The sequence below is a fragment of the Triticum aestivum genome, chromosome 4A (genome assembly GCF_018294505.1).
Source record: "Triticum aestivum cultivar Chinese Spring chromosome 4A, IWGSC CS RefSeq v2.1, whole genome shotgun sequence".
NCBI lineage: Eukaryota > Viridiplantae > Streptophyta > Magnoliopsida > Poales > Poaceae > Triticum > Triticum aestivum.
Window position 1 is genome coordinate 622,410,063 of NC_057803.1, and position 72,089 is coordinate 622,482,151.

Here is a 72,089-nt window from a genome sequence, read left to right on the forward strand (position 1 = left end):
TGGAGAGATGGAGCGGGTGCTGACCGCGCTGATGGACCTGGTGGTGCCGCCGGCGAGCATGGTGATGCTGGCCTTCGCGTGGCCCACGCTCGCCTTCCTGCGCGCCCTCGAGTGGGCCGTCAAGGCGCTCACCAAGGAGGACATGCGCGGCAAGGTCGTCCTCATCACCGGCGCCTCCTCCGCCATCGGCGAGGTACGTGCACTGCATGGTCATGCTGCGTGCTGCCTAGCTCCGGTGAACGTTGATGGCGATTGCTCATGGTGTGTGCGGAGCAGCAAGTGGCGTACGAGTACGCGCGGCGGGGCGCGAACCTGGTGCTGGTGGCGCGGAGGGAGCACCGTCTGTTCGCGGTCCGGGAGAACGCGCGCGCCCTGGGCGCCGGCCAGGTGCTCGTCGTCGCCGCCGACGTCGTCCGGGAGGACGACTGCGGCCGCCTCGTCGCCGACACCATCAGCTACTTCGGGCAGCGTGAGTGCATAGCATACAATCAATCCCTTCCATGCTCTGCTTCAGAGTGGTAAATCTGAGTATCTGACTGTCCGTAGTGGATCATCTGGTGAACACGGTGAGCCTGGGCCACGACTTCCTCTTCGAGGAGGCCGGCGACACGGCGGCGTTCCCCCACCTCATGGACATCAACTTCTGGGGGAACGTGTACCCGACCTACGCCGCACTGCCGTACCTGCGCCAGAGCCACGGCCGCGTCGTCGTCAACGCCTCCGTCGACACCTGGCTGCCCATGCCCCGGATGAGCCTCTACTCCGTAAGCCCGCCCCTCCCCGGATCGATGAACTTACCACTAGTGATCTCGCTGGAGTATTTCATACATCGTGTGCTTCTCAGGCGGCGAAGGCGGCCGTGGTCGACTTCTACGAGACGCTGCGGTACGAGGTGAAGGACGAGGTGGGGATCACGGTCGCCACGCACGGCTGGATCGGCGGCGAGCCCGGCGTCGGCACCGGCATCGGCACCAGCAGGTTCGCGCTCGAGGAAGGCGCGGGGGCGGCGGACCAGACGCAGGCGCAGGCGCAGGCGCCGGCGCAGCAGTGGACCAAGGCGGACACGACGCCGCCGCTGCCGGCGCCGGGAGGGCTGGCGGTGGAGGAGTACGCGCGGGCGGTGGTGGACGGCGCGTGCCGCGGGGACGCCCGGGTGCGGCGGCCCGGCTGGTACGACGTGTTCCACGTCTTCCGCGCCTTCGCGCCCGACGTGCTCGGCTGGACGTTCCGCCTGCTGCTGTCGACCGCGCCCGCTCCGTCGACGGTCGCCGGCACTGGGCGCCGTGCGCTTGTCGTTGCCCCTGTGGGCGCGCCGACTGCTGCGCTCCCGGCTCCGCCCGTCCGCCCGCTGATCGAGTACCCGGCCGCGGTGGCTGGTCGGAGGCCCGCGGCGGCGCAGCTACACAAGCTAGAGTGAGATGAGATCACGGAGCCATTTGTAGTACCGCTGCATATGCTATTTGTGTTCTGTATCTATGTCAGTCTGAACTGATTTTGATGGCGCTTCAACAAATAAATATGAACTCCGTGTGTATGACATGAGATGACATGCATGCTTAAAAGTGGTTCCATCATTCTGCCAGATAAATTTGTGCCGCTGCACAATCATGCAAAGAACTATGAGAGCGGCGTTTCGGTGCCCGGGTGCATCTGCACCCGGTCAAAAAAAATTCATAAATTTTTTAGAAAAATTCAAAAAATTCCAAAAAAAATTAGGATGATAGACAATTTGATGCGTGAGGTACGCTCCAATTTTCAAAACATTTGGACTTCTGTGCAGCTGTATGTTTTGAAAATTGAAGCGTACCTCACGCATCAAATTGTCTACCACCCTAAATTTTTTTGAATTTTTTTGAATTTTTCTAGTATTTATTTTGATTTTTTTTCGTGAGCGCAGGTGCACATAAGCTCGGGCTCAGATTCGAATTTTCGAAAGAACTAGCGCTACATGTGTTTCAACCTATCGAAATCCACTTGATTTTAACTCATTTTTATCCAATTTCAGTTTCCCTAAAAATAGCTTCAAATTTCAGAGGTTACAGATATTTTGGGACCTGTGTGCACGTCAATTGTTAAGAATGTTCACTATTGGAAAAGGTTGTGGAGAAGACTGTTATTCCAGATAAACACTGATTACGTATTTATGGCGATGAAATGAGACATCAAAGTGGTCGTGCCGGAGTGGTTATCGGGCATGACTAGAAATCATGTGGGCTTTGCCCGCGCAGTTTCGAATCCTGCCGACCACGTTTTTTTTTTTATCTTTTTCCTATGTTGATGAAATTTTGAATCTTGCTCGATCAGTGGACGCGTTGTCTTGTCTCCAAACTTATTATTTTGCCCTCTCTCATTACATCTCCGCGCAGCTAGTACACTCCCCCAAGCATTGTTAAATCGAGATATGCACTATACTCCTTTTACGAGATAAGCACCGTCTCCAAGCAACAACAATTAACTGACTTAATTAGCCACATAACCATATGCTAAATTAGTTTAGCAGAACGAAAAGGTATGTGCCTTACTTCCCGTCACTTGACAATTTTATAAGGTTGTACAAAACACTTAACAATGCTACTACGGTATAATGGGTATGTGGATCCTTTTTCCATCCATTCTATTGACACTCCATGCCATATCAGGTGCAATTGCAATCTAACACTTATTTCCCCTGGAGAAAATCGAGTGGTTAAACAAGTGGGTGATTAAATGAGCGTACATTTCCAGCAAATCATGATAGGGAGGACATAAAAAAATGCTAATGTCACCCACCGATGATGGAACAATCGACAGTTCTCTCTTCTAAGAAGAAAATGTGAAACCATTTTAAAATCATGTTAACAAAAAGACAAAAGAGTTGATTAAATCTCCTTTTGAGATTGTGTTCTTGGCTTGTTTTTTTTCTTCTATATTGGGCAGGTCTACAGACGAAGGAAGAAGCAGTGAAGCTATGACAGGGGGCCGAGATGATCAGATCAAGCACAACTAGGTTGATGGTGATGTGCGATGAAGCCAGACGTACGGTGGAAGACGCTGGAGAAGTCCTTTCTTGGCAATTGATGTCGATGTGCTGTGGGTCTGGCCGCTTGGTTGATGTTGGTTGTTGGTCTACGTCGTGGCGATCTTAGCGGGCGCCTTTGCTGGAGTGTTAGCTACTTGCTCTTTTGTGGCCGGTTTTGTAATGAGATTGAACTAGTTGGTGCTGTCAGGTTTTTGCGCCCCATAGTGCTCGTTTTGATGGCGGACGAGCACGGTGGGTTTCTCGGCTGTGTGTTGAACTCGCTACCCTCTTTCCATTCTTCCTAGTTATGTCTGGCACTATTGTATTTCCGTTTAATGCAAATGGAAAGGGGCACACCCGGTTAAAAAAAAAGACAAAAATGACCAATACCACAACAAACCAAAATGCAAAACAACTTATAGTTCCATGTTAACAAAAAGACAAGAAAAGCCAACACCACAACAAAAGCATGTTAACAAAACAAAAGATAACAGTGACACCAACAAGAAACATATTGTTTAATTAAGTATTTATCTCACAAAGAGATAAGAAATACATTCCACTCATCATGAGAGAACTTATCAAAAAATTATCCTCCTAGTGGAAAGAGTTTACACAAGTATTAGGTGAGACATCCAGGCAAACAATGTCATAAAAAAATAAGTGCTAGCAAAGTTTAGAAAAGTTAGGCCTCACAATCTAGGTCTCTTTGGTTGACCAATATGTGTAGGCACAAGATGTTAACAAAAACTGTTGGTATTGACTCAAATAATGGCCTTAATTAACATCCTGAGGTCTCATATCTACACAAAGGTAAACATCCTGCAAGCAGTATTCGACTCCTCTGTATGGTGTGACACCTCACGCGCCTCCATATGCTACGCCATGGCCAGCTACACCTTCTCGTACATGGACTGGAACATCACAATGTGGCCCATTCCGGCTCGATCACGCACCCGTCGGACCACTTGCTAACGTGTGTCCTATGGAGCTGGAACGTCGTCGTGGCCAGGTGGCACACGCAGGGGCTTCCCAGCGAGACTGGCGCTGATGAGGCTACCGAGGTAGATGCTGAACCCCTCGTCAGTTGTTTGGTGCATGAAGAAAATCTTGGTGTTCTTCATGAAAATGTGCAAGGGTATGCAAATCTAAAAAAGGATTGTTAATACACAATTAATGAAACGAAACCCTAAGCTCAACATTGAGCTATGTCCGCAGGAATTAACTTACTCAGAATAAAGTGAATGTTGTATATACCTTTCACTTTACTATTCCATTCATGTTAGCATAAGTTAATTCATGAGTGTCATCTACATAAAAGCATACAAGATATATGCAAATCTAAAAATTTATTCTCGGTGCATAGTTAATGCAGCCACACCTTTGCTCAACATTTAACCCTGAAGTACAAAAGGGAAGTGAACACTTGGTTGAGTGCAAACCAACAAGTTAGGTGCTCTAACTAGCGTGGTAGAGTATGTTGCTGCAAAGGATGTATCCATGGAGATTGGCACACACATTGTCATCATAGAAACCATGATATTTTTGAATCATACGCTTTACATATTTCTGCTGAGATATTTAAGAATATTGAGATATGGACAAACATGCACATATATACAGGTCACTCAAGTGGCATAAATGGGCCTAGGAAGGATTGTGATTCTGTTTGTTTTATTTTTCTCTAAGGATGTGTACGTACTATTCTTTTAAGGGTCATCATCTCAAAAAAGAAAATAATTTTGCTACAAGATATTATTTGAATTTGACGTATTGTGTGTGTATTTATTTTGATGGATATACATTAAGATTCTATATTAAAAAGATTTTAATAGATATTTATCATTATTGTTATTGAGATAAATGGAAAATATATTATTCAAGTTTGTATTTCTACAGAAAAATATCACAAACGTATACAAGTTTCGTACAAATATCAATTATTTTAATAATTTTCTCTAGGATAAAAATGACATTTAATCAATTACCTATCTAAATAGTCGTCGGGACTGCAGCACCACCACCAACAAAGAACATGTAAATTAACTACACATGATCATTATTGCTTGATCCTGATAAAATAAATAATTATATATCAAAACAAAAGGTAATAGATAAAATGATATTCACTTATAAGCTCATTCAATTTTTTATCTAAGTAGGTAAATGTCCGTTGGAACTAAGGTATAAATATTTCACTGGTTTAATAATAATTGTGTCAAAAATATAAACATTTACAATGCTTATGCACATCTAATAACATTGTGCCGATAAATAGATGCATGACCAACTGTATTGTAAAATAAAAATATAAACAGTTAACAAATTACTTTCACCATGCCCATGTGCCAAAAAAATAAATGCATTACAGATGTATCAATTCATATAATTTCATATAACAAATGTTCTTAAGGTTTACCAGTGCGAAGTGATAAACTATCAATTGTTGACGTGAACTAAGTAACACTAATAATATGCTCCAGTATCCTATATACTGATGTATGATTTATTAGGTTCGTTTTTCGCCTAGCTGAATTCTTGCAAGGGCTTTGTATTTCAGACAGATAAAGTAAACTTCAGTAGTTTTGGATAGAGTTAGTAAAGATTCAATCATCTCAAACCTCCCAAATAGCTACATGTCAGGTACTGGATACATTTGATTTGGTGCATTAATGAAGTTGCATGCAATAAAAAAACACTTTTGGAAAAATGTGATCAAAACGCACCTGGCTAAGGTAGAACATGACATCGTTGTAATCTTGACCCATCAAAAACTGTAGAAAATAAAGAAACTGATTTGAGATGTGCACTTCCAGTATCCTAAGCTCAAAAATAACAATTCATAGAAGGCTCAAATACAACAACATCAAGGATGGTCGAGGTTTATACCAGAACGTTTGTGCTTCCAAAATCACAGATTTTCAGCCTATGAGTGTTGGTTTCGAACTGACGTGCGCAATCAGACCCGCAGCAAACCTCGAACCATCTTGTGCCGGCAGTGCGTACAGTTGCGGCATTCATACGAACAGGACAAGACATACAAACAAATATGTATGTTGCTGACCCGCGGCATGAACTAGATAGAATAGGAATGGCTGAATGACTGGGTTTGTGTTGACCTGATGGAGATGGTATCGAGGGTGAGGATGAGCAGCGGAAGTGTGCAGCATACGTGCAATCATCGTCATCACATACCCTCTCTCGCTGTTGTGCAATAGTGCTTCAATAGAGCACGGCGTGGCTGTGCTGGCAAGCCCCAGCCATCGGCTAGGGTTAGGGCCACCAGGGACGCGTGATCACTTCAAGTAGGGGTAGATGATGATGAGATGTTGGGAAATCGGTGATGGAGACCACAGTGTGGTTGTGCCGATAGATAGAGGCGTGGAGACGCCGGCGTCGGTCGGAATCATAGCGGTTGGCGGCTGCATCGGGAGTTGAGTGGTAAAGAGCGGCTCTCGGGGTCATGGGGAGGCGCTTAGGGGCAGCGGAAAGGAGGCGGGCAGCGAGGTGGTTGTGCAGGGCTTGAGCGACCGGCGTCGATCAGAGGGAGGGAGCGATAGAGGCCGGCGGTGAAGCTCCGGTGGGTGATGTCGATTGACCAGGCTGGCGGTGAAGCTCCGGTGGGCGACAACGACTGGCCAGACTGGCGAAGTCAAGCACAACTCGGTGCGGACTGCGGTGGCTAAGGATAGGAAGAAAGGAAGGCTAGGAAGGCGCGACGGCAGTCGGTCAGGTCGCCGGCGACGGGTAGGACTGGCGGCGGCCGATGCGGGGCATGGTGGCCGCGCGTGCGAGGTAGGTCGCCCCTGGTGGCGGTGGGCACCTCCTGGATCTGGATCAGGGTCGGGCACAAGCCCGAGAGGCGAGGATGGGCATTGTTCGTCTGGTTTTTCATAAGGAGGAGGTGGTCCACATACCGAAAACTAGAGGAAGAGCCACTGATGGAAAAAATGATGGAGAGGTTGGGGACAAAGGTTGGACAAAAGGTTAGGCAGCACGTGGTCCATTTGGCAGGAAAGGAACCTTAGGTTGTTTGTAGATAGCAGAGATAGAGATGGCGAAAGTCCTATCCTGCTTCCAAGCTCAAATGCATCCCGATGAACAGTAAAAATAAAAAAATAGCAAAAAAAATCTGAATTTGTTTTGTAGCAAAACTTTGAAAATGTTTTGTATGCTCAACAAATTTCAGCGCGAAATGACATTCGTTGAAGTCTTGGCAAAAAAATAAAAACAAAATTAGTACTCCAAAATGTTTTTAAAACTAGCATTTTTGGAGTATAGATTTTGTTTTTTTTTCACGACTTCCAGGAATGTCATTTCGTGCTAAAATTTTGCAAGCATAAAAAACATTTGTCAAAGTTCATCACAAAAAAAAATACTGTATTTTTAGATTTTACTGCTCATCAGGTGGCATTTGAGCTTGGTAGCAGATACCCCATGTCCTAGAGATGGTTTCTACCTTTCTCCTTATCTTTATTACCCTAATCATTGACTTTCTTATCCTTCTCATTGCCTCGCTTTTGATTTTCAACCATGGTCGGAATCAACTCCCGAGCCAATTCCTTGCAGCTGTCTCAGCCTTCGAATCCTCGTGTTTCCTGGCTGTGTGCTTCTCTTGTGCAATTCATAGCTCTTTTAAAAAGAAATTGTTTGGATTGTTTACCACATGTGTCATGTGGTGTGCAATTCATAGCTTTATTGTTTGTTAAGGGCATTGGACTGTGCCTCATGCCGTAGGTTTTGGTTGTCTGCCTCCCACTGCTTGGCCTTCTTAGAGCAACTCTAGCAGACCCCGCATCCGCCCCGACCCGTAAAATAACCGTCAAAATGCGGGTACGGGCCGGAAAGCCTGTCCGACCAGACCCCGCATCCCGCCCCGGCCCGCAAAAATTTTTAGGGGGCACGGCAAATTCCCGACCCCAATCCAGGAAAACATTGGGTTTTCCCTTCGCGGCTGCGGTGCCCTGCATCACAGAGAAGCAGTTGGCGGGAGGGACATTTCAGCCCCGTGCTCTTTTCCCCCTCCTTCCGCCGCCGCCTGCCCTTGCTTCCGCCCACCCACCGCCGGCGATTCTGGCCATATCTGCGGGTGGAATCGCTCTGCGGGGCCGCCCCACACCCTCCCGCGCCGAGTCGCTGCACCGCCCCTCCGGATCCGGCGAGAAGAGCCGCCCCCCAGCCGCCGCCGCCGCTGGGATCGACCACCGCCGAGCGCACCACCCTCGTCGCCGCCCGGGATCACTCACCACCGGTTAGTCCCTTTTTTGTGATTTTTGCGAGCTGTGTAGTAGATTGACGCGCCGGTGTGCGTGTAGATAGAGTTGACCCCGTGCAAGAAGTTCTTGCTATCCGATTCGTCCGATTCGGACGACTCGGATGTGGAGACCATGCTTGCGACCTTTCAGCAGCAAACATTGGTCATGGTGCTTGCCGTGAAGGAGCATGAAGACGAGTACCGGAAGAGCAGGCGAGGATCTACTGTCGGGCGTCTGTGCATTCCGCGGAATCGCCATCTTGGGAACGAGATGTTGATGCAAGATTATTTTTCGGACAATCCTACATATCCTGCACACCTCTTCCGCAGAAGGTACCGAATGCGCCGATCCCTTTTTGTGAAAATTGTTGAAGCTTGCGAGGCAAATTGTCGGTATTTTACTCAAAGAAGGAATGCCGCGAGCTTAAAGGGATTTAGTGCATATCAAAAAATCTCCGCAGCTATGCGGGTGATTGCATATGGCGTTCCGGCTGACTATGCCGATGAGTATCTTTGCATTGGTGAAGATAGCACAACTGAGTCCGTGCGTAGATTTGCGGAAGTGATCGTCCGTGTTTTTGGTCCCGAGTATTTTCGGGCACCAAATGAAGATGACACAAACAAATTGATGACAGCTAATGAGAGGAGAGGTTGGCCTGGCATGCTAGGTAGCATTGATTGTATGCATTGGAATTGGAAAAATTGCCCCAAGGCTTAGCAAGGAATGTATTGTGGCAAGTCTCGTGATGCAACAATTGTGCTAGAGGCCGTAGCATCCGAGGATTTATGGATTTGGCATTGCTTTTTTGTATGCCCGACACACTCAATAATATCAATATGTTGCAACGCTCTCATTTGTTTGCTAGGCTTGCTAGTGGTGATGCTCCTACTTGCAACTACACTATCAATGGGCATGAATATACAAAGGCGTACTATCTTGCAGATGGTATATATCCTTCTTGGTGCACATTTGTCAAGAGCATCAAAGAACCCAAAACAAAAAAATAATGTGAATTTGCAAGGGTGCAAGAGGCAGCCCGAAAAGACATTGAAAGAGCATTCGGTGTTTTGCAATCTAGGTTTGCCATTGTCCATGGTCCTGCTCGTTTTTGGGATAAGAAAACCCTGAAGAACATCATGACTTGTTGTGTTATCCTGCACAATATGATTCTTGAAGACCAGAGAGGGATGAACTTAGAATTCTTTTACGACAATGTGGGTAGCCGTGTCAAACCAGCTAGAGGCCCAAACCGCATTAGAGCTTTTCTTCAGACATACAAGGAGATTGAAAATGCAGACACACACTTTCAACTTCAGAAAAATCTCATTGAGCACCATTGGCAAAGGGCTGGACAGTGACTAATTTTTGTATTCATTTGTATTTATATTCATGACAAGTTTTGTATTGCATTATTTTAAGTTTGCTACGGTGATTTGAATAATTATTTGTAATGCGGATGATTATTGTTTTATGTTTGATTTGAATAATTCCGTTTGTTTTCGATTGTTGAATTATGTTGAATTTGATATTTGCAGGCTGATGATATGCGGGGATGCAGCGGCGCAAAGAGCAGAACTCACATAGCCGACCCGTAAAAAAGCATATTCTTCATTTGGGGGGTCTGCATCTGTGCCAGCCCGTGCCGGCCCACAAAAGCTGTTTTGCGCAAACTGCAAACGCGTTTTGCGGGGTCTGCTAGAGTTGCTCTTAGACAGTGCACTCTGACTCACCTACTCCTAGAGATCTTTACGATCTCTGCTGGTTCCCTGATGAAACATCTACTAACAGATTAGGTGAAATACATTACCAACGGAGATACACATAAACTCAAGTACAACCAAGTGTACACTCAACACTTCAAAGCAAGCTGCAGAGACATCTGGTGGAACACTCCAAAACACACGTAAACAATTCTTGCCGGTAATCCTCATGGGCGACGTAGGATCTTGCTAGCTGCAATGTCATAGACGAAGCACGTCTACTTGCTGCAACGTGTCGATGATGGTGATGTGGGTGCTCAGTTCCACGGCGACACAAAAGTCGGTAGCCATCGAAAATAACATCTGACGGTGCAGGCGGCCCAAGCGTGAGTTGGGTGCTTCCTTGCGTGACTGGCTCCAAGGTAGGCACTGAACTGCTTGTCAGTCGTTTGGTGCATGAAGAGGATCTTGGTGCTCTTCAAAAAAAAAAAAAAAAAAAAAAAAGAGGATCAAAATGCCCACAGCCCTGTTCCATCTTTCACTGGAAAATGAAACACCAGAGAGTATTCAACATATGGTCCCAGGATACATAAAGCTAGCGCATCATCGCGACAAGGAAAAATGCAAGACAGCTCCAGAGCAAAAAATAGGTTAATTGCCAAAAGAAAAGCCAAAGAAAAAGCTTTAACAGCTCCTCCCACACTTCGGCGGCAACCTGGCCATGGCGAACAGAGTTCATGGCCACTCCGCCGAGGTCCTTCTCGTCTTCACTGGTTTAGTGTTGGGGCTTCCCTTACTTTCTTGTCCGGCTCGATCAGTCAATGAGCAGTCCAGGGAGCTCACGTCCTCAGAAGGGTATAGCGAGCGCCATCTTTTCACCGGCCTAGAGAGGCGAGGCCAGACGACCTGCAAACCAGACCACAAGCATCGTTCAAAAAGAACGTCATTCCTGAGTTTCCATGTTTTCCTATAACAGCAGCAGATAGCATATTTAGCATGGCAATCTATTTGTTGTTAATCCACAACCAAGCAACCTTGTACATTTTTTTTCTCCCACTCATCTTTGAAGCATATCTGATAGTTCATCCAGATTATCCCGGAAATCTCACAATTGAATAATAAAATGTGCAACATTTTTATTATGAGCTACCAGCTGCACCGGGGGGGGGGGGGGCATGAAGCAGCATATAACGACTGAGGACCAGATTCCAGAGCTATCCATTTTCCAAACTAGGGAATCCTCTTCTTCAGTTAGTACATAGTACTACTAAAGAGGAGCAAATAGTTTCGACTTGACACCACTGATCAATTAACTTATCAATGAAACCCCTCCTAAAGGAGAGTTCAATCTTAGAGGGTGCTTGGATCCAAGGGACTTATTTTAGTCTGACTAAAAATAGTCTCTTTAAGAGGCTAAAGTTCCAAGCACCCCTGACAAAAGAGAGGCTAAAACTAGTCTTGAGACTAAAAATTTTTAGTCAGGGGTACCCCTAATAAAATGTGGATTAGTCCTCTCTCTCCTCATTTAACTCCTCTCCTTTAACTCAGACGAGTTCTGGATTGGAGGGTTTGGAGGATAATAAATGCTCATTAACTTAATTTTAGTCTCTTTAGTATTTGGATCCAAGCATGGACGAGGCTAGCAAGTTTTAGTCCCACTACTTTTAGTCATGGGACTAAAACGTATCCAAGCACCCTCTTATTACCATCCCACACCTAGCTAATTGTTGCTCCCTTTTCATTACACACAAAGTATATATCCCAGAAAATTATGGACAGGCTAGTCTGGCCAAACCACTGGTCCTCCCAGAACCTAATCTTTTTACCATTTCCAACAAGCCGTTTGTACCAAAATTAAGCAGCTCCTCGCTGCCCACATCAGCCTTTTCTGAGAGGGTGACACTATGATGACAAGCAAAAATGTTAGGTCTGGTGGTATTGTACCTGTGGTCAATACTCTGTTTTCACAGTTTGTGATCATCAAGATGATGTCTACTTATACAAGAGGCCAGGAAACTAATGTTCATGTCTCGAATGTTGGGCCACGATCTCAAGTCCCCATGCTCCTTTTTCATGGTCACCAAATACCAATTAGCAAAATGATATTTCTTATGTCCATCATACCGATCATCTTTCCCATAGGAAGTGAGCCATCTGCGAATTAATTCCTTAAATAGCCCAAGCAAGAAACTTAATGGCAGATAGCAGGTATGTAGGTGTAATTGCTAAACAAGATTTAATCAAGGTAAGCCACCATAGGAGAGTAACCCCCCCCCCCCCCCCCACACACACACACACAACACCCTGCCTTTCAATAATCTTGTCAGTTGTCGCTCGGATAGCCCAAGGGATATGCAAATCTAAAAAAGGATTTTCAATACATAATTAATGCAGCCAAATCCCTTTCTCAACACTGAAAAGGGATTTTCAAGACACAATTAATGCAGCCAAATCCTTTGCTCAACATTGAACTATACCTGCACAAATTAACTCACTAAGAATAAAGCAAATGCATTGCATATGCCCTTCACTTCCATGCTGAATTCATGTTAGCATGAGTTAATTCGTGAGTACCTTCTGCATAGAAGTGCACAAGAGATATGCAAACCGAAAAAAAGGGATTCTCACTACATAAGTTAATTCATGAGTATCTTCTGCATAAAAGTGTACAAGAGATATGCAAATCGAAAAAAGGGATTCTCACTATATAGTTAATGCGGCCAAACTCTTTTCGATGTATAAAAGGGAAGGGAAGGCTTGGTTGCATGCAAACCAACAAGTTAGGTGCTCTAGCTAGTGTCACAGACCGCGTTGCTGCAACCATCAAGCCTGACACGCGCGCTATCATCCTCCTCCCGCTGATGCTCACCTTGCTTGTGACGTTCCTCCATCCTGCCGCTGCTGACAATGGCACGCCACGCCGCAGGAAGGATTGAGCCTGCGCCTGGTCCCCAGCACCGGCTGGAACAGCACCATGCACATCGACGGCGACGGTTTCCTGCACCTGGACGAGGCAGCCGCAGCCACCACCGCGCTTCGGCCGCACATTCGCGGGCCCAGAGGCCTCACGTACAGCGTGGCCACCACCGTCGGGACGGGCCACGGCCGCCGCACGTACGACCTAGAGCTGGACACGGCCAGCAGCCTGACATGGATGCAGTGCGTGCCGATCGCGCACCCATTCGCACAGGTGCCGCCGCTCTTCAACCCGACGGCCTCGCCATCGGTCCGCCGCGTTCCGCGCGTGAGCACCCTGTGCAATGGGCCGTCCACGCGCAAAGAGTGCAAGTTTCGAGCCACCCGCCTCGACGGTGCGCGCGTGAGCGGCATGCTCATCAACGAGACCGTCGCCTTCGCGGATGACGCGGAAGTTCATGGCGTCGTCATCGGCTGCGCGCACACCACTACGGGGTTCCACAGCCACGAAGTGCTCGCCGGCGTCCTTGGCCTGGGCAAGCAGAGACCGTCACTCATCTGGACTCGGCTCCACCAGCACGGGCACGACGGCGGCTTCTCCTACTGCCTCTTCGGGCCCGGGCATCCGAACAGGCACGACTTCCTCCGGTTCGGCGCCGACGTCCCAGCCACGGGCCACATGAGGAGCACCAAGATCCTCTACATGCGCATGACCGACCCGAAGTTCAGCCCCTACCACGTCGGCCTCACAGGCGTCAGTGTCGCCGGGATGCCCCTGATACTGCCATATGGCAGTATCAAGGAGTTGTTCCAGCGCCACAAGTTGCACGACGGCAAGTGGTCCAACGGTTGCGTGATCGATCCCGGGACGGGCATGACGGTGATGATTAAGCCCGCATATGACCTCCTGGTGCATGTCGTGGAAGAGCACGCCAGGAGGCTGGGGCTGCCGAAAGTGGAGCGCGACCAGTACTCCGTCTGCTTCCGTGGCGCAACTCGAGCCGCCTTGAGCACCTGCCGACGGTGACGCTGCACTTGGACGATGACCTAGTGCTCCGGCCACAGCAGCTCTTCGTCCTCGTCCATCAAGACGCCTGCCTTACCGTGATGCCGAGCGAGCACATCACCATCATCGGCGCGATGCAGCAAGTGAACACGCGCTTCGTCTACGACGTCGCAGCGGGCAGGATCCACTTTGCCCATGAGGACTGCCATGGCGACATGGGAGGCCAGAATTGAACATTCCCTTTCTAGCGGCCAATGGGATTAGATGTTCTGAATTGTTTACCAAATAAAAATGAAGCAAAGCATTTATTCCGGAAAACAAAACAGACTAGCCATGCGTCCCCTTTTCATACCATATGGTTTTAACTTCTCAATCAAATTCAAAACAGTACAAACTACAACTAATTTACCAATAATTAAAGCAAGAGAGCAGCTGTCACTACTGTACATCAGTACTAACAAGCAAAAAACCATGTCAGGCTAATGGCAGAATTGATGTTTGCTTGGTTAACATGTACTCAGGAAGCTGGGTCAACAGTACCTTTTATCATGCAGATGATCTTAATGTCGCTGATGCCAAGCTCCCAATTGGCAGGTAGCGGCTGTTTCTCCTGGTGGGGGTGCGATAACAAGTCAAGGAGAAGGCTCTTCATATCGCTTTTCAGAAACTCAAATGAAAGCTTGCATCCCGATTCTGTTGTACAACGCTTTGGCAAGTGTCCTAACCAGACATCCAGATACATGAGCTGCTGCTGACCTGCTGCATCGTTAGCGTCCAGTGAGTTGATAACTCGTTCAGCCGGCCATCAATTACCAAATGATCATCCATTTGTATCACATTGTTTGATACCCCCTGGACATGGATCCTGAATTCTGATATTGTTTCCGCAGTCTTGGGCTTATTTATCGAGGGACAACATTAACATGAATGCGGTTCCAGGTCTTGATACCATGTTTGGACACTTGAACGACGTATGTAATCTCCTCCTCCCACCCTGCCTTGTTTTTTGTTGAAACGGTCAAGTGGCAAAAATAATAATAATCTTTGCATCAGTTCATGAATCATCTACTGATGCGAGGAGCTGATCCTCATCTATGGATAACTTTCTTAAGGCTTTAGACAACAGTGTATATCTGGTCACTGTCTTCCTGTAGAGCCCATGTAACTGCTTGAGTTCCGCTGGCGTCAGATTTTCAGTTTCCGAGTCCATAAAAGGGAATCTTGAACCTGCTAAATGTCCACTGAAAATTTGTGATTATGCAACAAAAGAAAGAAAAATAAAAAATCCTCAAGTAGATGGAAGAAGAACACAGCTACTAAATGAAAATTAAAGGCTATGAGTATATATGCAAGTCACTAGGTAAACTGGTTCTCGGACATGAAGCAACACGGTTATGCTCATGGGGAAAGCTGATAGCTCAAATCCAAATTTATACTAAAAATATCTGTTTCAAATGAGCTGAAACGGTAAGGAACAGACCTTCTGCATCAATTTGCTTCTGTAACCCCCTCGTAGATGTAGCTAACCCTTGTGGACTACTAGGGCCAGCAACAGACATTTGAGTACCTAGTGTTGCAGATTCCATATGCTTCTGAAATTCACTTTCTTCCATGGATAGTGACTGGCCATTAACATTAATTATAAACATCTTTGCTGAAATGAGGTTTGTGAGATAGTATTCAACTTCTGAAACAAGCTTAGTTTCTCTTCTGAAGAGTTGAACAAACTTCAGATTTGAGTGCAGCTGAGGAGGATTGGCCTGCATAAGTTTTTCAGGTGGCTTCAGTTACTCAATTCAGTAAAACATAAAAACATGGAACTGCAATGGGTCCTAGGAGTGCCTGAGTAGACCACTGAAAGTATCACCAAGACATAGGCAATTCATATGCTCCCTAGCCCGTAAGAACTCATGTTCATTAGTGAAATCAAGGGAAAAATAAAATTTAAAAAAATTAAAAGTAAAGATGCAGAAAAAAATAACATCAAGTAACAACAAACAGCAGCAAAGAGAAATGATTCTGCAATCAATTTCAACTGTAAGATCACGACATATTTATTTCACAGTGGGCACATGGCTGGGAACTGAAGTAACTCCTTTTCACAGTTAAAAGGAATGACTAAAATGGGAACTCCTTTTCACAGTTAAAAGAAATATGACTAAATGGGAATTGAAGGTTCAATGTTTATCTCCAGCCTTTTTGTCAACTGAAATTTGATGAACAAAGGAAAATAGTTGGCACCTCAACGAAAACCAAACGATAATTGAACAAACACAAAGAAAATGAACCAGCGAGCCTAGTTGTATAGTACTAGTTACAATGTCAGAATATCTATCCACAAGGATCACCATAAATCCTAAGCAACCAAGTCCAAACAACAATTTTCGGCTCAATAATCTGCAGCCAGTCATTTAGAGACTATAAGTCTGAATGAGGGCAATGGGGCAAGAATAGACATTTACAACGAGAAGCTTGCCTTGATGGTTATATAAATGAGAATGGGAAGGAACTCATCAGCCCCAGATGGCGTCCGGTCATTTGTCATGGACACGTTTAGCAGCAAGTTATTGATGACTTGGCAACAGCTCATCATACAGAGAAGCTTCTCCCACGGGGACTTGAAGGAATTAATCTTCTGTAGTTCTTTAACTGCAATCTAGAATGACAATGTGCATCAACACGTTTAGCTTGGGCATTGGTTCTATGACTCGAACGATTACCATCAGAAAACTAAAGATACTGATGAACCAACTGAATGGCACATGACTCAACAGGTATATTCTGAATATAATCATCAGTAATATAAACTTAAATGAGCAGTGAGAACAGAGCACATGGGCTCACCAGCCAGGAAGCCTCGTTGTTGAGGACCTTGGGTATGTCGAGGTGATGGGGCCTGACAAAGCGCTGCAGGAGGCCGATCTTGTCCGAGACCTCGGCGTCTGCCGCGGCGTCCTCCGGCGACGCCACAAAGGTGCGGTCGAACAGCTTGGTCATGATGTACTTCTCGAGGCCCTGCTTGGCGCGCACAGAATTAATCAGTCCGGTCGTCCAACGCGATGCGATGCGAGGATCCCCAAAGCTGAATAAAAAGCTAACAGGAAACTGATTGTGAGACCTCGAGCGCGTGGTCGATTTCCTGGTGGGTGGCGTCGGCCCAGAGCGGGTGGCCCCGGATGGCCGCCTCCATCTCCGCGAAGAAGGCCTGGACCCTGCCGCCGTCGGCCTCAGCGCTGGGCTCCTCGAGGGAGAGGGAGGCGAGGAAGCTGCGGGGGGTAAAGCTCCCGGTTTTAGATCAGATCCACGCAGGGGGGGCGGGGAGGGAGGGACTGACCTCTTGATGGAGCGGAAGAGGCCGGCGGCCTCCGGGCGGCGCATGCGGTCGAGGAAGCCGTAGAAGTCCACCCGCGACGCCGCCGATGTGGGGCTCTCCATCCCCGCCCGCCCGCAGCGAGAGAGATTTGGAAGTTTGTCCTCTGTCGGAGCCGGCAAGAGAGAAGAAGAAGAAGAGAATGCAGACTCTCTGCACAACCCTCCCTTTTTTTTACAAGGAGAAGAACAATTACTCCTATTTCTCAATATTTTGAATATTTTGAATTGCTTATCGCATGTGTCGCGTGGTAACTATTTTGCAGCCTGATTCATTGTACTTCCTCGATTCCTAAACATAAGTCTTTTTAGAGATTCTATAATATAAACTATATACGGAGCCAAATGAGTTTCTTTTTAGGTAAAAAGGGACTCGATCCTTGGCTCCATTATATTGAATATAACGAAACCACATGTTCAGATAGTAGCAAGATCGCTGAAAAAACCAAAAAAGTTCTACTCCTAAAAAAGCTAGACCTTTTCCTGTCACAAAGCTACCAGAGAGCTACTACGAGATCAAACATTTTACAATAAACCATGATTCGGAACTGGCGACAAAGTTTATTGCATCATTATATCTTAATTTATAGGGGGGGGGGGGAGTCCCACATTAGGTGAAGAACAACTCAAAGATATTGAGAGCCTTCCTGGCCTTCAGCGGAGGGGTTGCAGCTGGTTGTGGAGATCACGTCAGCTGAAGCACCGATGAAGGGATGAACATCCCAGCATTCAAAGCAAACTTGTTTGGAGTGGATGTGCGTGAGCCCGGCTCTGAATCCCTGCTCGCAATGCACAACTTGTCTCTGCTCAGCCACCCTTGATGGTTAGACGCGCCTTCACTTTCTCTTTTAAGTACCTCAAGAAGTCCCCTAAGGTTTCGTTCTCCTGTTTCGGGACCAGTATCGCCCAGATCTTGGTCAAACTCAACATCATCCCTAAAACCTGTTTGACAGAGATCCATATGGCATTGTTAAAGATAACGGAATTTCTAAGTTTCCATATGCACCACATGGTTACTACACAGTCTACATTAGGGGGGGGGGTCTTTTTTGTTTGAGAGCCAAAATCTGGCAACAGACAAATAATCTGCTCCTACATCTACTTTGAAATGTTCTCTAATGATTTCCCACACAAACCTAGTGACTACACAATCAAAAAGGAGATGATGAGCAGTTTCATCCTTAGAGAAAAAACACAATCCAAAGGTTTAATGATCTGTCTTTTCCTGAGATTGTCTCTAGTCATGATCTTGTTATGAGAAACCAACCACAGAAAAAACATGAATTTTAGGGAAACATGTAACTTCCAAACAACAGGGATGTAAATAGGTTTGACCCCTCTAAAGTTAATAATGTGGTAGAGAGAACTGTTGGAGTATTTCCCATTACTTTCATATTGCCAAATTAAAGCACCAGGCTCATCAGAAAGCACTAGACTGTGCACAATTTCCACTAGTTGGAGCCAGTCCTCCACCATGCTATCTGAAAAATTCCTTCTAAAAGTGAGCTTAATCTAGCCATTATCCCAGATATCTTTAATATATTTCAAAATCTGATTACATTACAGGGGCCAAAATTGGATTGCCAGGAGAGATGTACCAACAAGTGTCTTCCCAGAATCTCACCTTACCCCCATCACCAACCTTCCATCTAAAACCAAACTTAACTGTTGTGGCTACCTCCAGCACTCCTTTTCAGAACCTGGATGATGAGGGGGTAGAATGGCAGTTGAATATGTTTGGGTTCCTAGTGTTGTATTTATGGTCAATCACCTTCTTCCATAGCTTATCTTCATCCTCATGGTATCTTTTGATCCAAGAGCCCAATAAACTAATATTGAGTTCTTGAAGATTTGGGATACCCAAACCACCAAAATCTTTCTTCATACAGATCATTCTGCAATTAGCTAGATGGATCTTCCTATTTCCTTCAAAGTCATTCCACAAACAATTTGCCATTTGAGTGTTGATAAGCTCAATGGCCCACTTGGGGAATTTAAAGAAAGATATGAGGTAAAATGGTATGCTTGCTAAGCAAGCCTGAACTAGTACTAGTCTACCCTTATAAGAGAGTAGTTCCCCTCTCCAACCTGCTATCTGTTTAAGGTTCTTATCTATCAAAGGTTGAATATCGTCTCTCCTTAGCTTGTCATAGTGTAGAGGGATACCAAGATACTTGATAAGGAAACACTAATGCATGATGCTGCTAACGCGACACTACGATCAGAAACCCTTCGAGAAACTGTGTGCAATGCAATCATCGCAAATGGTGGTGTATGGAAACCGTCAAAAATATGTAAAACATTTGCAAAGACGGATGCATCAAACACGGTTCAGATTTTAGTTTAGTTCAATTAACTGTTTGCGATAAGGAGGAACAAAAGAAATGGACAGCCAGATGAAGGCGTGTGCGATACACAGCATACGGTTCACTCGGATGAAGTGTTTGTGATTAGGCAACACAAAAGAAACGGGCAGCCAGATGAAGTTGTGTGCGATATACAGCATACGGTTCACTCGGATGAACTGTTTGTGATTAGGGAACACAAAAGAAACTGTCAGCCAGATCAAGGTGTGTGCGATATACGGCATGCGGTTCACTCGGCCTTGTCGTCAGTGTGTGACCTCTGTGGCAACCGTTCACTCCCCACTAGCCTCTTCTTGTACCGTGGCAACCGTCCACCACCTCTTCGCCTTTCCCTCTCGATTTGGAACTGCCGTCGCACGCTCTTCCTCCCTCCATTTGCCTTCACCCTTCCTTCTGCCATTGTTCGATCTTCTTCTCCATGGAGGGAACAGGCCGAAAACGACCCCGTTATTCTTGCCCCGATCTGAAAGATGACGTGGTGGAGGAATTCATTGATCGGTGCGACGTCATCACCTCAGCTAGCATGGCAGGTTCGTACAAGACCATTCTCGACTCAACAAATAGGATCATTACAAAGAACCCAAGGGTTCGGGAGCGGTTTGATCTCCCCTATCTTCTTCGCCACCCCGCTCGCCGTGTCGAGGACGATGGAAGCCTTGCCTTGTGCAAGTTGATGCCGCTTGATAATGATACATGTGATGTTAAGATGCCATCGTTTAAGGGTAAGGTGGGCTGGCGCAAATGGAGATTGGGTTGTTTATATTGGGAACAACTGCGAGTGGGAACTTGTGAATGTGTACACTCATCACCGGGTTCCACTTCCAAAAATCTCAGACTGCCATGAGGTTCAGCACACAGATAATCTACGTACGTTCAGATACGATCATCATGACTGTCATCTACGGAAGATAGTAATTTCTCGAGTTCCCACCCGCTCTTGGGAATACAAGAACTATGATGTTGTTGCTATCTTCGACAAGCTTGTTGTTGTCTCTGCTTCCACAGATGGATGGATATTGCTCAAAAATCAATTTCTATACACGAATGAGTACTATGATGCAATTCAATACGAGCGTCTTGTGTTGGATGCCACCACTCGTGGCACTGTTTTTGCATGGGATCCTTATTGTTTCGGTATGTTTGTCTTCCACCGTAATTAGAATCGTTTCATCCACGTGCATGCTAGTTAGTATCACCGTACTAATTAACCTTCTTGTGTTTCCAAGGTTTTGTGAACATTCCACCATCTATACTTGAAAATTTTTATAACCAAGGGGGAGATGACGATGGTGATGATCACGAGCATGAGGACGAGCAGGACCCATATACTCAGTGGCGCTTGACAACTTATTCCGATGGATCACCTCTTCTTGTATGTATACAGGGAACTACTGGTGTTACTAACGAAGCAGGTGTTGTCTCCCATGGTCGCACTATCAGACCTATTCCAACATCCGTTACAGGGTATTCCAGATGGATACTAGTGTACTAGCGCCAACACCTCCTTCTCCCTGGTTCAATTTTGATAGTGTTGGAGAAAACTCGCTCTTCCTTGGACAAAACTATCCAATGATGGTAAAAGGCGATCCAGCTGCTGTTGACACAACATTACTACCTTTTATGAGAAGCAACTATATCTATATCTTGGACATTGCTATGGTTCCCTACCCTAGCTATCACAATATGCGTCCTGATATAGGTCGCTTCAACCTGGATGATCAGTCATGCGTTGGTCTCGAGATTGACAATAACTGGCCCTTCCTAGAGAATCAGTTATGGTTCAAAGCAAGCGTTTCCAACGCCGAGGATTAGTTGAGCTGAAGTTCATTTCATCGCTTTGTTATTTGTTGTGTGAGAAAAACTTTACTTTACTAGAATATTTTGTTGGAAAAAATCTATAATCCAACATGTATCCTCGTTGTTGTTGTGTGTTGATGACTTGTTGTATGTAATGAATGGTACATTTGCATATGCGTCCCATCAACTCATGCATGCTCACACGTCACACGGGTCGCGTGGCGGCACATATATTATTTTTCTATTTGGATGAGAAAAAAGTACAATGCCACTTTGTATTGGTGTCCATATGAACAGTGCTAGTGATTTTAGTTGCAAAAATTAGATAGTGCTAGTGATTTTTAGCTGCATATTTTGATAAATTGCAGTGTTACAAGGTTGACAAATGGGAATGTTAGTAGATAAACAAATGTCAATCTTTCCAGTTTGACAAATGGCAACATACCAAAAATGGCAGATATGCAAATCTTACCCAATTGTTTGTACGTGGTTGCAAACGGGTCATGCAAAACAACCGTTTGCGTTATAGGGGTGCAGAAATCCTGCTCGACACATTTTCCCTTGGCTTCCTAGGGAAGCTGTCGGTTTGCATCCGGGTGTTCTAACTAAAACGTTTGCGATGAATGTTTTATATTTGAAAACCATTGACGTTTTTTCAAAAGCAAATCGTTTGATAAGTCTGTACATTAAGAGAGAAAATGCAAGTTTGTTCAAACCATATCTTTCATTCAGCCACACTGCGAATTTATATTCATATGATTGAGAATTCGAGATACAATATTAAACCAAAAAAATATTTCCGGCGGCGGTGGAGGCGACGTGCCGCGCTGTTGTTGTCATTGTCGTCCTCCGGGACGCCGTTGTTGAAGTCTTCAAGGTAGCATAAAATGTTCTTCACTTGTAAATCAAACATCATGTCGTCGCGCGATCGACGGGCGGGGCACGGGAGGACGGCAACTGGCGCCGATGAGAGGTAGCGGTCATCGACAACGTCCCATGTCGCTGAGGGGGGCGCGCGCACGGGCACGGGCACAGGCACGACAGGTGTAGCCAAACGCACGGGGCCGGCGCCACGGTGGGTGGAGGGGTGCGCACGGCCACGAGCACGGGCGCTGGCGCTGGCATGTACACGAGCTCACGTGGGTCCGCGGAGACCTCGCTGACGCTCGCGGCTTCCAGCTCTCCGATAGTGCTCGGCGACCAGCCCGTCAATGCTACGGGGATGGTCGCTCGCGCGGGTGCGGGGATGGGAGCTGGGATGGGAGCGGGGGCAGCAACCGTCACGGCTAGCTCGTTCTGGGCCATGTCCATGAGGCCCCATTCCTCCTTATTTTCTATCTCCTCCGGTTCGGAGTCGACTTCACCAAACTTGAAGACTAGTGGCAAATGATCGTTCTGCGCCATGGCGTTGGTGGAGGTCTGCGGGAGGTAGGGGAATGGCAGATGAATAGTAAGGCCGCCCGTATTAAACAGCGGCTCGGGCGCCATTAATGGAGAGGAAGGCGGGCGGCCGTGGAAGTCAAAGGGCTCGCTTCCTAGTGAGCCTGCGCAGCATAAAACTCACACGCTTCCCGGTGAGCCTGCGCATTGGAGGACAGCTTGCATGCCTCCCAGTCAGCCCGCGCACTGGACTGCGCTCGCACGCCTCCTGTTCAGTCAAGGTCAAGCAGCTGTCCGCACGACACCTCCTACAGCCATTAAAACCAAGACACGTGGCGTCACGTGAATGGTTAACATAACGCACATGGTTTGAATTCTACAAACATTTGAGATATTAAAGTGGCAGCTATTTTTTCAAAATGCTTGTTGGTTGTCATTATTCGAGTGCGCCTTCTCTCAAAATGGACACGAAAAATGCCACAGCATGTCGGCTGCAATTCCATGCTAGCATGCCAAGTTTCATGAATTTCAAACGAGTTTTGGATTTACTAGAATTTAAAAACCAGGCATCTCAATGTTTTGCCAGCAATCAACGGTGCCCTCATGTTTGAAATTCATTCCCATTTCTTGCATGGGGCCTGATAACCCACAAGTATAGGGGATTGCAATAGTTTTTGAGGGTAGAGTATTCAACCCAAATTTATTGATTTGACACAAGGGGAGCCAAAGAATATTCTCAAGTATTAGCAGTGAGTTGTCAATTCAACCACACCTGGATAACTTAATATCTGCAGCAAAGTATTTAGTAGCAAAGTAATATGATAGTAGTGGTGACGGTGGCAAACGTAACGGTAGTAGTTTTTGGTTCTATAGTGATTGTAACAGTAGCAACGAAAAAGTAAATAGTCGAAGAACAATATATGAAAAGCTCGTAGGTAATGGATCTGTGACGGAGAATTATGTCAGATGCGATCAATCATGCAACAATTATAACATAGGGTGACACAGAACTAACTCCAATTCATCAATGCAATGTAGGCATGTATTCCGAATATAGTCATACGTGCTTATGGAAAAGAACTTGCATGACATCTTTTGTCCTACCCTCCCGTGGCAGCGGGGTCCTATTGGAAACTAAGGGATATTAAGGCCTCCTTTTAATAGAGTACCAGACCAAAGCATTAACACATAGTGAATACATGGACTCCTCAAACTACGATCATCACCGAGAGTGGTCCCGATTATTGTCACTTCGGGGTTGATGGATCATAACACATAATAGGTGACTATAGACTTGCAAGATAGGATCAAGAACTCACTTATATTCATGAAAACATAATAGGTTCAGATCTGAAATCATGGCACTCGGGCCCTAGTGACAAGCATTAAGCATAGCAAAGTCATAGCAACATCAATCTCAGAACATAGTGGATACTAGGGATCAAACCCTAACAAAACTAACTCGATTACATGATAAATCTCATCCAACCGATCACCGTCCAGCAAGCCTATGATGGAATTACTCACACACGGTGGTGAGCATCGTGAAATTGGTGATGGAGGAGGTTGATGATGACGATGGCGACGGATTCCCCTCTCCGGAGCCCCGAACGGACTCTAGATAAGCCCTCCCGAGAGAGTTTAGGGCTTGGCAACGGCTCCATATCGTAAAAAGCGATGAATCCTTCTGCCTGGTTTTTTTCTCCCTGAATACGAATATATAGAGTTGGAGTTGAGGTCGAAGGAGCACCAGGGGGCCCACGAGGCAGGGGGCGCGCCCAGGGGGGTAGGCGCGCCCCCACCCTCGTGGACAGGGTGTGGGCCCCCTGGCCTTGATTCTCTCGCCAGTATTTTTTATATATTCCAAAAATAATCTCCGTTGATTTTCAGGTCATTCCAAGAACTTTTATTTCTGCACAAAAATAACACCATCACTACTGGAATCAGCTTATTTGCCGTCTGTCAGTTCTTTGCCGTCAGCTGGCGGACGGCAAAGAGGCACTTTGCCGTCTGCTTGCAAAAAATAGACGGCAAAGAACTGACAGACGGCAAAGATGCCAGTTGCCATCAGCCAATTATTTGCCGTCTGCCAGCAGATAGCAAAGAATCTTTATCATGTGCTGGCGGACGGCAAAGAGGTGGGGCTATCTCTTTTTTTGCGGGTACAAAGAAAATCGTTGACCCCCACCTCCTCTCTCTATCTCCCCTCTCTCCGCACGGCCCCCACCTCCTCTCTCTCTCTCTCTCCCCTCTCTCTCTCTCCCGCTCGTCTCTCCCTCTCCCTCGCGCGAGCACCTACGGCGGCCGATTTCGGCGAGCTCCGACGGGATTCGACGCCGCCCAGCACACCCACGTGACCCCCTCGCCCCACTCCTCCATCCCTTCCGACCAGATTTGACTCGCGCGTCCTCCAGCGACCACGCGTGACCCTCCCCTGCGGCTAGGGTTTCGGCCACCACATCGCCGGTGTGGCTCCAGTGTTGCTCCGGTGACTCAGGTGAGTCTCTTCACTCCTCCTCGTCACATCCATCCCTCTCTTTCTCACCGCGTCGCGTCGCGTCTCCTCTCCCTCACAGATCCATCACGCCGGGAAGCCATGGACGGGAAGGACGCCGTGGAGGACGCAGCTCCACCACTGCCCCAACGCCATCCAGGTCCGCCCCTTCTCTCCTCCCCTCTTGGATTTCTTCTTTTCCTGCCTTGCACCCGTCCACTCAAGTTCTAAACCAAACAAGAAAAATTATCAATCTTGTTTTTGCTGCATATGCAATAACGGTTGAGGAGGACTCAGTTGTTCACTTCTATAATTGTGCCATAAATCGGTTTACTCTTCTTGAGGGCTGCCGTGGTTAGCTCGATTTGATAGGGTCCTTACTACATATGCTACAGGGATTTAACTTAACTTGTTAATAATGAGTGCCAATCAATCAAACATAAGGAAACTATAAATGCTTACTATTTCGTATAGTGATCGTTGTGTTGTGTATAGGTAAAACTTGTGTTGTCCTTATCTACTTCGGAGGCATCATCATGTGTTGTCAATTTAGTTTCTGCCATGGTTTTGGTTTGGTCCTGCTTATGCCAAATCGATCATTCATTGCTTCTGAACACTCTACCTTTAATCTTTGCTTCTGTAAAACCGGCCTTTCTTCTATTGAATGGAGTGTTTGCTTGCTATGCGGGAAAAGTAGCTCATTCATCGCTAATTTGGCATGTGCAACCAAAGTGGACGGACCGCATTTAGGTCCGGTCGCCGTGAGGATCCTCTGGTGGTGCTGGATGTGCCGTGGCGCGGTGGTGCCCCCGGGTGGCGCCTCCGTGCTGCGGTGCCCCTGGTTGGCGCCTTCGTGCCCGTGCTCTCACTGGCGCCGCCGTTGTGGTGCTCTCTGGCAAGCTCCGGCTTGTTGTGGTGGTGTTGGTTGTGATGCTGGTCACACCATATTGATGGTGTGGCTGCATCCTGCTTCGGCTACAACTCCTTTTGGTGAGCTTCTCCTTGCTCCCCTCCTGATCTCTCTAATGCATAGCTCTTGATCTTGTTGGATGTGAGGCTCTATTAGCTTTGTTTTTGGCGTTGCACAGTGACATGTACCTATTGTCACTAGACAAAACTGATTGTGGTGATGAAGTCTAATCTTTGGCTTTAATCACTAGTTTTTAGTTGGCTTAATTCCTGGAGCTAGTACTGATAGTGGTCTTTGTGTTGGCATTTAACTTACTGCTAATTGTGGTGGCTTCTTGATTGGGTCCTTGGCTGGTTCTCTTCTTTGGCTCTTTGGTATTGGTTTACTCTATTTGGCTTTCTAATTAAGATCACTTTGAAAATCAGGATCTTAACTAAGATTATCTTGATCTCAAGTACTGGCTCCTACAGCATTGCATTTCACCAAGTGAAATGCTACATTTCTACTCCTAACCCATTCTCTCTTTTTTAGTGTTTTTGTTATGCAGGTTGGAAGAAAAGAAGAAGATCCAGAGAAGATCTTAGTAATAAGATAGTTTTTAGGAAAATAGATATTTAGTTTTAGACCATTCCTTGTAATATTTGTTGGATACGTGTTCATGGATATGTGTTGGATATATATGTGTTCATGACTATATATTGGTAACATGTGTTGGATATGTGTTCATGGATATGTGTTGGATATATATGTGTTCATGAGTATTGATAATATGTGTTGGATATGCTATATTGGTCATACATATAGTCTGTGTTTGATTGTGTTTGATTTTCTGTGAAAATGAATTGATATAAGAAGAAACAGAATTAATGCCTATTTGGTCTCTTTGCCATCTGCCAACAGATGGCAAAGAGCCTGCAGCCTTTGCTGTCTGCCAGCAGATGGCAAAGAGCCGTGCCCTTTGTCGTCTGCCAGCAGATGGTAAAGAGTCGTGCCCTTTGCCGTCCGCCACTGACGGCAAAGGCCTCTTTGCCATCCGCTGCAAAAAACAGACGGCAAAGAAGGCCTTTGCTGACCCTGTCTTTGCCGTCCGCCATCCTAGCCTTTGCCGTCCGCCATGGCTGATGGCAAAGTACCAGATTCTTGTAGTGCATGGCAATTCTGCTGAAAAGAACGTCAGTTCGAGTTAGTTCCATTCAAATCATGCAAGTAAGAGTCCAAAACAAGGGCAAAAGTGTTTGGAAAAGTAGATACGACGGAGACGTATCAACTCCCCCAAGCTTAAACCTTTGCTTGTCCTCGAGCAATTCAGTTGACAAACTGAAAGTGATAAAGTAAAACTTTTACAAACTCTGTTTGCTCTTGTTGTTGCAAATATGTAAGCCAACATTCAAGTTTTTAGTAAAGATTATGAACTAACCATATTCACAATAACATTTAGGTCTCATGTTTACTCATATCAATGACATAATTAACTAGGGAGCAATAATAATAAATGTCGATGACAACACTTTCTCAAAACAATCATAATATGATATAACAAGATGGTGTCTCGCTAGCCCTTTCTGAGACTGCAAAACATAAATGAAGAGCACCCCTGAAGATCAAGGGCTGACTGAAAATTGTAATTCATGGTAAAAGATATCCAGTCAAGTCATACTCAATGTAAACTAACAATAATACATGCAAATGACAGCGGTGCTCTCCAACTGGTACTTTTTAATAATAGGATGATGACTCAGCATAAAAGTAAATAGATAGGCCCTTTGTAGAGGGAAGCAATGATTTGTAGAGGTGCCAGAACTCGGTTTTGAAATAGAGATGAATAATATTTTGAGCGGTATACGTTCATTGTCAACATAACAACCGAGAGATCTCGATATCTTCCATGCTACACACATTATAGGCGGTTCCCAAGTAGAATGGTAAAGTTTATACTCCCCCACCACCAACAAGCATCAATCCATGGCTTGTCCGAAACAACGGGTGCCTCCAACTAACAACAATCCTGGGGGAGTTTTGTTTGCAATTATTTTGATTTGATTTGAGCATGGGACTGGGCATCCCGGTGACCAGCCATTTTCTCATGAGTGAGGAGCGGAGTTCACTCCTCTTGAGAATAACCCGCCTAGCATGGAAGATACAGACACCCCTAGTTGATACATGAGCTATTCGAGCATACAAAACAGAATGTTTATTTGAAGGTTTAGAGTTTGGCCCATACAAATTTACTTGGAACGGCAGGTAGATACCGTATATAGGTAGGTATGGTGGACTCATATGGAATAACTTTGGGGTTTATGGAATTGGATGCACAAGCAGTATTCCTACTTAGTACAAGTGAAGGCTAGAAAGAGACTGGGAAGCGACCAGCTAGAGAGCGACAACAGTCATGAACATGCATTAAAATTAATCGACACTGAATGCAAGCATGAGTAGGATATAATTCACCGTGAACATAAATATCATAGAGGCTATGTTGATTTTGTTTCAACTACATGCGTGAACATGTGCCAAGTCAAGCCACTCGAATCGTTCAAAGGAGGATACCACCCTATCTTACCACATCACAACCATTTAATAGCATGTTGGCACGCAAGGTAAACCATTATAAACTCCTAGCTAATTAAGCATGGCATAAGTAACTATGATCTCTAATTGTCATTGCAAACATGTTTCATTCATAATAGGCTGAATCGGGAACGATGAACTAATCATATTTACAAAAACAAGAGAGGTCGAGTTCATACCAGTTTTTCTCATCTCAATCAGTTCACCATATATCGTCATTATTGCCTTTCACTTGCACGACCGAATAGTGTGGATAATAATAATAGTGCACGTGCATTGGACTAAGATGGAATCTGCAAGCATTCAATTCAAGAGAGAAGACAAGATAATATGGGCTCTTTGTTAGATCAATAATAATGCATATGAGAGCACTCAACATTTTCATTATGGTCTTCTCCTCTCGGCCCCAAGGAAAAGAAAGGAAATAAAACTATTTAAACGGGAAAGCTCCCAACAAGCAAAATAAGAACGAGAAATATTTTTGGGTTTTCTTTTAATTACTACTACAGGCATGGAAAGTAAACTAGTTAAAAGCTACAACTATTTTTTTGGTTTTTCTTAAGGTTTTCGAACACACAAGAAGAAATCTTAAAAATAAATTAAATTAGCATGGATGATACAATGAAAAAGTATGAGCACCGACAACTAGCATGAGTGTGTAAACGTGAATGTAATGTCGGTGAGAGATACGCACTCCCCCAAGCTTAGGATTTTGGCCTAAGTTGGTCTATGCCCAAGGTTCAAAGTGGCCCTCTCCGGTGTATGGAGGAGTGTCCTCTGGGTGCCACTGGTTAGCGATCTCCTCCGGATCCCACTAATAAACAGACTGACAATAAGGATCAAGTGGTGGCTCCGGCTCAGGCTCTGCAGCTGACATCTGGCCCCAGTACGCATGAATGACCTCAGGCAAAATAGGTACGTGCCTGAAAATATGTTAAACAAAGAGGGCGCAGGCAAGGTAATAATCTCGCAATAATTTTTACCAAATATTAATTTGTACTTAAGTATCTTATTCTTATCCTTAACAATAAACTCATGTGCTACCATACTCTTATAATCTAGAACAATAGGAGGCAGCAACTTTTCCTCTTTCTCAAAATTCCTGATAGGTATGTTAAAGTGTGCAGCAAGGCGCGAGGCAAAGATACCTCCGAGGACGGGGCCCTTTGTACGGTTCAGATTTAACCGTTTAGCAACAATAGCATCTAAACTGAAAGTAGTATCCCGAAACATGGCATGGCGCAAAATAACAATATCAGGGGCACTAAGGTTTTCGCAGTTCCCACGACCAATTACACATCTACTAGCAAATATTGCGAAGTAACGCTGAACAGGAAAATGTATGCTAGTGATTCTTGCATCGGAAACTTCCTAGTTTCCCCTATAGCAATCATATCCATAAACCTTTCCACATCGTTACGATGTGGTTCCTCTATGCTGCCCGCAAAGGGTATCATACAAACCCGACAAAAATCATAAAGTGACATCTCCTTATGCTCATCATATAAATAAAATTCCACCGAAGGTGGCGATCTCTTAGCATGGAAATGAAAATTTTGCACAAAAATATTGGTGATTAAGAGATATTGTTCACGCCGGTCGTGGAGGAAGTCGGTGAGGCCTCCACAGTACGAGGGAGATTATATTTGGGCTTCTTGTTCTCTTCACTTTGCTTATCCTTCGAGCTTCGGCTCGATGAGCCCCTCAAAAATCTCTTCATCTTTTTCTGAAAATTCTTGAAATTTTTAGTAACTTAAAATAAAAGTGAACCAAACTCAACAAGATTGATAGCAACCACTCCTACAAGTGCCTAGAGGCCATATGATGCATTAAAAATACTTTTGACCACATAAATTTGACATGCAAGCTCAAGAACAGGGTCACCTAAGCAGCAAAAAATTGCAATAAATAAAGCACTAGAACAAAAACTAATTGGACCATTGGAGGAGTCACGTACCGAAGAACAATCCCCCAAAGCAGTTTTGTGAATGGAGCTTTGAGCAAGGAGGTCGAAAATGGCAGCAAGATGAGCTAGAACACGGGTTTGAGCTGGTGGATGATTTTTTCTGGAGCAAGACGAAGTGTGTGGGTGCAAGGATAAGTGGAGGGGACCCACGTGGGGTCCATGAGGCAGGGGTGCGCGCCTAGGGGGTGGGGGGGGGGGGTGGGCGTGCTCTCCACCCTCGTGGGCACGTGGTGGGTCCCCCTGGTGTGTTCTCGATGCCAGATATTCTCAAATATTCTAGAAAAAATCATACTCCCTCCGTTCCTTGATATAAGTTGTATAGATTTTTTGAGAAAAAGTCCGAAATATAAGGTGTATTGCATTGCACCACTCATTTGGATAATTTTTGTAGGGATTTGATTACATTTCCTTATATCGGGCAAGCTCCTCTATTTCCTCTTGTCAATTAGTCAGGTGTAATCTCGCCCAAAACTTGTGAAATTTTCACTCCACGTGCGTTCTTTAATTTCCGTGCCAAAAACTATACACCCTATATCTAGGAACGGAGGGAGTATTAAATTTTCAGGGCATTTGGAGAACTTTTATTTTCAGGGTATTTTTATTGCAAGGATAATTCAAAAAACAAATAGAAAATATTATTTTTGCTTTATTTAATATAAATAACAGAAGGTAAAAAGAGGGTACAAAGAGTGGTGTTTTCTAAATTCATCCATCTCATGCTCATCAAAAGGAATCCACTAACAAGGTTGATCAAGTCTTGTTAACAAACTCTTTCTGAATAACATGAAGCCGGAGAATTTTCGAATAACACTAGGCTACCTCAACGAGGATATGCATGTCCCCAACAATAAGAATATCATATTTCTTCTTGACAATAGGAAGAGGAAATTCAAAACCTCCAATAGTGATTGTTGAAATATTTCCAATAGAATTGATACTGTGACTTGAGGTTGTCTCCTCGGAAAGTGTACCGTATGCTCATTACTATTAACATGAAAATTGACATTGCCTTTGTTGCAATCAATAACAACCCCTGCAGTATTCAAAAAGGGTCTACCAAGGATAATCGACATACTATCGTCCTCGGGAATATCAGGAATAACAAAGTCCATTAAAATAGTAAGGTTTGCAACCATAACAGGCACATCCTCACAAATACCGACATGTATAGTAGTTGATTTATCAGCCATTTGCAAAGATATTTCAGTAGGTGTCAACTTATTCAAATCAAGTCTACGATATAAAGAGAGAGGCATAACACTAACACCGGCTCCAAGATCACATAAATCGGTTTTAACATAGTTTCTTTTAATGGAGCATGGTATAGTTGGTACTCCTGGATCTCCAAGTTTCTTTGGTATTCCACCCTTAAAAGTGTAATTAGCAAGCATGGTGGAAATTTCAGCTTCCAGTATCTTTCTTTTATTAGTAACAATATCCTTCATGTACTTAGCATAAGGATTCATTTTAAGCATATCAGTCAAACGCATGCGCAAAAAGAGAGGTCTAATCATTTCAGCAAAGCGCTCAAAATCCTCATCATCCTTTTTTCTAGGATGGTTTATTAGGAAAAGGCATGGGTTTCTGAACCCATGGTTCTCTTTCTTTACCGTGCTTCCTAGCAACAAAGTCTCTCTTATCATAACATTGATTCTTTGATTATGGGTTATCAAGATCAACATCAGGTTCAATCTCTACATCATTATTATTACTAGGTTGAGCATCAACATGAACATCATCATTAACATTATCACTAGGTTCATGGTCATTACCAGATTGTGTTTCAGCATCAAAAATAGAAATATCATTGGGATTCTCAGGTGTGTCTACAACAGGTTCACTAGAAGCATGCAAAGTCCTATCGTTTTTCTTCTTCTTCTTCTTAGAAGAAATAGGTGCATCAACATTAGTTCTCTGAGAATCTTGCTCAATTCTCTTACGATGGCCCTCAGGATACAAAGGTTCCTGAGTCATTTTACCCCCTCTAGTCATAACTCTAATAGCATTATCATTTTTCTTATTATTTAATTCATTGAGCAAATCATTCTGAGCCTTAAGTACTTGTTCTACTTGAGTGGTACCATAGAAGCATGTTTACTAATAAGTTTAAGTTCACCTTTAACACTAGCCATATAATCACTCAAGTGTTCAAGCATATCAGCATTGCGTTTCAATTGTCTACCAACATAAGCATTGAAGTTTTCTTGTTTAACAATAAAATTATCAAACTCATCTAAGCATTGGCTAGCAGACTTATAATGAGGGATATCGCCTTCATCAAATCTATAGATAGAATATACCTTTACTACCTATGCGGGTTATCAAGACCATGTATTTCTTCAATAGGTGGTAAATTCTTAACATATTTAGCTTTAATACCTTTTTTCATGGATTTATTTGCCTCTTGCATATCTTCAGGACTGAGAAATAGAATACCCCTTTTCTTCTGAGTTGGCTTATAGGAGTTGGTTCAGGAAGTGTCCAATCATTTTCATTACTCAACATATTATTCAATAGCAATTCAGCTTGATCAACTGTTCTTTCCCTGAAAACACAACCAGCACAACTATCTAGGTGGTCTCTGGAAGCATCGGTTAGTCCATTATAAAAGATATCAAGTATTTCATTTTTCTTGAGAGGATGATCAGGCAAAGCATTAAGTAGTTGGAGAAGCCTCCCCCAAGCTTGTGGGAGACTCTCTTCTTCAATTTGCACAAGATTATATATTTCCCTTAAGGCAGCTTGTTTCTTATGAGCGGGGATATATTTAGCAGAGAAGTAATAAATCATATCCTGGGGACTATGCACACAACCAGGATCAAGAGAATTAAACCATGTGTTAGCATCACCCTTTAATGAGAACGGAAACAACTTAAGGATAAAGTAATAGCGAGTTTTCTCATCATGAGTAAACAGGGTGGCTATATCATTTAATTTAGTAAGATGTGCCACAACAGTTTTAGATTCATAGCCATAAAAAGATCAGATTCAACCAAAGTAATTAACTCAGGATCGACAGAGAAATCATAATCCTTATCAGTAATAAAGATAGGTGAAGTAGCAAAAGCAGGGTCATATTTCATTCTAGCATTCAAAGACTTTTCTTTAAGCTTAGCTAATAATTTCTTAAGATCAGATCTATCATTGCAAGCTAAGAATTCTCTAGCAGTTTCTTCATCCATAACATAAACCTCAGGCACAACAGGCAATTCACATCTAGGGGGAGAATCTTCATCATCACTTTCATCAATATTATCAGTTTTAATAATTTCATTCTCTCTAACCCTAGCAAGTTGTTCATCAAGAAATCCACCTAGTGGCACAATATTATCAAGCATAGAAGTAGTTTCATCATAAGTATCGTGCAAAGTAGAAGTGGCATCATCAATAACATGCGACATATCAGAATGAATAGCAGGTGTAGGTGTCACAAGTTTACTCAAAACAGAAGGTGAATCAAGTGCAGAGCTAGATGGCAGTTCCTTACCTCCCCTCGTAGTTGAGGAAAAATCTTGGTTCTTTGATCTTTCAAGTTCTTCATAGTGATCAGCAGATATAAATCCCAAGTGACTCAAAGAATAGAGCTATGCTCCCCGGCAATGGCGCCAGAAAATAGTCTTGATGACCCATAAGTATAGGGGATCGCAACCGTTTTCGAGGTAGAGTATTCAACCCAAATTTATTGATTCGACACAAGGGGAGCCAAAGAATATTCTCAAGTATTAGCAGCTGAGTTGTCAATTCAACCACACCTGGATAACTTAATATCTGCAGCAAAGTATTTAGTAGCAAAGTAATATGATAGTAGTGGTAACGGTGGCAAAAGTAACGGTAGCAATTTTTGATTTTATAGTGATTGTAACAGTAGAAATGGAAAAGTAAATAAGCAAAGAACAATATATGAAAAGCTCGTAGGCAATGGATCGGTGATGGAGAATTATGTCAGATGCGATCCATCATGCAACAGTTATAAGATAGGGTGACACAGAACTAGCTCCAGTTCATCAATGCAATGTAGGCATGTATTCCGAATATAGTCATAAGTGCTTATGGAAAAGAACTTGCATGACATCTTTTGTCCTACCCTCCCGTGGCAGCGGGGTCCTATTGGAAACTAAGGGATATTAAGGCCTCCTTTTAATAGAGTACCGGACCAAAGCATTAACACATAGCGAATACATGAACTCCTCAAACTACGATCATCACTGGTAAGTATCCTGATTATTGTCACTTCGGGGTTGACGGATCATAACACATAATAGGTGACTATAGACTTGCAAGATAGGATCAAGAACTCACATATATTCATGAAAACGTAATAGGTTCAGATCTAAATTCATGGCACTCGGGCCCTAGTGACAAGCATTAAGCATAGCAAAGTCATAGCAACATCAATCTCAGAACATAGTGGATACTAGGGATCAAACCCTAACAAAACTAACTCGATTACATGATAAATCCCATCCAACCCATCACCGTCCAGCAAGCCTATGATGGAATTACTCACATACGACGGTGAGCATCATGAAATTGGTGATGGAGGAAGGTTGATGATGACGATGGCGACGAATTCCCCTCTCCGGAGCCCAGAACAGAGTCCAGATCAGCCCTCCCGAGAGAGTTTAGGGCTTGGCGGCGGCTCCGTATCGTAAAATGCGATGAATCCTTCTCCCTGATTTTTTTCTCCCCGAACACGAATATATAGAGTTGGAGTTTAGGTCGGAGGAGCACCAGGGGGCCCACGAGGCAGGGGGCGCGCCCAGGGGGGTAGGCGCGCCCCCACCCTCATGGACAGGGTGTGGCCCCCTGGCCTTGATTCTTTCGCCAGTATTTTTATATATTCCAAAAATAATCTCCATTGATTTTCAGGTCATTCCAAGAACTTTTATTTCTGCACAAAAATAACACCATGGCAATTCTACTGAAAATAACGTTAGTTCGGGCTAGTTCCATTCAAATCATGCAAGTTAGAGTCCAAAACAAGGGCAAAAATGTTTGGAAAAGTAGATATGACAGAGACATATCATGCCCTAAGCATGCACCCAAGGATACATATTCGATTTTTCAACCAATTTATATGCACTGGAGCATGTGCACGTAGTTCAAATTTGAATTATGCACATAAGTGCATTGAAAACTTAGTTAATGCATAAAAATGTCCAAACGAACCCCGAAAAATCCCAAAAATTGACACAACACTCCTGCTGTTCTATCTTGACACGAGAAATTTTTTGAAAGCAATAAGAGGCAATGGATATCGTTTCGTCCCCAAAGGTGGGACGTTCCCTACCGAAAACCATCATGCTTGTCGTGAGAAGCTCTGGTTTGTGAGAAGCATATACCCGAACCTGCCCCGAATCGGACAATTTTTTTACCATGGCATGTTGATGCCGCTCCATGATAGCATGCCAAGTTTCATGAATTTCGGACGAGTTTTGGATTTACCAGAATTTAAAAACCAGGCATCTCAACATTCTGTCGGCAATCAACAGTGCCCTGGTGTTTGAATTTCATTCCCGCCTCTTGCATGGGACCTAAGCATGCACCCAAGGACACAGATTAGATTTTTCAACCAAATTTAGTGTACTGGAGCATGTGCTTGTAGTTCAAATTTGAATTATGCACATAAAATGCCTAGAAAACCCAGTTAATGCATAAAAATGTCCAAACGAACCCCGAAAAATCACAAAAATTGACACAACACTCCTGTTGTTCTATGTTGACACTAATTTTTTTAAAGCAATAAGAGGCAATGGATATCATTTCATCCCCAAAGGTGGGACGTTCCCTATTGAAGCCATCGCGGTTGTTATGAGAAGCTTATATCCGAACTTGCCCCAAATGCGACAATTTTTTTACCACGGCATGTTGATGCCGCTCCATTATAGCATGCCATGTTTCATGAATTTCAGACGAGTTTTGGATTTACTAGAATTTAAAACCCAGGCATCTCAATGTTTTGCCGGCAATCAACAGTGCCCTGGTGTTTGAATTTCATTCCCATCTCTTGCATGGGATCTAGAAATTCACCCAAGGACACACATGTGATTTTTCAACCAACTTTAGTACATTGGAGCATGTGCTTGTAGTTCAAATTTGAATTATGCACATAAAATGCCTAGAAAACCAGTTAATGTATAAAAAAAGGCCAAACGAACCCCGAAAAATTCCAAGATTAAACACAACACTCCCGTTGTTCTATGTTGACACTAGAAATTTTTTGAAAGCAATAAGAGGCAATGGATATTGTCCCGTCCCCAAAGGTGGTACGTTCCTTATCGAAACCATCATGCTTGTTGTGAGAAACTCTGGTTTGTGAGAAGCTTATACCCAAACCTGCCCTAAATGGGACAAAATTTTCACCACCGCATGTTGATGCCGCTCCATGATAGCATGCCAAGTTTCATGAATTACAGACGAGTTTTAGATTTACTAGAATTTAAAAACCAGGTATCTCAACGTTTTGCTGGCAATCAACAATGCCCTGGTGTTTGAAAATTCATTCCCATCTCTTGCATGGGACCTAGAAATTCACCCAAGGACACACATGTGATTTTTCAACCAACTTTGGTGCATTGGAGCATGTGATTGTAGTTCAAATTTGAATTATGCAGATAAAATGCCTAGAAAACCCAGTTAATGTATAAAAAAGGCCAAACAAACCCCGAAAAATTCATTCCCATTTATTGCATGGGACCTAAGCATGCACTGAAGGACATACATTTGATTTTTCAACCAATTTGTATGCACCGGAGCATGTGCATGTTGTTTAATTTTGAATTGTGCACATGAAATGGCTAGGAAACCGGTTTAATGTATAAAATGTCCAAACGAACCCTGAATAATTCCAATTCTTTTACGACACACATATAGTTGCATGTTCACTACAGATAAATGGCCTAGCAATTCAAACAGCATCCATTGCCACTGTGACCCCATTTTGTAATTCAAATCAAGTAGATCCCACATAGTTTATTATCACCAACCGTGTGAGATGTAGTACAAAATATCTTGGAGCACCGTCAGTGTATAGTACGCGAGAAGGTGCATCGGCTACAGTCCACAGCCGGCGTGTCAAGCACACTAGCTCACTCGCCAAAAACTCCCGCCTCTGCATCCCTCGCAATCTCAAAAATATCTACCGTCTAGAAGGTTTTAATGTTTGATAGCACACGATTAGTATGTGCGGACCGTGTGCGATGTCTGTTACTCCCGCTCTGCTTCAGTCCCTTGATTCAAAGTTTCAATAGCCCCGGCATTTTACTCCCACCTCTGCATCCCTCGCAATGTCAAAAATATCTGCTCGCTCTTGATCCAAATTTTCAGTAGCCCCGCCTTGTTACTCCCGCCTAGTAAAATTTTCAGTTGCCGCAATATTTCCTCAAACACAACCTTGCCCCCCCTCCACACACACCCCAAAACCTCCGCTCACATAGACACACACAACCCTTGAAACTATTGGTAGGCCGCCGCCATCGCCAGCGCCTACATCCCGAACCTCTGCCTGTGTGCCGGGGAGCTCGAGTAGCCAATGGCCAAAAAGAGGTTTAACACGGCCTTTTCACCCGACACCGGTGAGGTGGCCGCCTAGGTGTCCCCGTCATCCTCCACAGGCCTGACCCGCCGTCGCCGGTCCCCCAATATGCCCGCCGCCGCGCCCCTACGCCGGTTCGAGGACTTCCCCGTCCTCCCTCGGACCCGACAGCCGACGAAGTCCTACCTCGGGGTCCGGCAGCGCCGGTTGCACTACAAAAAAAGACACATCCGTGACATTTTGGGCCGAATGAATTTTTTTTCTGTCATACATATGACACTTCTATGACGATAATGTGACAAAACCTGGTATCATCATAGATGTGGTGGGCTCCTACTTCTATGACAATAAATCATGACAGAAAATGGGCTTTTCGTCCTGGGAGGGCCAGAGACGCAGCTGCATGACATTCTTTGGGCCATCCATGACGGAAAAAACTATGGTAGAAGCGAGGGGGAGGAAAATTTCGGGGAGTTCCCAGTTACGGTGGTAGGTTGGGGGCCGAGCGATGCGCGTTTCTCTCATACACGTACGCATGTGTGTGCGAGGCGTTGGCTCTAACTGAACCCGAGCAAGGCATTGGGCTCTAACTGAACCCGAGTGATTGCATTGCAGGCTACGCGTTACTGAACCCGAGCGATCGATCGATGGCTGTTAACTGAACTCGATCGAGCGATTCCTTCACTACTGCTGCTAACTGAAGCTGATCGATGGGATGAACAGTGAGCATTGTGCGGGGGGGGGGGGGGGGGGGGGGTTGGATGAACAGTGAGCGGTGGCGTTGCCTCTGGATGAACAGGACCCCGTGGTGTGGTGGAGGGCTGGATGAACAGTAGATGGTGGTGGGGTGCCCGTGGAGGGGTGGATGAACAGGACCCCGTGGTGTGGAGGGCTGGATGAACAGTAGACAGTGGAGGGGTGGTTGAACAGGCCCCCGTGGTGTGGAGGGCTGGATGAACAGTAGACGGTGGAGGGGTGCCCGTGGAGGGGTGGTTGAACAGGACCCTGTGGTGTGGAGGGCTGGATGAATAGTAAACGGTGGAGGGGTGGTTGAACAGTAGCCGGTGGAGTAGCGCGCGCTGGAGGCTGGATGAACAGGAGCCCGTGGAGGCTGGAGGAGGTCGACGATGGAGATGAACAGTATCCCGTGGAGTCCCCTTTTGCGGTACGCCACACCCCTCCCGATGAACAGGACCCCGTTTCGACCGTAGTGCTCCAACACAAGTCCGTTTCGTCCGTTTTGCGGTACGCCACACCCCTTCCGATCAACAGGACCCCCGTTTCGACCGTAGGAGGTCCGTTTCCTTCGTTTTGCGGTACGCCAGACTCCTCCCGATCAACAGGATCCCGTTTCGAACGTGGCTGGTCGAACACAAGGCCGTTTCCTCTGTTTTGCGGTACGCCAAGCATCGTTTCCATCGTCTGTTCCGTCCAAGCCCTCCCGATGAACACGACCACGCATTCCGTTCCGACCCAGCCGGTTGGCTCCCACGGTTCCGTTGCCTCCCGATGAACACGACGCACTCCGTTGCCTCCCCATGAACACGACGCATTCCGTTGCCTCCTCATGAACACGACGACGACGCTGCTTCTCCGTTCCGACCAAGCCATGTACATGAGCCCTAGCCATACGTATGCGCGAGTAGGCGTTCGAGACCCCGCCCATATGTACACATACGTGGCCGTATTTTCTTTCTTGCACCCTGGCCGCTGTATGTACGTGTACATGCTACGTGCGCGCCTCTACTACGACACATGCGCGCCTCTACATCGACCAGTATGTACGTACACGTTCGCGACCAGAATGACAACGCTACGTACGCTTCGACCAGGTGGGTCCCGACTGTCAGGCACTTCCTTGCCTGCGAAGATGTAGCTGGTGGGTCCCAGCAGTCAGGGGGCGAATCATTTTGTTTTTTTGCCCGGACGCACTTCCTTCCGTGTGAAGATGTAGCTGGTGGGTCCCAGCAGTCGGGGGCCTGGTGGGTCTCAGCAGTCAAGGGGGCGAATCGTTTTTTTCCAGACGCACTTCCTTGCGTGCGAAGATGTAGCTCGTGGGTCCCAGCAGTCAGGGGGAGAATCATTTTTTTGCGAAATACGGTGGCCCGTCCGGTGGGTCCCCGCTGTCAGGTGGAGGAATAATTATTTTGCGCGTAATAAGGAGGCACTTCCTTGCGGCTGCCGTGGACCCAGCTGTCAGCCTCTCCAAGTACAGTACTCTTTCGATGGAAGTCGGTCATTGACCACGTTGACCACGCCGCGCCGAGAGCACCAGGGCGGTGGTCTGGACGACGGTGAGGCCTAGGAAGGGGACGTCGTAGAGCCGGGGAAGTCGCAGCAGTGGAAGCCCGCGCGGAAAGGAGTATGAGGGTTCACTGGTTCGGCTGCGGTGTGAGGCTGCCGTCGCCGCATAATAACAGGGAGTGTGGGTGAGTAGAGGGATGACCTGGCCAGCAGTGGGGGTAGTACGGGGCGGTGAGGCCTCCGCGGCATCACAGCCGGCCACGGGAGGCAGGAGCACGCGACACGACCGGCGCTGCTTTGGGTGGCTGGAGCAAGAAGACCAGAGATTGAAGAAGCACTACGGCCGTTGGATGGACATCGTACGATCACTGTAGCTAGAATCATTTATATTGACTAAGTTGACAAAGCCCTTGGTACGCGTTAATTTAGTAGGCCCACAGCTCGGATTTGACAGAGAACATATAGCCCATTTGCGATTTGTAAGAATGTACAGCCCATTTTTTAATTCTAATGGAATTTACTACAGCCCAATTACAATTTGTTAAAAGTATAGCTCAACTTCTAGCTAGTACAACGATGAATAATTTCAAACAACCGCTCAAAACAGAATTCAAAAAAAATTCCCACATTTTGATGGGAACCGAAATATTTGTATCCGAAATTTCTAGTCAGGTTAAATATAATTTCAAAATAAAGTTGTATTACATTAAAATCCAACGAAATATTGCGCGCGCAACAAGTAATGAAATTAAAATTTTCAAATTCCGAAAATAATATATTTTTCAAACTAATTACGTGTTTGATGCATAGTAACTGTCTAGTTATTATAATTACATCCCATTTATTATTTCTTAAAGTCCATTTTCTTGTTAAGCCTAATGCATACCTCTTAGGAAAGTTTGCAGCCCAGCGGGGCGGAGAATAACAAGTTGACCCGAATATTGTGTACAACTGTCGGCCCAGTTGCATTGCTGATGTTGAAAAAAAGCTATTTTTATACACACATTAAAAAAAATTATAGATAAGAAACATTTTTATACACACATTTAACAATTTTTAAATACATGATTAACACTTTTTAAAACATATTTTTTAGTCAACAGTGGGCCCACAACGAGCGGAGGAGGTCACAATACACATTTTTTTAAATACATGATTAACACTTTTGCAAAAACAATTAGCCCACAGCGAGCCAATTAGCTCCAGTCGGCCCACTGTGGGCCGACAGGGGCCAGTCGGCCAGCTGTAGGCCGACTGGAATCCAATCGGCCTGCTGTGGGCCGACTAGGCCCAGTCGGCCTGCAGCGGGCGGACGGTGTATTATTTTTGAAAAAAATTTACCCAGCGTAATATTTTATGAAAATTAATAAAAAATATATTATTTAAGAAAAAATAGCGAAAAAAGGCCTGTGTAGTACAGTAGAACCTAACATGGTTACTCAGCCCACATTCAGCGACATCGAAAAGGCCCAAACAAGGCTTTTGTACAACCTTTTGAAGTCACTGAGCTCAATTAATAACTTAAGAAAAAAGTTAGATTACAGTGGAACCTAATTAAAAGCTGTTACGAGCAAATAAATAATTCAACGGATCCCACTTGTGCGTGTGCGCGCGCGCGCGCGTGTGTGTGTGTGTGTGAGAGAGAGAGATAGAGAGAGAGACCCATCGGCCGATGCTCGTAAATACATCTTTCGGCCATATGCATTGCTGATGCTCAGTAAAAACTTATATAGTTGACACAATCATATAGAACATCATAACACACTGAACTTGCATACAAAAATTTCACGCAGGCGGCACAATCAGGATGGAAGCAGTGGATCGCTACGGGAAGGGCTATGTTGAAACCAACGAAGTCGTACATAACGGTTCATCGTCTTTATCAATGACGGGGAAATATCTTGAATGTTGTGCAAAGAAAACAGACAGACAACACAATAAGTTCTCCTAGCACATTAAGTTGACGTACATCCCTTTCTAAAAAAAGTTCAGGTACAAAACTAGAACAGGTCACAATCAAATGTACTGGCATATCAGTGCTTCACACCCATAGCTCGAATTTAACTAGTATCTGACAAGATGCAGTTGTTACCTCAAATTAGAGCACATCCAGGCAGCCAGCCCTGCCTCTTCTCCCAAAGAAGCAGTGGCCTCCGCCGTGCGATGGAGTAGGCCCTGTGCCATCCATTGTTCCGAGCAACACGGGGAAAGTCTGACGTTGACTCCTGTAATGGACATCATCGACGGACCCTGGCACCAGCGGCGGCGGCAGGACTTCGATTGATGGATTGACCACTTCTTTGACATGCACGAACACTCGATACAGGTACATCCCTAACGTGGTCCGCGGCGGCCTTGATGGCGACGAATAGTACAACCCCGGTTCCTGCACCGGTATCTCAACACCAATCACCTTCGGTATGGTGGACGACTTCTTCATCCATGCCATAACCGTCAGAGCCCAGCTGTCTGGAGGAACAAACATACTTACGAGCTCACCTCCAAGGTCGTTGATAAGCTCGTTCATGGACTCGCTGTTCCAAGCACGTCGAGGCATGCCGTGGAAGGAAAGCTTTGTTAAAAACTCAAGCTCAGAGGGCACCGAGCCCCATCCTGGGTGCCACCGATCAAAGCTCACCAGCGCGCCATCGCAGAACAAACGACGGGAAGATTCAAACACACGACTGCAGTCGAAAGTTGTCCGGAACCCGACGAAGAAATCAACCGGTGGCGGACAGACTTCGACGAGCAAGTCACTTATTTGGATGTCGTGCGCAATGCCAAGAGCTTTGACAAGGTCATCCGGCGAGACGGGAGGCCGGTCGCCGTTGATGGTTACCATCAGCACTTTGCCGGCAAACTGGCCGTCAAGCACCGCCATGCCACTGTTGAGTGACAGCACATAGCGACCGAAGGCAGGACGGACCTCAGGATCTCCGGCTCAGAGATCCGCGTTGACCGGCGACATGATAGTGCGCTTGAGTACAGGGAGTACAGGAGGGGGATTTGGGGGAACTGGAGTAGGAATCGAGATTCCAGAGGTGGGGGAGGGGCGGGAGACTGCGGATGAAAAGGTAGCATGAATTTCGAGCACGCGCCAATATGCTCTCGGCGTGCAAGCGCACGAAAACACCGGTGGCGCCCACATGTTGGCCTAAGAGTCCTTATTCATTCTTTTTTGGAGAGCCCGACCTTTTTTTCAGGATCTTTTGAGAGCCCAGCCTGAGAGTCATAATTGACCTGTTTGGCATTGTGATACTACTCGACCCATATTCAACGACACCTCACTGGCCCAAACAAGTGTACATCATCGAAAAGACACTGAGCTCAAATTATATAACTTGAAAAAAGGAGATATACTCTAAACATTGGAGAATGGTGATGCCCTCATTTAGCCCACCAGTAGTTCGAGACAATAAACAATTCAAAACAACGATATATACAACATTCAAACACTGACTAGTGACTACTACTACTACTACTACTACTACTACTACTACTACTACTACTACTACTACTACTACTACTACTACTACTACTACTACTACTACTACTACTACTACTACTACTACTACCTCTTGTCTTGGAAGCATATCAACAAGGACCCAAATGTCCAAATTGTCTTGGTCGATGTCACGATCACCAAGATCCATGGTGGCAAACATACCCTCTTGAAAATCATACATCTTGCAAAGTGCTTCCCAACCAGGGCAACCAAAATGGGATACACTCTCAGAATTGTATAGATTTACCTCAAAATCCATACCATGATGGGTCCTTAGGTTAATTTTCTTTGTTTCATTCCTCTCATGATCTTCAAAACCCATCCTCTCCAAGACATAGTGTCTTGCATGGCATAGGATAAGCTAGTCGAATTGTAAAAGACGAAAATTACATGTTGAAGTAGTAGAAGTCGAGCTTAATTACGAAAAAACACTTTGCATCGTAGCTTACCATATCACAATTGAAGGCCTCCTCGAGCTTAATGCTGAAGCGCCGACCTTCGTCCAGGTGAGGCCTATCACAGAAATCCCGGTCGTCGTGGCACAGGTCGCACTCCCCCGGGAGACTTTCGTCGTCTGAGTACGCCATTTCTATGTTCATAATTTAAATATTAAACTTCTACAATTAAATATATGTACTATAAATATTAAATTAGATCATTATTATTTATCACGGGTTGACTATCGGTCTGCCGAGTCTATATGGTGGAGACTCTCCCTCACTGATTCCTTTATGACATTTGCGACCGTCGGTGATGGTTGTTACTCCTTCTTTCCCTAGTGCATAACAAAGGTCTAGCACAAGGAAAAGAAGGAGAAACGACCCCCACGACTACAGTCGGGATTCTTCGTTCTCTCTCATATATGGTGGACACACACCCTCACTGATTTTTCGACCTTCGATGATGGAGCCTCAGTAGACTTAATGTCAACCCAAAACGTCGTTTAATTATTTTTCTAGAAAATCCAGGCCACTCGATATTTCCTACATATTCTAGCACAAGTCATGCCAAAATTCATGAAAAACTCCGGCATGCCCTTTTGCTAAAATAGGACATATCGTGCGCCTGGAATTTGCCAAAATGGAAATTCACCAACACTTCGGCAAAACATAGGCCACTCGGAGGTGTAACCTGAACATGACCGGCCACTTGGGCAACCACATATCCTATTTGAGCAACAAAAGATATACATGTTTTTATCTACATTATATCTTATAGGACTCATATTGACATGGAGATTTGGCTGGTCTCACCTCGAGGTCGGAGGGGGTCAGTGACGGGGACAACGGCGGGGATGATGGAGGGGTTCCTTGATTTCTGCAAAAACAAAAACCCTAGCGAACGACATCGATGCGGGCATAATTGCTTAAACTAAAAAAATAACAACAAATGTAACATGTTCAACTAGTTCTGTTAATTCAAATAGTTCTTACTAAATATAAACTTACTATAAATAGAAATAAACTAAAAATAAACTAGTTCAACTAGTTATATTAATTTTCTTTCTAAAAAATACATTAGTTCTATTAATTCAACTAGTTCAACTAGTTTATTAATTTACTTACTAAACTAGTTCAACTAAAACTAAACTCATTCAACTAGTTTGTCAATGTACTTACTAATTATTTTAAACACTTACTAAAAACAGTAAAAAAAAGTACATTATACAATCGAAAAAACATCTACTATTAACCATACTGCCCTAGTTAAGTAGTACCATCACTACTACTAATTAACATCTACTACTACTAAAAATCATTATCTATGAACCCTAAATTAACATCTACTACTACTAAAAAACATCTACTAACTAAGCAGAGAGAGGGGGTGGGGGAGGGGTGGGGGGCTTACAGAGAGGGGAGAGACGGTGGCGGGGAGGTGCTCGACGACGAAAGTAGGGGCGGCGAGGGCGGGCTCGGGATCGGGAGGCGGCGGTCCTGGGCGGGCTCGGGCGGCGGCGGTGAGGTCGAGGGTAGCGACGGTGAGGTCGAGAGCGGCAGCGGGCGGCGGCGGTGAGGTTGAGGGCGGCCTCGGGCGGTGGCGGTGAGGGCAGGCTCGGGCTCGGGTGGCGGCGACAAAGGAGTAGGGGGACATGGGGGAAAGGAGGACTTAGCAAAATTTTGAGCCCGTGGGTGGTTAAGTCGAACTAGCAGTAGCGCTCTTAAGGAAATGCGCTATAGCTAATTTAGCTAAAGTGCGTTTTAGAAAAAAACGCTACTGCGAAAGGAAACAGTTATTTCTTTTGTTTATCCCAATATTAGTAGCACTTTGTCCTGGAAAAACGCTATAAGTCTAAGCATGTAAAAACATCAAAAATATACATTGGTCATCATTGATCTTTTTGTGTAGAATCTAAATAATCAACATGAATCTTCACCGTACTTGTATAGGCACAGGCGAAGATTCATATTGCAGCCACAAATCCTACACATATAGTTCAATGAAGACCAAGTGCTCGAGATAGTTTGAGAAGTAACATATTTAAGGTGGTAAACACCTTGTTCGCTTAGCAGTATGGGGGTAAACTTAATTATTTGCGGTGATACTTAGCAGCAACGAGTTTTGAAGAAAAACGCTGCTACTGAGTACTTTAGCAGTAGCGCGTCTAGGAGAAGGGCGCTACTACTATATCTAGCCTGGAGGCAACGCCGTGGCAATTATAGTAGTAGCGCTTGTTTCACCTAGAGCGCTACTGCTATCGGGATGTTAGTAGCGCGGTTTCCTGGAGCTCGCTACTGCTAATTAGCAGTAGCGTTTGTTTTTAAACCACGCTGCTGCTAAGATTCTGTGTATAAGGTTTTCCCTAGTAGTGTCCCTCAGGGACTTCTAGGGAGTGGATGTAGGTTGTCCTCCTCTGATTTGCCACTTCTTGAAAGTAGTTGGTATTTCTATCTCCCTCCTTCACATCCCTATCTAGTTTGGATTTGATCTCCTCCTTTAGCTAATGGGCTTGGATTTCTAGGTAGATTCCCCCCATCCTAGTTTTCTCTTGCTCAGAGAGGCTAGAGGATTCCATCTTAATATCTAACTTGTCATATTCTTCCATAAGCTTCTTCTTATTCCTCATAAGTTTAGCTTCAACATTCTTACTCCACCCACTGGTAACTCTTCTAAACCTTCTGACCTTTTCCTGCCAGATGTCCATAGAAGTAGTACCACAGGTTGGGGCATTCTAGCAATTTTGAGCTATATCTTGGAAGTATTCTCTAAGAAGCCACCATTTTCAAGCTTATAGCTGGGTGCCCCCGCTTGCTGGCACAACCCTGAGTCCCACACAACAGGTGTGTGATCACTACCTAATCTAGGTATGGAGGTGCTGGTAGAGAAAGGGGAACTTGTATCCAGCTGTGTGTCACAAAAGAGTCTGTCTATGGTAGACATAATGATGTCCCACTGGTTATTAGCCCAGGTGTATTTCCTAGAGGAGAGTTTGATCTCAAGAAAACTCCAAATTTAAACCCAAGCATTGAATTTATCACTCCACCTATGATTAATATTATCATTGCTTTTGTCATATTTGAACCTTACTAGGTTGAAATCACCCCCTACTAAGGTGGGGATCCCATTGTCAATGAATAGGGAGTGGAGCTCAGAGAGGAAATCATCTTTCTTCTCATCATATGGAGTGTTGGGAACGTAGTATTTCAAAAAATTTACCTACGATCATGCAAGATCTATCTAGGAGAAGCATAGCAACGAGCAGGAGAGTGTGTCTACGTACCCTCGTAGACCGAAAGTGGAAGCGTTTAGTAACGCGGTTGATGTAGTCGAACGTCTTCACGATCCAACCGATCCAAGCACCGAATGTACGGCACCTCCGCGTTCAGCACACGTTCAGCTCGATGACGTCCTACGAACTCTTGATCCAGTAGAGTGTCGCGGGAGAGTTTTGTCAGCACGACGGTGTGGTCACGGTGATGATCAAGTTACTGGCGCAGGGCTTCGTCTAAGCACTGCAATGATATGACCGAGGTGTGTATCTATGGAGAGGGGCACCGCACTTGGCTTGGAACAATTGGTGTGTCTCCAAGGGGTTCCCTCCCCACGTATATAAAGGAGGGCGAGGGAGGAGGCGGCCGGCCTAGGAGGGGGCGTGCCAAGGGTGGAGTCCTACTCCCACTAGGAGTAGGATTCCACCTTTCCTAGTAGGAGTAGGAGAAGAAGGAAGGGGAGGAGAGAAAGAGAAGGAAGGAGGGGGTGCCGCCTGTCGGTGTCAAAACTGGCAGATCTCGGGTAGGGGGTCCCGAACTGTGCGTCTAAGGCGGATGGTAACAGGAGGCTCGGACACGATGTTTTACCCAGGTTCGGGCCCTCTTGACGGAGGTAAACTCTACGTCCTGCTTGATTTATTCTTGATGATATGAGTATTACAAGATTTGATCTACCACGAGATCGGAGAGGCTAAACCCCAGAAGCTAGCCTATGGTATCATTGTATGTTGTCCTACGGACTAAAACCCTCCGATTTATATAGACACCGGAGGGGCTAGGGTTACACAAGGTCGGTTACAAAGGAGGAGATATACATATCCGTATTTGCTAGCTTTCCTTCCACGCCAAGTAGAGTCCCATCCGGACACGAGACGAAGTCTTCAATCTTGTATCTTCATAGTCTAACAGTCCGGCCAAAGGATATAGTCCGGCTGTCCGGATACCCCCTAATCCAGGACTCCCTCAGTAGCCCCTGAACCAGGCTTTAATGACGATGAGTCCGGCATGCAGATTGTCTTCGGCATTGCAAGGCGGGTTCCTCCTCCGAACACATCACAGAAGAGTTTGAATACTAGGATAGTGTCCGACCCTGCAAAATAAATTCCACATTCCACCGTAGAGAGAATAATATTTCCATGAATCTTAGTCTGCTGACATGTTTTGGCAAAATGACATCATGTCATGGCTCGGTGATTATTCGAACCGTTTTTCTTCAACCAGCTCCACACATAACGCGAGGCGGTTTCTTGACACGTCTTGTCAAAGCAGAGATCATGTTCCCCTAATTACGGGATTCTCATCAATACGGTCGTGGGTAACCCAACCGTGTCTAGGACTCCTAGATTATAGGCAAGTCCCAAACGGCCACTGAGAGGACGCTTGATATTCACCCTCTTTATAAGGGGACAAGGCTTTTACTTTTTTCCCTCCCGTGCTCAATCGAATCCTTCCCCCGCCTCGAGTTCTAACACCCAAAGCCCAGGTCAGGTGCTTCGGACCTTCAATCATGTCCGGATCCAGCCTTCAAGGCCGGTGGATGCCCTCCTCCATTACGGAAGAGGATATCAAGAAGTTGAGGGAGGCCAGATACCTGACCGCCGAAGTTTCACATCGGCTGCCTGCCTGAGGGCAGGTTGTCCCTACTCCCGAACCCAACGAGAACATTGTGTTCATCTCCCACTTCCTCCGAGGTCTAGGCCTCACTCTGGATCCCTTCATTAGGGGTTTAATGTTCTATTATGGGCTAGATTTCCATGATCTAGCCCCGAACTCCTTTCTCCACATCTCGGCATTTACTGTCGTATGTGAGGCCTTCCTCCACATTACCCCTCACTTCGGCCTGTGGCTCAAGGCCTTTGACGTGAAGCCGAAGATGATCGAGGGGCAGCATGTAGCGTGCGGGGTGCATTAATAAGCAAGATCGCTGGAGTTCCATGGCCAAATGGTTCCTTTCCAAAGGTGTCCGGATTATGGCAAAGGGAGTGGTTTTACATCACAGGTCCCAGAAGTGCCAAGTGGGTGGCTGCCCCTGCTTTCCGCTTGGGCCCTCCACCACAACTGATGTCATGGATTAGCAGAGGGCTGAGCTGGGGTCCAGCCAAGGACATGCCTATACTGCAAAGCCGCATTCAAGATCTCTTCAAAGGAGATTTCAGTCTGGTTACAGTGATGCAAGTTATGCTGGTTCGTCGAGTCCAGCCTTGCAAACACCGTCCCCTCCGCATGTGGGAGTTCAACCCAGAAGGACCGCGCACTATTCAGAATTTCCTCGGCCTGATGCACGAGGAGATGTATAAATCATTCTTCGGACCTCAAATAGAGTGTCCGGACACTACCGAGGACGTGGGCCTGAGCAGGAACCGTACCGCCGACCAAGTAAGTAATCCTCTAGCCGAACACACCGTCTTTCATTTATCATGACGCCATTCTAAGAAATTGCTCTTTGACCAGGACTGGCTAACAAAGGCAAAGATGATTCGGTGTTCGGCCCCCCTTCCTGAGGGTTTGGAAAATCCGGTAGTGGAAAAGATGCTCGAGCTAGCACCTTGCCCGGAGCCCTCAAAGGAAGATAAAGGGGGGAATAAAGAGGGCGAAAGCGGGCCTCCACTGCTACCTATTCCGACCGAGGGAACGGGCGCCTCTGTGAGGGAGGATAACCAAGGGGAGGAATCTAACATTCTCTCACCCCGGGGAAGGAAGATGACTACCTCTGAAGATCCGGAAACCAAGGTTTCCAAACGGGAGAAGAAATCTCCACCAGAGGGTCCTGCCTTGGAGGGTGCTCTTGCCGCACAAAGTCCGCGCGGGGATCTGCCCTCTAACGAGCTGTAAGTAATCAAAAAGTACTTTAATAGTGAAGATATACTACCTTACCTCTGAGGAAAATAACCGAAGCATTTATCTTGTAGTTCGGATCTTAGCCATTCTCAGCAGAGCTCGTCTTCGGGGGATCTTCTTCTGGAGATGATGGAGAGAGAAACGCCTCCCCCAGACTCCCCTGCTCAAGAAGCGGGCGACCTTGAAGTGTTGTCACGGAGGGCCTCCCCGGATCCGGTGAGGCCAGAAGATAATCCTATAGTCACCCAAAGTCCCCAGCGTCCGGCTCTTGAAGAGAGCAAACAAAAGAGTCTGGCACCATCTGGTATAAGGTCAGACGTACTGAGGGAGCTGTTGGAGCGAGCGGCCATCTCAGAAGAACACCGTACATTGATGGGTACGGTGATGGAAAGAATTTCATTGGCCGAAAGCGGATTGCATGAAGCTTTTATGAGTCTACTGACGGGCTTTGAGGTACGTGAAATGATATACTTTTTGACAGTACCGCACATTTTTAGGTGTGCCCTGTGTAGATAGTAGCCCACTAGTAGAAAAAGGGTCAAACGTGAAGCACATTAGTGCCGGTTTGAATTTGAGCCGGCACTAATGTGACCATTAGTGCCGGTTCCAATGGCTAGGCGGGTGGGCATCATTAGTACCGGTTCGTGGGCAACCTTTAGTACCGGTTCATGCCATGAACCGGTACTAATGAGGCTATGTCAGGCTATGGTCAGGCTGGGGCCCCCACGAAGACCTTTAGTACCGGTTCATGGCATGAACCGGTACTAGAGTTTCTTAGTAAGCTGATTTTTAGTCCCACCTCGCCAAGAGAGAGGCAGTATGAGCGGTTTATAAGCCGTGAGTGCAGAGACAATGACGAAGAGGTGCAATGCTCACCTGCACGTTGCTTAGCTTCAAGCCTTTCAGAATAGCATAGATTGCACTAAGCCATGTGCAGTGCAGTCTACACTATTCCGAAAGGCTTGAAGCAAATTAACCAGCATTGCACCTCTTTTTTATTTTTAATAACTTATTTGAACTTCGGACTTCTTGTGTTTCAAAGCGGCGTCATCAATTTCCAACACGTTCTGACATCATTTACTGTTTTTCAGTCATTTACCGAATTGTTTAGAGAGCTAAATGACCGTGAAATTGAAAATCACTACAAAATGAACTGTGAAAATATTGAAATTTTGCATGGTATCATCATTTCACCCGCATAGCATGTGCGAAAGAGTAGAGAGGGTCACGGCCAAAACTGGACGCACTTCGTGTATAAACTGGACAATGTCTTTCGGAGTATCAGGGTTTCGGACGAGAAGTCATCTGTTACACATGCACTTCAATGTTTTTATACTTATTTGAACTCTGGACTTCTTTTGCATTCAGTATGCAACATTCAAACCGGCGTCATCAATTTCCAACACGTTCTGACATCATTTGCTATTTTTCAGTCATTTACCGAATTGTTTAGAGAGCTAAATGACCGTGAAATTGAAAATCACTACAAAATGAACTGTGAAAATGTTGAAATTTGGCATGGTATCATCATTTCACCCACATATCATGCTATTTTTCATGCATTTAATGATTAATTTTAAGAACTAAATGACCTGGAAATTGAAAAGCACTACAAATGAACTCTGAAAAAGTTGAAACGTGGAATGGTATCATCATTTCACCCACATATCATGTTCAAAAAAGTAGAGAGGGTTACGGCAAAAACTGGATGCACTTCGTTTACAAACTGGACAATCTCTTTCGAAGTATTCGGGTTTCTGACGAAATTAAACTCATCTGTTACAAAGGCATTTCATTTTTTTAAACTTATTACAACTCCAGAATCTTTGTGCATTCAGTATGCACCATTCAACTGCTAGGCGGGAGGAGCTCTTTAGTACCGGTTCCAACTGCTAGGCGGGAGGAGCTCTTTAGTACCGGTTCGTGGCGAACCTTTAGCACCGGTTCGTGCCACGAACTGGTACTAATGAGGTTGTGTCAGGTAAGGCTGGGGCCCCACGAGCACCTTTAGTACCGGTTCATGGCATGAACCAGTACTACAATTTCTTAGTAAGCTGTTTTTTAGTCCCACCTCGCGAAGAGAGAGGGACTAGGAGCGGTTTATAAGCCCTGAGTGCAGAGACGATGAAGAAGAGGCTCAATGCTCATGTTGCTTAGCTTCAAGCCTTGAGGAATATGGTAGACTGCACAGAGCTATGTGCAATGCAGTTTACACTATTCCGAAAGGCTTGAAGCTAATTAACGAGTATTGCACCTCTTTTTTATTTTTAATAACTTATTACAACTCCGGACTTCTTCTATTATGGCAAAAACTAGTTGCACTTCGGCATTTCATTTTTTTAAACTTTGGTTATAACTCCAGACTTTGACCATCAAGTTTTAACCATCAACTTGGCATGGTATATAAAAATAAATGAATAGAAAAAAAATAAATAAAGCAGAAAAGAAAAAGAAGTATAGCAGAAAAGAAAAAAACTATATAAAAAACTACTCAGAAATAAATAGAAGAAAATAAATATAGCAGAAAAGAAAAAAAACTACTTAGAAATAAATAGAAGAAAAAATAAAGCAGAAAAGAAAAAAAATATATTTGCTATTTTTCATAGAAGAAATAAATAGAAGAAAATAAATATAACAGAAAAGGAAAAACTATACAAAAAACTACGCAGAAATAAATAGAAGAAAATAAAGCAGAAAAGAAAAAAACTATAAAAAAATTGGGGTGCTGCCCTGTGGGCCTGCTAGGCCACGGGCGTGCAATTACAGGCCCTAAAGGCCTAGCAGACTCACAGGGCAGTGCACAGAAGTTAGGCCCACAAGCCTGCTATATAGAGGAGTTCAAAGAGGCAGCTGCGGCTGGGTTTATAAATCAGTGCGGCTGCCTTCGCCCGACGAGGTGGCACTAAACTTTGTGCACCGCGGGGTGGTAGCGCTAGGCCTTTAGTACCGGTTGGAGCCACCAACCGGTACTAAAGGTCGGGCCTTTAGTACCGGTTGCACTACACCATGACACTCAAATCAGCGTGAAACAATCTGTTGGCATATGTCACCTAAGGCGACACATTTAGTGTCGGCAAAGATCTATGGCGACAGAAATGAGTTATCGCCTATAGTCCTGCCGGGAAAGGCCTTTACCGACAGATAAATCTATGCCGACAGACAGTTTGATGGGCTAGGTGAGATCTATGGCGACAGACAATTCTATACCGATGGACTATGCTATGCCGACATATCATTTGACACTATGCTATGCCAACACATAGTGCAACGTCCATTTTTACGCCGACAGTTTGTCTGTTAATGTGCTATGCCGACACATAGTGCGACGTCCAATACTTCTGCCGACACTTTTGCTGCCAGGGCTCTACATTTCAGCACAAAATGCATTTACACCATATTTTCAATAAAATTACATGCGTTCAATGCACAATACATATACAAATAATTGCACTCTTCTATTCATCACAAGACACCATTCACCATTCACTAGTACATTTATTCAACATATATTGAAAATTTGTTATCTTCACTCGAGTTTGCTACAACCATGAAGGTAATACATAAGTCGACATACAAGACGTGTCCTGCTGCAAAATATAAAGGCTAAGCTCCTAAGAGACCAATTGTTCGATCACTTGGCTACTACAAAATATTTCCTCTGTGCTGAAGTACTTGTAGTTGGGGGAAATTAGTTCAAGTTCCCCCAACTACGAGTATTTTGGTACAGAGGGAGTATTATGAAAGAGACCAATCCTTCAATCACCAAACCGGCATCAACTTCCATATGAACAAAATGTGTCTACCATGTTATGAACAAAAGCGATGACCGAAACATCTTAGATCAACTTGTGGACTTGCAACTTTCTGTCATGTCCCTGCAAAAAAAGAACTTCTGTGTTTGAGCAATCATAGAAATGAGGATTTTTTCAAACTTGCGAGTTGCCAATGATCCTAAAGATCTAAAACAATATCTAAAAAATAGAAGATATTGCAAACAGTTTGGTTACATAAGATATCCTTATTAGAAAATAAACCAAAGCCACGCTAGCTCCTACCATATCACATGGTTTACTATCAAAATTATGCGCCCATTCTTAAGCAATCAGATTTGTTCTAAGGCATCAGTAATAAGGTTCTTACTGTAACTTTAGAGATTTGAAGAAGACCAGAAAAAAGAGGGAAGCACAAGGGAAGAGAAGGGATGGCTGATGGAGAAATACAGTGATGAGAAAAGAGTACAACAAGGGGGTAAATAAAAAGCAACAAAATACATTGACAAACAGGTCTAACTGTGAACAGAATGTGTTTAAGTACATTTGATACTGAATTTTCTCTGTGAAGCCGTTCTTTACAACATGAATAAAATAGAAATTACATTAATGTAGTGAATATTACACATAGAAGACTGTAGGGAAAATATAATTAAAAGGTGAGTGCAAGATCATCTGACCTATGTTTCGCGAGGGGCACCACGCTTTTGTCTCGGAACTCTTGGTTGTTGGAGGATGAGATCAGACCAACTATCGATTGCATGAGGTCAGGAACGTATTCAAGAATCTGGAATTCTCATAAACAACACATTACTACAATGCTTGTTGTCAGTTCAGGTAGCAAAAGGAAGAATGGTTGGCCGAATAATGCACGTATTTTGTAAGGCCATGCCGAGCTGACGATCCTAAGGTGCAGCACACCATGTAACATCAATATATAATGCTTACTAATATTCTTGCTTCTATTAAAAACTGTAACCATAATATCAGTTTGTTCCTCAAAGAATATGAGGTTGGTTTGCACTGTTATTTGCATAGATTAAGACAGTTTGCACCCTAGTCTATCTACTGGCAGTATAGCATCAGCTCTCATCCAACTAACAATAATATGTCTTCAGTTAAAAAATTATGATAGGCTGAAAGTAAACAAGAAATGAAAGTCTTCACAAATGTGTTGCTCTCCTGTTAGCAGAAAACATGCAGCACATACCTGTAGATTCCTCTAGTTGATAGACCAAGAAAATGAGATGAATCAGATAGACGGAGCTAGATGGTGCAATATCCCATGTTGGTGCTCCAATCTATAGGGACGAATTGATTAAGGGCTCTTCAATCACCACCACCACCACTGTTAGCATTCCCTTGGTTGTGACCCACAATCACAGTCGATCAGTCACTGCAAGTATTAAAGCAGTAAGAACACGCACACTCACCTACATCTGTTTCTGGCGAACATATGTGCCAACTGCATACAAACTGGGCTGAGTTGTTCTTTTAGTATACGAAATTATTTGCAACACAAAGAATCTCTGTTTATTACACTATTTTCTCAAGAAAACATCGCTTGGCTTTGATAGTGGTCATATTGAGATAACTGAAACTTAGCGATAGAAGTAAAGGAAGCATGATCACACACACACGCACACACACACACACACACACACAAAGCTACTTTCATTAGGAATTTAGATGATTAATTAGGAGAAAGAAAAGTAAAGAACGTTAAACAAGTCAAAATTAGTAGAGAGGAAAACACGGAGAATTGGCTAATACCTTGATTAAGAACTTGAACAGTGCAGTAGTGATCAACATGTAAAGAAAAAAGTACTTCATGGGCCACTGCCAAGATCACACCTTCTTCCACATTGTCCGTCAGCTCAGCACCCACAGCCAATAGCTAGCCTTTTCCGTGTTTGTCGCTCTTTACCTTGGTTTGTTCAGCGGCTGAAAGTAACGAATGTAAGAAATGAAAGTCTTCACAAATTTGGTACTCTCCTGTTAGCAGAAAAAATGCAACATATGTGGGTTGTAAAGAACATATTTGAGTATAATGGAGTGTATTAGATAAAAAGGTAGATGCTAAACTTGGTAATTGAGGAAAATGAAAACACTAAAATACGGTTCAGTTTATTACTAGGCAACATCACATGCTAAGTAATAATTATCGTTTCAAAAGCAAAAGGCACGTTCAACAATAAATATTAGTTTATTGAGAATATGGTTTCTGTTTAGTACTAAGGGTACTGAATTGATGTTCCAAACATCCAATGTGAAGCTAAGATTTCAAGGTTATCTCTTTATTTGTGGTCTCTGACATTGTCATATCTAAAATCTGTTGTAATAACAGGAAGAAGCATATAGAAATGATGTAATAATAGGCAGAAGCATATAGGTTCAGTTCCGCCCTTTCACACTATAGACCAAATGTTAATTTCTGTAAAGGAACATGAAGCATATTGGGCTGATTGCACGGAATGGGAGCTATAAATGTTGGGTGCACAACCTTTCTTGAAATAGATATGACCAATATTTCCAGCAATTAAGAGAGTCATGTTTCATATTTGGGGTTACAAATCAATAGTCAACAAGAGACGCACTTCAAAGGATACAAATTAGACTTTATACATCACTTTTAAATGCAAAAACAAAATGGTGATGCAGGGTATTATCCCAAAGAATGAACAATTCTGTGGTACATAATCGCAAAAATCACACTCCAAAGATTGTACTTTACATACCTAAAGTTGTGCACCACAGTCCTGCTAGAGAATCTGGATACTTGTTCCCATTGATGTCGTAAACATAAGAACCCTGCATATGTAGGTTAACATTGTATAAGAAAAACATAGATACATAGATTACATCCATAGCATACTGTAATGAACATCTTAGCTGCCATTTCCAATATCAAACGCTACATTGCATGAGAAGTAAACATATATAATGCTATAATTAGAGAGTCGCAACCTCGGATCTCTCAATAACCAACGGATGCACACCATTGCTCTGCCATCCAGCTGTGAATGGTGCCAACATGCCATGCCCCTTAAACCTGGGAAGGTCATACTATCAAAGTCAGTACTGGCTAGTAAACTGAGCGACTTCTTCTTCCCTGCACTATCTCTCTTCTCCTTTCAAATAGATCTTGCCTCAAACCACTGAAAATGAAATCCTTATGCTAGCTGGTGGTCAAATGTTCCTTTTCCCCTTCAATTAATCTCCTGTATTATCTAATTTCAGAACCCTGACCTCGTTGACAATAATGGAGATGAGAGAGAACAAGGGTAGGCAGATCGGGAAGATTTGCAGCTTGCCTGTTGAGATCTGGAGGTACACGTGTCACCGGTGGAGGAAGAAGAACGGCGGGCGGCTCCTCAGCAATGGACGGTGCAACTGCTCCTCAACGGCGGGTGGTGGGCGGACGATGCTCCTCTGTCGCGGACGGCGCTGCTACTAATGCGGGCTGAGGGAGGAACGCCCGGGGTTTGAGATGCAGTGGCATGAGGGGACCAGCGTGCGGGCTTGGCCGGCGGCACGAAGGTCGTGGGTGCCGGCATGGGCGCATTAGGTTTAGGTCTCTGTGTTGTGTGTGGGCGGCAGCGAGAGGGAGGGGTGAGATTAGGGAACGATGATATTATTGGATTGGGGAAAAGTGGGTGTTTCACCTAGAGTGTCCACTGTTCTCATCCCGCACCATATAAGTATTTTGAATGGACCCACCTGAACAACCCCAACACTTTTTGTGTCCCTAAGAATCGGCGACACACAAACAATCACTAGAGTCTTTATGTGCCGACAGAAATTACGTCGGTGCTTTGGCGACAAATAATGTGTCATGTGCTTATATAACACTAACTCACTGTGTGTCGGTATACTTTGGCACAAAAAAAGTGTTGGCGATTCTCACTTCTACCAACAGATGCATGTCGTCTTTGTAGTGTCGTGGTGCAGTGTTGGTGGCTCCAACCGGTACTAAAGGCTTCGTTTCCCGCCGCTTGGCCTCGCGAAAACAGGCCTTTAGTACCGGTTGGATCCACCAACCGGTACTAAAGGCCCATCCTATATATATAGCACTTACGAAAATTTCAGTTTTCATCCCCCACTTCGTCTCCAACTACGCGCGCCGCTTGATCCCGTCGTCGTCGTGTCACCGCCTGTCGCCCGTCGCCCGCCGTCTGTCGTCGTCGCCCGTCGCCCGCCGGCGTCTGTCGTCGTCGCCGCGGCGCCGCGCCCGGTACGTCTCTCCCGTACGCTGGCGCCCCCGCCCCGTACGCCACCGCCCCGCCCCCGCCCCGTACGCCGCACGCCGCCCCCGCCCCGTACGCGCCGGCGCCCCCACGGCGTACTGTGCATGCACATATGTACACACACACGTATACGTATACACGCAGTACACACACACATACACACACATACACACACACACATACACATACACATTTTTTTACTAGTTGAATAATTAATATAACTAGTTTATTTTTAGTAAGAAAATAATCGAACTACTTTATTTAGGTATATATATATATGAGATTTGAACTAGTTGAATAATTAATATAACTAGTTTATTTTTAGTAAGAAAATAATCGAACTACTTTATTTAGGTATATATATGAGATTTGAACTAGTTGAATAATTAATATAACTAGTTTATTTTTAGTAAGAAAATAATCGAACTAGTTTATTTAGGTATATGATATTTGAACTAGTTGAATAATTAATATAACTAGTTTATTTTTAGTAAGAAAATTTAGGTATCTGAGATTTGATGATCTAACTAAAATATTATTTGTTAATGAGTTTTTTTGTTTATTTAATTTTTTATATATTTTTAGTTTATATAAATGTTAGATTAATGTCGAATGTTAGATGAATTAGATAGAAAAGTTAAATATATAGTAATGTCAATTGTTAGATATGAATATAGTTAGATATATTAATGTCAAATGTTAGATGAATATATATTTAAATTAGCTAGATATTAATTAATGTTAGATAGTAAGAAGTGTTTAATGTTTCACTTATATGAACATAGGAAATGTCATCTGACGACGAAAAAGATTTCATTATGTGCGAACACTGTGAAGACCAGCGCGGCCTGTGCGAGAGAAATTTCCTTGTTGATGGTAGGAGCTTCAGCATCAAGCTGGATGAGACATTCGAAGTGGATACAGTAAGTCACAACGGCAATTATTATTTGAATGCAAAACTTATGCTTCATTTGCTTCAACTTATAATTTTAAAGCATGACTTGTGCTTCATTTGCTTCAACTTATAATTTTAAATTTTCACTATTCTACTAGCGCATCCCCTGCCATGCAAGAATTTTTGTCTTGAATAATATAGGTTTTAGTGCTATAGATGATATGGAGGTAAAAAGAGTTTACTTGAAGACCAAGCATGGGTATACTTTCAACGTCAAATTATATAATGGAGACACATACACCCATTTTGAATGCAAAACTTGGCAAGCACTATGCAAGGCTTATGCATTTGAGCCTGATATGGTTATCACCTTTGATATTCGTCCGAAAGATGATATTGAAGGTAATATAGACATCTGGGTCAATGTGCAAACGCCTCTAGTTCTACCATTATGTGAGTTTTTCTCAACCATGCATGCATATGTTTATGTCTTTGATACAGTTTATTCAAAAATAGTTGACAACTAATTTGTATTGTCAGCTTATTTCGATTCAAGCAAACATGTCCGGCGCTTGGTAGACAGGACCTACTACTGCCCCGGGGCTGAACTAAACTGTGAGGAGATAAGTCATTATGTTTCATGGCTTGAGGATCTTCATACTGTCAAGACAAATTTTCTTGCTGAACTTAGAAATGTTAGTACTCAAAACGTGCGACCAATAGTGATCGTATTGAACTACGGTCACATCTATAATCGAAAGATGGTAAGATTTTTACTATTTGTCCTTAGTGGATCTTTTGCATACATTATTTTTGAAGCTAAACTTTCATTGCTAAGTATATTAATTACTATACGATGTTCTTCAACAGGGACTCCCGATGACAGTTGTGCCTCAGTGGATCAAGACAAAAGGTCGCATGTCAATGGTTAGCTTACGACCAAGATTTCCTACATTGCACATGAGTGCATTCAGGATTTCTGAAAGCGAAGAATGCTTAATAGTGAAAGATTGGAGCAAAATTGTTAACGATCGCAGAGAAGTACTAGGGGGCAGCAAGGAGAAGCGCAACCCAAGATTAGGAGACAGATTCATCTGCATGCTCCAGTATGATGAATCAGGAGAGCTATACATGTTCTATGCTATTCTACCTGAGAGGGAGCAGCAGGAGTGATTTAGCTAGTTCATGCTCTTAGTACTTGTCCTCTCTCATGTCCGTATTGTCCTGAACTTAATTAATCTCAAATAGTGATTTGCTTGTGAACGCTTATAATGTCATGACCATGTTGAACTCGATGATATCTTTGCTTCTGTTACAAGTGAATGTTTCTTCTTTAAGCTAGCTAGTGTTGGTGATGATTAGATAGCGGTAATGACTATGATGATTAAATAGTGGTAATTAATGATGACTACGGTGATTTTTAGCTAGCTAGTATATATATACTGTTGTTGGTGATGATATGATGCAAGAGTTTATTTATTTATTAATATGTGATGATGATGATGAGTTATTATATATATCATTTATGAAAGAAACCGCAAATTAGTTTGAACTGGATGGATCCTAGCTAAGTGATCAAGTATATATATATATATATATATATATATATATATATATATATATATGCCATATCCATATCCATATCAAGTATAACAACTCATTATAACGTAAAACAATCCTAAATTAAATTGATAACGCAAATTTAAATGAAAAATAAAAAATAAAACAAAAAACCCATAAACATTTAGTACCAGTTGGTGTTACCAACCGGTACTAAAGGGCTCCCGGCCCCCAGAGCTGGCTCGTGCCACGTGGTTGTCCTTTAGCACCGGTTCGTGCTGAACCGGTATTAAAGGGGGGGGGGGGCTTTAGTGCCTACACTTTAGCACTGGTTACGGAACCGGCACTAAAGGGCCTTACGAACCGGTGCTATTGCCCGGTTCTGCACTAGTGGCCCCTGAGACTCTGGTTGTCGTCGAGAACAGCGGTGAACAGAGGACGTAGTCCCAGGTAATAACCAAACTGCCTTCATGTGCAGGTGGTTGAAGCTCCGGTGGCTGGCCGGACTAATGAGTTTGCCGAACTAAAGCGGCAACTGGATGCGGCAGATGCTGACATCGAGCTTGTTAATAAGTGGCTTGATGAGGCACAGGGTAAGTGATATTTTCTGGTGAATTTCACATAGTAAGAGCGGTGTAACACCGGTATCTTTAATATGTTGTGACTGCAGATGGAGCTGCCACCGTGGAGACCCTTCAAGCAGAACTTGCCCGAGCCAAGGAACAAGCAAGAATTAGTAATGTGGCCGCTTTAAAGGCGGTCGAAGAGTTAAGAGCCGAAAAGGCTGCACATTGCGAGAGCAAAGACAAAATGGCCAAGATGGCTGTAAAGTTAAAAGATACTACCGACCGTTGCTAGTTCCTTGAAGAAGAAATCCGGGCGAGGGTGACAGACCTTGAGAAGGCCATAATGGCGACCAAGGACACCCGCTCTACCATGAGAGCGAAGAAAGAGGAACTGCATGAAGCCGGGGATATTGCGGCTGGGAAGCCCTTTATGCTATGGAGGAAGTTCAGAGATCCGCGGTATGCCCCTCTGGATCGGCTGTGGAGTTCGGCAGATGCATATATGGACTTGGCGGCGAGCGCTGTCGATGCGGCCAAATACTTCTGAGATCAAACAGATCGTGAAGTGGACAAGCTGTTCTGGTCGCAATTTAACATTCCAGAGCGTCCGCTTCCATTGACTGATCAGCTAGCCGAATGGGCCGAACTCAATAGGTTGTCCGGACTCGCCATGAGGTCTGTCGTGGATCAGCTGTGGCCGGAAAAGCCGAAGCCGAACAACTATTTCAGCTTAGTGCAGCAGTTCCTTGGTGCGGTGCCGTGCATCAATGCGATGAAAAGGTCGGCGTGTATAGAAGGCTCGTGAATGGCCTTTGCCCGTGTCAAAGCATACTGGGTGGAAATGGATGCTGCCACTGTTGCGGCGCAGGATTCGGCATAGGCCGAGTGGCTGCCGAGCACTATTTTGAAGAAGTTCTTGAGGGTGCTCGTTTGATAGAGGCCCAGTGCTCGAAGAATATTATGTTTGAGTGACATGTATTCCCATTGTAAAAACAATGTTTATGAAATTTATTAAGGCTGTATTTATACTTTTGCCTGAAAGTACTATGATGCCTCCTGTGCTGCCGTTTATGTATACATGTGTATAACCTGAAATATTGCAGTCGTCGGCTTTAGTCCCCATGCATATAATGCGGGGGTGTTTGCAGAAGACGCGTGTTCACACTTAATCCAACATCTTGGTCCTAATAAGGAGGTGATAGCGCAGCGAACTAGGCAACCAGACTATAATGCTTTAACACTTTCACTTAGCCATAGGAGTTTGACAGTGGGGCTACTATATAGCCCCTGGTGGCTCCGCACTCATCCGAATTCGGGGTGCGTACATGCCTGGCCGAGAAACGGCCCTTTGTTAAGGCGGAGGAATTCTATCATTCCGATAGGTCATCGAGTGGTTGAGTAGTCTCACGCTATATCATGACAGTCAGTTTTCGGCTTTCTCTACTGAGGTGCTCGTCCGGATGAACTGGGGCACAATCGCAGTAGTTCTCCTGGTGCCGCGTTAGCCAATAGAGCGGAACATAAGGCAGCAAAACACAGGAGCCGGGCAAACCCAACATTTAACCAAAGACATGATTCAGAGCTGATGCATATAAGGCCAAACCGGCGACGCCGAACACTCCCTAAGGTATTCGGTCTTTATGGTATAAACCGGGCCTAATCAATGCCCTTTGTAAGAAGCCCTTGGTGTCCAGGTACGTGCATTATTTTGGTGCGGCCACATGCCAAGACGTCAGCATCCTTCTCAATAGTACTGAGAATCCGAGGGATGTGTATCAACAAGAGACAGTAAGAAAGGTTTACGCAGGGTCTTAATCTAAAAAGAATCATTGGAACGGGTCCCTGCTGCACGTCTGCGCCTGTGTCTCTGTTGTGCCGTATCCTGGATGGGTGTAGCACGATGGTCATCTGTAAAAGAGAGGAACTTAGGTGAAAAGTTGTCGTGCAAAAAGGTAGGTTTAAAGAAACCATGTACAATTCAAGATGAGTAAAAATTGCCACTTGTCTGCGCGCGTTGAGCCCCTTGTATTTGTAATAGGGGTGTGCCCATCAAACCTGTATGAATTACGTATAGCTGCGTCGGACTCGTTTAACCGTGTCCGTAGTCTTGACGACCTATCGAATGCTTTAGTTGGTGAGGTCGTTTTAGTGTGCGGCTGCCAAGGCAACCGCACTCTCTTCGGCGCGCAAGGATCGCTCAATATTTCCACTTACTATAATGATGCCACATGGACTGGGCATCTTAAGCGTGAGGGAAGCATAATGTGGTATTGCATTGAAGTGAGCGAAAGCTTCACGTCCTAGTAGTGCTTGATAGCCACTTTGGAACGGAGCAATGTGGAAAGTTAAATTTTCACTACGGAAGTTATCGAGGAAGCCGAATATAACCTCTAGTAGCAGGGAGCCCGTGCAATGAGCCCCTGGGCCTGGCGTTACTCCTTTAAAGGTAGTATTGCTGTGGCAAATTTTCGTCGGGTCTGTCACCGTCCATCAGGACTCGTGAGAAGTAGTATCCGTCAATTATTGGGTCTAATACCAAGGCAGCCCAGCCTGCACGCCGGATACTTGCTGAGTAATCCCGATGGTCGAAGGTGATCGGTTGAGACGACCAGTGGCAGGACTCCGCGGTGATAGGCCTTTGGGCATATTTCTCTGGGAGTGCTGCTTTGTTTCTCCCCTTTATAACGTGTAACACGTTTACTGTTTTGACTTCTGGTGGAAATTTTTTCTGTTCCCCAGTGCTTTGCTTGCGAGGCTCATCCTCGTCTTCGCTTGGTGTATCCTCCCCCTTGTGTATGGCGTTGAGCTTGCCGGACTGCTTGAAGACCCAACATTCTCTGTGGGTATGATTTGCAGGTTTATCGGGGGTGCTATGGATCTGACATATTTGGTCCAGAATTTTGTTTATGCTGGACAGTTCATCTCTGGCGCCTTTAAAGGGCGGCTTTTGCTGACCTGGCCAAGAGCTTCTGAATCCGACATTTACCGCCATGCTCTTCGGGCTGTCTTATTTATTTCGGCGCTTATTATTTTTGCTGCGTCATGATTTCCCATTTCCATCTCTAACTTCGGATGTACTTGGGTCGCTGGTGCTGCATCTGGCTAGCGAGCTGTCCTCACCCGCGCAAAAGCGGGTCATGAGGCTTGTTAATGCTGCCATTGTTCTCGGCTTTTCTTGGCCAAGGTGTCTGGCAAGCCATTCGTCGCGGACGCTATGCTTAAAAGCTGCCAACGCTTCGGCGTCCGGACAGTCGACTATTTGGTTCTTTTTAGTAAGAAACATGTTCCAAAGCTTTCGGGCTGACTCTCCGGGCTATTGAGTTATATGACTTAAATCGTCCGCATCCGAAGGTCGGACATAAGTCCCTTGAAAATTTTCCCGAAAAGCGTCTTCGAGGTCTTCCTAGCTTCCAATGGAGCTTTCGGGGAGGCTTTTAAGCCAGTGCCGAGCTGGCCCTTTGAGTTTGAGGGGTAAATAATTAATGGCGTGGAGATCATCTCCTCGAGCCATATGGATATGGAGGATATAGTCCTCAATCCAGACCCCAGGGTCTGTTGTTCCGTCGTATGCCTCTATGTTTACGGGTTTGAATCCCTCTGGAAATTCAGGGTCCAGCACCTCATTGGTGAAGCATAGGGGGTGTGCGGCACCCCTGTATCTGGGTGTACCGTGGTGTTCGGATGTTTGTTGTGTTGCATCGTATGCTGGAGCGCGCTTGCATGGTCCATAGATGGATCTGGTTGCGCCGTCCTTTTGATGCGAGCCCTCGTGTGGATCGCGTATTGGCTTATGCGCTGTGTTGTTTGCCGCTCTATGTTGGACGTGAGGTCGTCTATCTGGCCAGATGGCCGTTTTAATTTTTTCTTGCGGGGGATCTAAGGCCTCCTCATCGAATTCAGGTAGCAACTTCCGCTTCGGGTAGCTTTTGGCGTGGCGATTACCGCCGTACTTCGCTGCTGTGTTGAGTACTTTACTCCATCTGTTTTTGAGTGTGTCTTGTGTAGCCTTGAGCCTTTGCTTCTGCTTTTTTAGACTCCTCGCGGTGGCAACAAGCCTTTGATGGGCATTCCGTTACTCCGGGTGTCTGTCCGGTGTGATGTCGTCCGGACTATTATCTTTGACAGAGTCGGGTTGTTCGGTTTGATTCTCTGTGTTGCCATGGTCCGGCGATGGTTCACCCTACTCTAACGCTGGGTCTATATGATCATTGTTTCTGCCGAGGCGGGATTTGGAGCGGCGCTTGTGCCGCTGCTTTGACTGCTTCTCGAGGGGACAACCCTTCGTTGCATCCTTCTAGTCCTCGTCGTCGTTTTCTTTTGGTGTGTCCACGATGTATACGTCATGTGATGAAGTTGGCGTCTAGTGCCCTGTGGGCAGTGGTTCCTGTTCGTCTCCTGCATCGTCGTCCATACCGTCGATGTCTTCGAAGTCGAAGTCGAGCATGTCGGTTAAGTCATCGACAGTGGCTACAAAGTGGGTGGTGGGTGGGCGGTGAATTTCTTCGTCATCCGCATCCCAATCCTGCCGGACATAGTCCGGCCAGGACTCTCCTGACAAGGAGAGAGACTTTAATGAATTCAGTATGTCGCCGAAGGGCGAGTGCTGAAAGATATCCGCGAAGGTGAACTCCATGATTGGCGCCCAGTCGGATTTGATAGGCACAGGCGCAGGCGGTTCGGAGTCCGTGGCCGAAGAAGAATCCGACAGTTTAGCAACACGGCTCTCGTGAAGGGTAAGGTCGATATTCGGCTCAATCGCCGCTGAGGGTACGGTCTCCGTGACAGGGTCTATCCACCCGTCCCTAGATGGCGCAACTAGCTCCGAATTGAGGCTCAGAGCGGCTACCAGTGCGATCTCCTAAATACGGTCCGATGGCAGACCTAAATCGTACTCATCGTGACCGCGTGGCGCACAAGGCCGGGGCTCGAATTCGTCGGAGATCAAGTCTCCGCGGGCATCGGCCGTGTAATTTAAGCTTCCAATCCTGACCTGGTGGCCAGGGGCGTAACTTTCGATCTACTCCAGATGGCCAAATGAGTTGGTCCGCAGTGCGAAGCCGCCGAACACAAAAATCTGTCCGGGGAGAAAAGTCTCACCCTGGACTGCATCGCTAATGATGATCGAAGGTGCCATCAAGCCTGATGATGACGACACAGAGGAACTCTCAATGAAAGCACCAATGTCGGTGTCAAAACCGGCGGATCTCAGGTAGGGGGTCCCGAACTGTGCGTCTAAGGCGGATGGTAACAGGAGGCAGGGGACACGATGTTTTACCTAGGTTCGGGCCCTCTTGATGGAGGTAAAACCCTATGTCCTGCTTGATTTATTCTTGATGATATGAGTATTACAAGAGTTGATCTACCACAAGATCGGAGAGGCTAAACCATAGAAGCTAGCCTATGGTATCATTGTATGATGTCCTACGGACTAAAACCCTCCGGTTTATATAGACACCGGAGGGGCTAGGGTTACACAAGGTCGGTTACAAAGGAGGAGATATACATATCCGTATTGCCTAGCTTGCCTTCCATGCCAAGTAGAGTCCCATCTGGACACGAGACAAAGTCTTCAATCTTGTATCTTAATTTAAGCTTCCAATCCTGACCTGGTGGCCAGGGGCGTAATTATATCCGTAATCCAGGACTCCCTCACCGCCCCGCCCCCTAGTTCAATTAGGACTAGGCTTGGGGGGGCAGCCCTAGGCAGCCCCTCTCTCTCTCCCTAAAGCCCATTAAGGCCCATATACTCCCCGGGGGTTCCAGTAACCTCCAGGTACTCCGGTATTTATCCGGTGACCCCCGGAACCCTTCCGGTGTCCAAATATAACCTTCCAATATATTAGTCTTTATGTATCAACCATTTCGAGACTCCTCGTCATGTCCTGGATCATATCCGGGACTCCGAACTACCTTCGGTACATCAAAACACATAAACTCATAATACCGATCGTCATCGAACGTTAAGCGTGCGGACCCTACGGGTTCGAAAACTATGTAGACACGACCGAGACTCATCTCTGATCAATAACTAATAGTGGAACCTGGATGCTCATATTGGTTCCCACATATTCTACGAAGATCTTTATCAGTCAAACTGCATAACAACATACGTTGTTCCCTTTGTCATCGGTATGTGCTACCTCTTGAGCACTGCGTTGGTTTTCCCCGAAGAGGAAGGGATGATGCAGCAACGTAGCGTAAGTATTTCCCTCAGTTTTTGAGAACCAAGGTATCAATCCAGTAGGAGGTTACACGCGAGTCCCTCGTACCAGCACAAAACAAATAAATCCTCGCAACCAACACGAATAGGGGTTGTCAATCCCTACACGACCACTTACGAGAGTGAGATGTGATATATATGATAAGATAATATTTTTGGTATTTTTGTGATAAATATGCAAAGTAAAATAAAGGCAAAGTAAAAAGTAAAGGAAAAAACTAAGTAGTAGGAGATTAATATGATAATACCCGGGGGCCATAGGTTTCACTAGTTCTCTCGAGAGCATAAGTATTCTATGGTGGGTGAACAAATTACTGTTGAGCAATTGACAGAATTGAGCATAGTTATGAAAATATCTAGGTATGATCATGTATATAGGCATCACGTCCGAGACAAGTAGACCGACTCCTGCCTGCATCTACTACTGTTACTCCACTCATCGACCGCTATCCAGCATGCATCTAGAGTATTAAGTTAAAAACAGAGTAAGGCCTTAAGCAAGATCACATGATGGAGAGGGGTAGATTCATGCAATATGAAGAAAACCCCATCTTGTTATCCTCGATGGCAACAATACAATACGTGCCTTGCTGCCCCAACTATCACTGGGAAAGGACACCGCAAGAGTGAACCCAAATCTAAGCACTTCTCCCATTGCAAGAAAGATCAATCTAGTAGGCCAAACTAAACTGATAATTCGAAGAGACTTGCAAAGATAACCAATCATACATAAAAGAATTCAGAGAAGATTCAAATATTATTCATAGATAGACTTGATCATAAACCCACAATTCATCGGTCTCAACAAACACACCGCAAAAAGACATTGTATTGAGATCCAAAAAGAGAGAAGAAGCCATCTAGCTACTAACTATGGACCCGTAGGTCTGAGGTAAACTACTCACACTTCATCGGAGAGGCTATGATGTTGATGTAGAAGCCCTCCGTGATCGATGCCCCCTCCGATGGACCTCCAGAATAGGCCCCAAGATGGGATCTCATGGATACAGAAAGTTGCGGCGGTGGAATTAGGTTTTTGGCTCCGTATCTGATCGTTTGGGGGTACGTAGGTATATATAGGAGGAAGGAGTACGTCGGTGGAGCAACAGGGGGCCCACGAGGGTGGAGGGCGCGCCTGGTGGGGGTGGCCGTGCCCCCTGCCTCGTGGCCTCCTGTTTCCTTTCTTGACGTAGGGTCCAAGTCTCCCTGGTCTTGTTCGTTGAGAAAATCACGTTCTCGAAGGTTTCATTCCGTTTGGACTCCGTTTGATATTCCTTTTCTTCGAAACCCTAAAACAGGCAAAAAACAGCAATTCTGGGCTGGGCCTCTGGTTAATATGTTAGTTCCAAAAATAATATAAAAGTGGATAATAAAGCCCAATAATGTCCAAAATAGTAGATAATATAGCATGGAGCAATAAAAAATTATAGATACGTTGGAGACATATCAAGCATCCCCAAGCTTAATTCCTGCTCGTCCTCGAGTAGGTAAATGATAAAAACAGAATTTTTGATGTGGGGTGCTACTTGGCATAATTTTAATGTAATTCTTCTTAATTGTGGTATGAATATTCAGATCCGAAAGATTCAAGACAAAAGTTCATATTGACATAAAAAAAAATACTTCAAGCATACTAACAAAGCAATTATGTCTTCTCAAAATAACATGGCTAAAGAAAGTTATCCCTACAAAATCATATAGTCTGGCTATGCTCTATCTTCACCACACAAAATATTTAAATCATGCAAAACCCCGATGACAAGCCAAGAAATTGTTTCATACTTTTGACATTCTCAAAACTTTTTCAATCTTCACGCAATACATGAGCGTGAGCCATGGATATAACACTATAGGTGGAATAGAGTGGTGGTTGTGGAGAAGACAAAAAGGGAGAAGATAGTCTCACATCAACTAGGCATATCAACGGGCTATGGAGATGCCCATCAATATATATCAATGTGAGTGAGTAGGGATCGCCATGCAACGGATGCACTAGAGCTATAAGTATATGAAAGCTCAAAAAGAAACTAAGTGGGTGTGCATCCAACTTGCTTGCTCATGAAGACCTAGGGCAAACTGAGGAAGCTCATCATTGGAGTATACTAGCCAAGTTCTATAATGAAATATTCCCACTAGTATATGAAAGTGATAACATGAGAGACTCTCTACTATGAATATCATGGTGCTACTTTGAAGCACAAGTGTGGTAAAGGGATAGTAACATTGTCCCTTCTCTCTTTTTCTCTCAATTTTTTATTATTTGGGCCTTTTCTCTTTTTTTATGGCCTCTTTTCTTTCTCTTTTTTTTCGTCCGGAGTCTCATCCCGACTTGTGGGGGAATCATAGTCTCCATCATACTTTCCTCACTAGGACAATGCTCTAATAATGATGATCATCACACTTTTATTTTTCTTACAACTCATCAATTACAACTCGATACTTAGAAAAAAATATGACTCTATGTGAATGCCTCCGGCGGTGTACCGGGATATGCAATGATGCATGAGTGACATGTACGAAAGAATTATGAATGGTGGCTTTGCCACAAATACGATGTCAAGTACATGATCATGCTTAGCAATATGATAATGATGGAGTGTGTCATAATGAACGGAACGGTGGAAAGTTGCATGGCAATATATATCGAAATGGCTATGGAAATGCCATAATAGGTAGGTATGGTGGCTGTTTTGAGGAAGGTATATGGTGGGTGTATAATACCGGCAAAAGGTGCGCGGTATTAGAGAGGCTAGCAAAGGTGGAAGGGTGAGAGTGCGTATAATCCATGGACTCAACATTAGTCATAAAGAACTCATATACTTGTTGCAAAAATCTACAAGTTATCAAAGCAAAGTATTACACGCAAGCTCCTAGGGGGATAGATTGGTAGGAAAAGACCATCGCTCGTCCCCGACCGCCACTCATAAGGAAGACAATCAATAAATAAATCATGCTCCGACTTCATCACATAACGATTCACCATACGTGCATGCTACAGGAATCACAAACTTTAACACAAGTATTTATCAAATTCACAACTACTCAACTATCACAACTTTAATATCACCATCTTTATATCTCAAAACAATTATCAAGCATCAAACTTCTCATAGTATTCAACACACTCATAAGAAAGTTTTATTATTAGTCTTGTATACCAAGCATATTAAGACTTTAAGCAAATTACCATGCTATTTAAGACTCTCAAAATAATCTAAATGAAGCATGAGAGATCAATAGTTTCTATAAAACAAATCCACCACCGTGCTCTAAAAGATATAAGTGAAGTACTAGAGCAAAAACTATATAACTCAAAAGATATAAGAGAAGCACATAGAGTATTCTAACAAATTCCAAATCATGTATGGCTCTCTCAAAAGGTGTGTACAGAAAGGATGATTGTGGTAAACTAAAAATTAAAGACTCAAATCATACAAGACACTCCAAACAAAACACATATCATGTGGTGAATAAAAATATGGCTCCAAGTAAAGTTACCGATAGAAGTAGACGAAAGAGGGGATGCCTTCCAGGGCATCCCCAAGATTTGGCGTTTAGGTGTCCTTAGATTATATTGGGGGTTCCATGGGCATCCCCAAGCTTAGGCTCTTGCCACTCCTTGTTCCATAATCCATCAAATCTTTACCCAAAACTTGAAAACTTCACAACACAGAACTTAAAGTAGAAAATCTTGTGAGCTCCGTTTGCGAAAGAAAATAAAAGACCACTTCAAGTTACTGTAATGAACTCTTTATTTATTTATATTGGTGTTATACCTACTGTATTCCAACTTATATATGGTTTATAAACTATTTTACTAGCTACAGATTCATCAAAATAAGCAAACAACACACGAAAAACAGAATCTGTCAAAAACAGAACAGTCTGTAGTAAACTGTAGCTAGCGCCAGATCTGGAACCCAAAAAATTCTAAAATAAAATGATTTACGTGAGGAATTTATCTATTAATCATCTGCAAAAATAATTAACTAAATATCACTCTCCCAATAAAAATGACAGCAGTTCTCGTGAGCGCTAACGTTTCTGTTTTTTTTACAGCAAGTGTAACCAGACTTTCCCCAAGTCTTCCCAACGGTTCTACTTGGCACAAACACTAATTAAACACAAAAAACACAACAAAAATAGAGGCTATATAAATTATTTATTACTAAACAGGAACAAAAAGCAAGTAATAAAAATAAAATTGGGTTGCGTCCCAACAAGCGCTATCGTTTAACGCCCCTAGCTAGGCATAACAAGCAAGAATAGATCTAG

General features: G+C 44.6%; 2 protein-coding genes, 1 non-coding gene and 1 pseudogene across 5 annotated transcripts in view; 3 read left to right on the forward strand and 1 right to left on the reverse strand.

The window, feature by feature from the left end:
* The window catches only part of LOC123082689 (11-beta-hydroxysteroid dehydrogenase B-like), a 1,731-nt gene extending 184 nt beyond the window's left edge, over positions 1-1,547 (forward strand). The window contains exons 1-4 of the mRNA XM_044504969.1: positions 1-193; positions 277-469; positions 547-764; positions 845-1,547. The exon at positions 1-193 is cut by the window's left edge and continues 184 nt beyond it. Of these exons, the coding sequence (XP_044360904.1) occupies positions 8-193; positions 277-469; positions 547-764; positions 845-1,417 (1,170 nt within the window). The 5' untranslated portion in view covers positions 1-7 and the 3' untranslated portion in view covers positions 1,418-1,547. The remainder of the gene's footprint in view (positions 194-276; positions 470-546; positions 765-844) is intronic.
* A 620-nt stretch (positions 1,548-2,167) lies between these two features.
* TRNAS-AGA (transfer RNA serine (anticodon AGA)) lies at positions 2,168-2,249 on the forward strand. Its single transcript has one exon. It is a non-coding gene; the product is annotated as a tRNA-Ser (tRNA).
* Positions 2,250-10,468: 8,219 nt separating this feature from the next.
* On the reverse strand, positions 10,469-17,395 carry LOC123087677 (vacuolar protein sorting-associated protein 9A). Of its 3 annotated transcripts, none has more exons than XM_044509727.1 (7): positions 17,210-17,395; positions 16,994-17,141; positions 16,720-16,890; positions 16,352-16,531; positions 15,356-15,635; positions 14,416-15,102; positions 10,469-10,859 (listed from the first exon to the last, which is right to left on the reverse strand). In XM_044509727.1, exons 1-6 carry the CDS (start codon positions 17,308-17,310, stop codon positions 14,930-14,932), a joined length of 1,053 nt encoding a protein of 350 aa, XP_044365662.1. In that variant the 5' UTR covers positions 17,311-17,395; the 3' UTR covers positions 10,469-10,859; positions 14,416-14,929. The 3 variants fall into 3 exon arrangements, with proteins under 3 accessions (XP_044365662.1, XP_044365661.1, XP_044365663.1); XM_044509726.1 differs by having other exon boundaries at positions 14,416-15,105; XM_044509728.1 differs by lacking the exon at positions 10,469-10,859 and having other exon boundaries at positions 14,986-15,116.
* LOC123084104 (aspartyl protease family protein 2-like) lies at positions 12,719-14,108 on the forward strand (annotated as a pseudogene).
* Positions 17,396-72,089: the final 54,694 nt, after the last annotated feature.

Coding starts and splice junctions, on each gene's coding strand:
- LOC123087677 (XM_044509726.1), bottom strand. CDS start 17,310: ATGGAGAGCCCCACATCGGCGGCGTCGCGGGTGGACTTCTACGGCTTC. Junction 16,891..16,993: donor AAATCGACCACGCGCTCGAG/GTCTCACAATCA, acceptor CGCGCCAAGCAG/GGCCTCGAGAAGTACATCAT. Junction 16,532..16,719: donor ACAACGAGGCTTCCTGGCTG/GTGAGCCCATGT, acceptor TTGTCATTCTAG/ATTGCAGTTAAAGAACTACA.